At 44.5% G+C, this 72,089-nt stretch overlaps 1 protein-coding gene across 1 annotated transcript; it reads left to right on the forward strand.

The window, feature by feature from the left end:
- Positions 1-1,284: 1,284 nt before the first annotated feature.
- LOC120940044 (mitochondrial poly(A) polymerase) lies at positions 1,285-29,167 on the forward strand. The gene is made up of 9 exons (XM_040352602.1): positions 1,285-1,459; positions 4,130-4,299; positions 6,014-6,232; positions 8,046-8,267; positions 14,581-14,792; positions 18,368-18,594; positions 24,897-24,989; positions 26,125-26,198; positions 28,604-29,167. Exons 1-9 carry the CDS (start codon positions 1,324-1,326, stop codon positions 28,943-28,945), a joined length of 1,695 nt encoding a protein of 564 aa, XP_040208536.1. The 5' UTR covers positions 1,285-1,323; the 3' UTR covers positions 28,946-29,167.
- Positions 29,168-72,089: the final 42,922 nt, after the last annotated feature.

Below are 72,089 nucleotides of genomic sequence, written 5' to 3' on the forward strand. Positions count from 1 at the left end.
GTGTGTACGCGGCATAACACTAGACCACCTCTGTATCTCTAAACTCCTATGGAGATTTTTCAGAAACGTAGCTTAACGTCATTCCACGAGCATGCGCAATTTTAAAGCGTTTCATGTTAGGTATCGATTTACTCGCTGTAACATCATCTTTTATAATTTACCAAAACATTGGGTTATATATTGTGTTTTTGTGCAATAAAATTACATTTTTCCCCAAAAATACCACGTGACATAAAAAATTACAACTGTCATTTTATTCTCTAGGGTCTCTGCTAAAAAAAATCTATGTTTGGAGGTTCTAAGTAATTCTTAATTCTCTAGCATAAAATACCGATTTTTTTTTAATACTCTTTATTACAAATATGTATATAAATATATATATATATATATATATATATATATATATATATATATATATAATGCTGATTTTAACTTGTAAAACAAAAAATGTCAGAAGTAGGTTAACAGTCTTAGGCTGCATTCACACCTGAGCGTTTTGTCGCCTGAAGCGCGACGCTCAAAAACGCCAGAGGGGAAGAAATACATTATTCCCTATGGAGATGGTTCACATCTCCACGCCAATACGCCTGACGCCGAACGACTGAATCTCAAACAAGTTCCGGACCCTTTTTTGTTGCGCGTATCGGGCGGTTTGGTCGTTTTTGAGCGTTTCCATTACCCATAGAAAGTAATGGAAATGCTCGATTTAAGCGACTAGCGCGACAACGAGCGTTTGCTACGGGCGTTTCGTCGATTTAATCAATAGAACTTTTCACCCAGGCAGAAGATTAAAAAAATCTACCAACATAGCAACAAGTGATGAAAAGATGATCATTCTTCCTATTGGCTAAAATAAAAAACGTCGAAGTACAAAAACGTCGGACGACGCTGTATGCAAACGCGCAAATAAGCATGAATACGCACGAAAAAACGACCAAACGACCGACGCTCTGGTGTGAATGCAGCCTTAAAGCGGCTAACAGTTATTGGCACCGTAAGCGCGACGTATTTTTCACGCGTTCCCTGAACAGAGCCTACATGAGGTCTTTGGGTGAAAGTACACAAAAGAGTTCACTGCACACTGTAGCCTCTCAAGGTGTGCAGTAAAATGTGGGCTCTACATACACTGAAAAGAAGATATACTGCTTAGCGTTCAAATGCATGCTTTGGGAATAAATGGAAAACTATACTGAACACCTCCATCCCACCAGCAGAGTAGACTGGCGCTCTGTCCTTGTACAGCCCTTGCAGGAGGAGCGCGGAGCGCACACACTGTGGAGGTGTTTTGGTCCGCCGGCTGTGCCGTAGCCGGGGCTCTCACGCATGCGCAGTGCAATGTGCCCGGCCAGTGTCATGGTGCGCTGTATGAGTCTGGGCCCGGTGGTGAGGGCCTCTGGCCGGGCCCTGAGTACGGCGGTGGGGAGACAACAGAAGAGGGCGCTGGCGGCGGACACGGCGGGTGAGGAGAACTCCGGGGATGTGAACTCCGGACTGGTGGAGGTCACTGGGGGCCAGAGGCTGGCTGGACACTGCGGACAGACATGCTGGCCGGATTCCTTCCACCAGCCCTGTGCTGCTTACAGGACTTTATGTCCTGTTATGTGGTATCCCCATAATTTCTAGGGTGGGGGGTGATGAATGACAGTCAGGGGCCTCCAGGTGACGCTGTGTATAGATTTGGAGGTTCTGTGTCCTGTTGCAGAACTCTAGGGGCCCATCACACCCAGGTAGAGCAGTAATCTGTGTTGCCATTCATTGTGAATGACCCCCAATGCACCTTCAAAATGTTGCACCGCACAGTCCCCCGTGAAAAGATCCAGACAGCGCACATTGTGGCACATATTGCAGCCCGCCACCGTGCATATCCGTGTACAAAAACACAAGCACTGCAGCACGAATGGGCCATTCACCCCTTGAATATCAGCCTGTTCTGCCCCTTTGTTACCATTTGTCGGTTTTCAGCGATGGGATAGATTGACCGATAATAAGCATGCAAAGCTGTACTCAAATTTATTTTATATCATTTTCTTAAAGTGTAATCCCCGCTGATTTGCCTCCCCCTGGTGTCATATTTGTCACCTTTCAGGGGGGGAGGGGTACTCCTGTGCGACGGCGCCTTCCTTCGCTGCCGGTCCAGTTAGCGCAGCGCAATAGGTAAAGGCTTCGCTGCCAGTTTCCCTTACCACAAATAAGGGCTGCAGCACCCGAGAGCTGATCTGAAAATGGGCTGGGGTACCACCGTCGTGGGCTCCTCAGGACTAGGGATGAGCTCCGGCGTGTTCGCACAGTCCACGTGCAGAGCCCGCCAGGAAGTGTGCACGGCGCTGCGCTAATCACTGGCAGGGAGACATTGTCCCGATGCTCGGCTGCAGAGATCGGGAAATGTCTCCCTGCCTGTGGTTAGCGCAGAGCCGCGCTGACTTCCTGGCGGGCTCTGCACGTGGACTGTGCGAACACGCCGGAGCTCATCCCTACTCAGGACAGGTAAGTGTCCTTATTAAGGATGAGCTCAGGCGTGTTCGCAACCCACACTTGCAGAGCCCGCCAGGAATGTCGGCACTGCCCAGCGTTAATCGCAGGCAGCAAGACATTTTCCCGATCTGCAGCTGCAGAGATCGAGAAAAGTCTCACTGCCTGTGATTAGCGCTGGGCAGTGCCGACATTCCTGGTGGGCTCTGCACGTGCGGGTTGCAAACACGCCTGAGCTCATCCTTGGTCCTTATATTAAATGTCAGCAGCTACAGTATTTGTAGCTGCTGACTTTTAAAAAAAATTCCCCCATGCTGGAACACCACTTTAAGACGGATTGAACTTTCTTTTGGTGGTATTTAATATCCGCAGGTGGATCAGCAGCCTGACAGTTTTTATATATATATATATATATATATATATATATATATATATATATATATATATATATATATATATATATATATAAAAAAATAGCTCTTACATAAGCGGTACTGAGCAAATAAAGGGACGCTGATCCACCATTAATAGACCTACATTGGCATGTAAGTGGTTAAAATGTATAAGACTGTCAAGTTTCTGTCGGCATCCCTGTTGGGGGAGTAGGGATGAGCTCCGGCGTGTTCGCACAGTCCACGTGCAGAGCCCGCCAGGAAGTCTGCACAGCGCTGTGCTAATCACAGGCAGCGAGACATTGTCCCGTTGCTCGGCTGCAGAGATCGGGAAATGTCTCCTAGCCTGTGGTTAGCGCAGCGCCGTGCAGACTTCCTGGCAGGCTCTGCACGTGGACTGTTCGAACACGCCTGAGCTCATCCCTATTGGGGAGATTAACTCCTCCATTTGTATTCGAGAAAGAGAGGAAATCCAATCAACACTTTGATTTGTTACCGGAACAAGAGGAGAGGGGAAATTTTTCTACAGTCAGCCTTTAAAGCAAGGGGTCAACACCCCCCGCAGTGTATTTTCTTTTGCTGTCTGTGTGCCAGTGGGGAAGTTTTCTTGAACTTCCTGGATCCATAGACACAACAGAAAGCTGGAGGAAATCTCCCAGTTTGAGGAGATTAGAAAATCCACTGCACAGACCAGGTAAGTATAACCTGTTTGTAAAGTCACTTTTTTTTAGTTTAAAAATAACAATCACTTTACATTCACACTGGCGCCACTTGGGATCCGACTTGAGGTCGCCTCAAGTCGTCCCAAGTCGCGCTGTAGAGAAAAACAATGTAAGTGAATGGGAGCGGTGTTATTACACACTACTCAAGTCGCTCCGACTTCAGAAGAAGTTCCTGTACTACTTCAATCCGACTTGTAGGCGATTTGTACCCATTGATTTCAATGGAAGTCGCCTCCAAGTCTGATCACTGTCTTAACTGAAGCGACTTTCCAGGAAGATAACATACATTTCTCAGGCAAACCTCTCCCTCCCCTAGAGCTGATTGTTGTTTGATTGGCCACTGGAAAGTCTCCTGTCCTGGAGACGACTTCAAGTCGTGTTGTAAATCGCCCCAGATCGCCCTGTGGCTCATGCTCAAGTCGCGTCGGAGGCGCATCTGAAAGTCGTGCTGGAAGTCGTGTCGCCCTAGTGTGAACCGACTCTAAATCAAATCTTTTGTCATTTCGTGCTGATTATTTAGTAACTCTTTATTAATAATATTCACAGATCAAGATCACGTCACAAGGAAGAACTTTGCAGACGTCCAAAGGGAAAGAGAAGAACAAGCCAAACAATCAATATTAATAAGCTGTCCCTCTAAAATTAATGAGAAGAAATTTTTGAAGCATTTATCACGACATGGAGAAGTTGCCAATCACTTCTTTTTTGACAGCTATGTGAGTATTTTCACAGTAGTCTTTTATGTTTAATATGTAAACTTCTACATTAGAGGTTGGCTCTTCAGTGAAATATCGTTTTTCTGTTTTGGATAGAGATGGGAAAAAGTTAGTGTCTCTGTTGGAGACAAGGAATATGTCTAATGGAGATTAATGGACACATCTTTCCCCAATCTATAAAAAAAAAAAAAATGTAATCAAGGAAGTGGGAGAACTTCTCTTCACTGTCTGTCACTAGCAGGACAGAGTTTGAAAATTCATTTGAAACACTTAGCATCTGGCAAGCCACGCCCCTGGTCCCTCCTCCTAGCTCCTGACAGACGGCTTTAGGAGCCATTCACTCCTTTACCCTCACCTTTCCTCTTTAAGCCAGAAGTTCATGGAATGATACAGATCATCATGGGGCCAGCGGCAGTGACAAGGGACAGTAAGAAAGTATTTGGGTATGGGTGGGGGGGGGGGGGGGTGTGATTGTACCGGGGCATTTTTTACCTGTAAAGTCAGTGAGTACCATTACTCTGTTATAACAAGGTATAATACGCAGTGTCAATATTTTTTTTATTTTTTCAAATGATGCTGCTAAATGCCTTGTTTTAGAGCGTCACGTGACCTCCCGCCGTTTTCCTCCCCTTATCTAAGGACTACCGCAGGAGGGGCTGAGATTCCCCTCTGACATCAGCTGTGAAGTCACGTGACCGATGTGCTGTCCGCTTAGCCCCTCCCACTGTAGTCCTTGGATTGAGAGGTGGGGGGGGAAGCAGCAGAAGGTCACGCGACCTCACAGCAGCGCTCTGAATTGAGGTAGTTTGCAGCATAATTTAAAAAAAACATTGACACTGTGTATTATACGTTGTTATAACAAAGGGGCTGGCAATAATGCTATTCACTGGCTTTACTGCCACACAAAATAGTTCCAGGAGGGGAGGGGCAGGTTTGGAGTTCTCACACACACACACACACACACTAGGAACTGGCAGGCAGGGGGAGAGAGAGGAGAGACAATGGCACCACGGTATCGTGGATCAGCAGGCATGATTATCGTGGTCAGTTTGCATAAGGGAAATGGGAACAGGCAGGATCAACCAGGTATTTTACAGCATAGAAAGGGGCAGATTACACAGCATAAGAACTATGCTGTTTAACATGCTTTAAAGGAACAGATATTTATTTTATTTTTTTGGGTTACAACCTCTTTTGTATCTGGTTAAAAACGCTTAGCCTTTAGTACTAGTTTATTTTATATTGCCTAAAAAGCAGTAGGAGGTTGATGCACCATGCTTAGTTGGGAAGGATGAGATCCCCTGTCAGGTTTTTACTGCTATCCTTGGCTCTGTTTAAGTGATTTCCCCTCACTTCCTGTCTGCTGATAGAAAAAATACTTTATTCAGGAAGGCTAGAACTCCTGTCAGATTTTTATTTCTGTCTTTGTACCTGTTGCAGATGTTCCTTCTTGCCTAGTAAAACCATGTCAGCAGAACATTAGGAAAAGGTTTATCTTTCTCTAATGAAACGTTTGATAGCACTACAAAACCCAGGGGTTCTAATCCTTACCCACTCTCTTCAAACCTAGAAAAAACTGCTTTTAGATTGAGGTACTGCCAGGAATGTTTTTTTTCCTTTCATGTAGTCTTTACAGGAAACTGACACTCGCTCTCTTTATGCCTATTTATTTTCCATTCAAATCATATTTTGTTTTCATTATGTTCCTTTTTAGGGCACGTATGCACTTGTGGAGTTTGTGAATAGAGAAAGTATTAATTCACTTCTTGCTACTACCAAAATTCCTGACGATGAAGATACCTGTGTTGTGCCATTTAAATCTAGATTTATTAAAATCAAGTCGCATGAATTGGATCAGAATCTTGTCAGTTGCGCCCCACAGGCTTCTGTGTCTGCACCCCAGTTATTAAAGAAACTATGCACAGCTAAAAATGTAAGTTTATAATGTGTTGCATCTGATATATGGGCTCTAAAATAATTTTACTACTTCTTTTTTTTTTTTTTTTCTTTTTTTCTTTTTTTCTATCTGGCTCCCAGGAAAGCCAGTGATCAACTGTGCAGATAGTGATTTAAAAAGTCAGGCTGTGGCTGGCCATTCCCACACCACACTATTGGCAATTTCTTGTTCTGGTTTCTTTCACTAACCAGTAGTGAGGGGGGGTCAGTGTTCAGGTTAGAAATACTTTGAGGTGGTGACTGCTTTAACTTCTGCTGGCAGTTTAAAGTGGATCTTCACTGCATCTGCGCACCCAAAACACTAATAAATTCATTTTTAGTATTCAAAGCAAACGCCCACATCCATCCATGTCTCCATGCTTTGTTGTTAAAGTGGCGGTCCACCCTAAAAACAAAAAATGCACCAAAATCCTGCAAAAAAATGAAAAAAATAAATGTTTTTCTTACCAGAAATGGCAGTTGCTATGTGGATGTTTTTAATCTGGCTCTTCCCATACCACGGCAGGTCTTCTTCCTCGTCCTCCCCACGTTGTCTTCTGGGGAATAAGGCGCGCTGCCTTCTGGGAACTGTGTGTATCCCAGAAAGCAGCCACCCATTCACAAAAGCACTGCGAGACTCGCGCATGCGCAGTAGGAAACGGGCAGTGAAGCCTCAAGGCTCCACCGCCTGTTTCCCTCAGTAAGGATGGCGGCGCCGGGAGCTGACAGGATCGAGCGATAGGCCTCGGGGGGCCGACATTGCGGGCGCCCAGGACAGGTAAGTGTCCTTATTAAAAGTCAACAGCTACAGTGTTTGTAGCTGCTCACTTAAAAAAAAAAAAAAAATCGTGGTTGAAACCCCGCTTTTAAGATATCACTTTGAAAAATGCTCCACTAGCATTTCTGTCTGTGGCCATCTAGAGTAAGGTCAAATGATTGATGTAACAGTTATTTCCTGGAATACATCTGCCCTTAGCTCAAGCATACATGCAGGAGGGTGTGCTTGAGAAACCCCCCTCCTCTCATCCCCCTCCTGAAGACTCCTAGGCAAGTAACTGAAGAAATGTAAAAAAAAAAAGTTTAAAACAAGTAAATTTGGAAAGTAATATATCTATTTACTAATACTAATGGCATAAGGATTAAAAATAACCAATGCTGATTGGGAGAGTTAAAGCGGAAGTAAACCAATTGATTTGATAGCTACAAAAAACAGTTAACATTCCCAGCATGCTTTAAATGTGACTTGAGACTGCACTGTCCATTGTTAACGCCTTCCTGTAGTGATCAGAAGTTCAGGGAAGCAGCACTTGCAAGAGAAAACAGGAGCACTGAAAATTATAAACTTCCAAGTGCTGGCATAAGAATTTTAACAAATATTTTACTGGGGAATGTTTTTTTTATTGTGCTCAATGTGTTAAGCTAAAAACCACTGAGAGTTTAATGCTACAACGGGCTGGGGAGGAGGCGGAAGCGGCTGGCTCTCCAATCAAGCGCCTGTGTGGAGCCCAACATTATTGTCATGATCCCTGCAGAGCCTGGACTGGCTGAGTGAGGACAGCTGATAGCAGGTTTTAGTTTGCTAAATTTGGGACACAGGTGCAGAAATAAGTGCACTCCTGTGATCCAGAATAGAGGTATGGCCAAAAAAAAAGCTTTGCCCATACTTCTCTTTGACAATATGCTACACTACTTTTAGCGAAAGTCTATTGACAGAACTGTCTTATGTTAATATCAGTTAAATCGCTAACATATTTTTTTTTATAATTGCTGCCTGCTAACACTAATTACGTGTATGTTTTGCTGTCAAGCAGATTGTGGATCAAGCACATATAATCTTAGATGAACTTCAGTTAACGGAGGAAAGTATAAGAGTTCGTTACCTGGTCAGCTCTTTAGTCAGTGACGTTGCCACGGCCTACTTCCCCGAAGCCAGTGTTCATCTCTTTGGCTCCAGTGTCAATTCCTTTGGAAAGATGGGGTGTGACTTGGACCTGTCCTTAGATTTGAATAGTTTAAAAGATGTGACTGGAAAGGTAAGTCTGGTATTGGTTTGATATTGACATTCTTGTCATTCATATAGTTCTGTTTGATTAACCACTTAAGACCCGGACCTTTAGGCAGCTAAAGGACCCGGCCAGGTTTTGCGATTCGGCACTGCGTCGTTTTAACAGACAATTGCGCGGTCGTGCGATGTGGCTCCCAAACAAAATTGGCGTCTTTTTTGTTTTTTTTTCCCACAAATAGAGCTTTAATTTGGTGGTATTTCATCACCTCTGCGTTTTTTCGTTTTTGCGCTATAAACAAAAATCTAGCGACAATTTTGAAAAAAATGCAATATTTTTTACTTTTTGCTATAATAAATATCCCCCCCCCCCCAAAAAAAAAAAATATATATATTAAAAAAAAAAAAAAAATTCTCTTATCGTCCATGGACCCAGCGCCCTGAGGAAAAGATTTTATTTTATTTTGTCTTTTGACTTCTATCAACTGTCGGCTGCGAGACAGGCTGGATATTATAGATCCTTGTAGTCTTCTTAGTTCGGCCTCAATGTGGCATTTTGCACTGGACAGGGGAGGAGCGCGACTCTCTCCCAAAGTGATTAGGCTAGCGGACCAGCTGGTCCAGGGCCTCGTATAGGTCTGTTTCAGAATGGTTTCACGCACACGGCGGTGTAGTGATTAATTTCATTACTTGCCAGCAAGTGAGCCATTCGTTCGAATCGGACACCGACACCAATCTGCCTGGAGCTTGCATTGTCGCTCCCTGTATCTGCGTGCGTTTCCTACGGGCACTCCAGTTTCCTCCAAGGGTGTGTGCGTGCACCTACATAATATTCATATGTGCTATGTGTGTGTATTAATTAGGGGCAACCCTCCCAGCCCGTCAAGGGCCCAGCTGGGGGTCTAATCTGTCCCTGGGTGCGTATGCGACCACGCCGGCACCCAGTAGCCGGCCAATGTATGTAGCCTTCCCTCCCTGTCTCTAGGTGAGGGGGCAGCTGGCAGCTTCACAATTCGGCAAAACCTTTCTGCTCTCCGACTGGTGGGTCTGCGAGGTGGTCTCTTCGGAGTACTAGATAGGGTTTTCTCCTATCCACAGAACGAAGTTCTTTCCTCGTGTCTTCCTCTCCCGGGCCATCGGTCTGCCTTGGGTAGTGTTGTTAAACTGCGGGGTAATTTTATTTTTCCTGCAGGACGAGAGGTTGGGGGTGTTTTCTTTTGTGAACATCGGGTAGTTCCGCATGGAACCATTTGTTTGGTAGCTACGCTCCATCCGGGGGGCGTCCTGGCTTCCTCTGACATCAGGGATGCATGCATGCATGTCCCGTTTTGTGCATGTCACAGTGTTCTTTCTGTGCTTTATGGTGAGAGAGGGTCTCTGTCAGCCTGTGGCCCTCCCTGTCGATCTGGCATCAGCACCATGGGTTTCCAGCTAGGACCTTGCACTTATCCCAACTCTGTTGGGACAGCAAGGTTTTGCCTCGTTGGCTACTTGGACGACCTTCTTCTGAGAGTAACTTCTGTCTCAGACCTAGTGGATGTGTTATTCCCATTTGGACCCTCCGAAGACTCAGGTGGGTGTTAAACACCGGAAGGTGTAGCTCAGTGGCGGCAAGTCCGCCTTCCATGTGTGCAACCTAGGATTCAAATTCTGGGCATCCTAGGTTCCGACTCAGCATTGGTGTATCTAGGGTTGATCCGGACTCCTCAGCGGCGAAGGTCCTTCTTTCCCTGGAGAAATTGCAGACTCTTCAGCCTGCAGTGAAGGTATTGACATCACGCAATCGGTCTTCCTGCTGGTCCGGGGCCTGTGGGTAGCCTCTTTCGAGGCGGTACCGTATGCCCAGCTCCACACTCGGGGAAGTATTATACAGGTGTTAAAGATCGCTTGTTTCTGAAATCATCAGATTACGGCTTCCTTCCAGTGGTCGGTTATTACGACGGATGCCAGCCTCAAGGGTTGTGGGCCTGGGGGGTCCCGTCGGGTCTGAGTCGCTGGACTTGCGTGGATCTGCGGTCACACCTCTCTGTATGTACCCACTCTTGTCTGGTCTCGGTTGTTACCCAGGGTCAGCCCTGGCTAGTGCCTGGGTGGGTGTTCGCCTGGATCCACCAGGTGTTGTGGACCCTGTCTACCGGTCTTTGTCCTATTTTAGGCGATCAGGCTATGTCGCTCCTCGTGGTCGAGGAGGTTGCAAGGTCATCCGATCTGGTTTCGGCCGGACAATGCCAGGCTGTGACTTCGGTCTACCTTCAGGTACACCAGCAGGCGGGCTACTGGACTTGCCAGATGCTGGACCAGGATTTCTGGTCTTCGTGCGGGGCTTCCTTGCAGGTGAGCCTCACAGGGCTCCTGGCCGCTCACCCCCACCGCAGGGGTGTCAAGCTAGTGGCCAGGTCTAGTGGTCTGGTACAGACGCGCCAGTCACGCTGGTGGCTTTTTTTTTCCACCCCGCCATTGTAGTGCTTCCTCGGGTGCTCCACTGAGTGGAGGTTTAGGAGATCCCGATGCCTCTAATCGCTCCAGTTTGGCCTCGGCATCCTTGGCTCGTCTACCCTAGCGGTTGCCAGGGTGGGAGGCACCTCTGTTCCAAGGTCCCATGGTTCATCCTGTTGTACAGTCACTGACTTGCTCAATATGACTATTGGAAGCCGGACTTTAAGACCGGGGTCTGTCAGCTTCGGTCATCTCCACAATGCTGAGGGCACGGTAGTCTTCTTCCGGGGGATGTACCGTCACGCCTGGCAGGCTTACATCTCTTGGCGCGAAGAGATAAAGTGGCGTCCTCGGTGTCCAGGGTCCTGCTGTTTTTACAGCTTGGAGTGGATCGAAGAGTTGCTTAAAGCACCGTTTGGGGGCAGATTTCAGCCTTGGCTGTGTTCTGTCAGTGGCCTTTTGTTCCGCCGGCCCGTTCCCTGGTGGGCCCCTTGTTTATGCAGGGGGGGTTGTCATATACTTTCCCCTCTTGGCTCATCTCTCCTCCCATGAGTTTTGATTCTGGTGCTCTCGGTTCTTCTGGAACCTTCCTTTTGGTAACATCAGAGAGATTCTCTCTTGACACTATCTCAGAAGGTGGTCCCTTTAGTGGCCTTTAACTCTGTTAGATGGGTTTCTGAGGCGGTGGTCTTGTCTTGCAGGCCGCCATGCTTGATCCTCCATTAGGATTAGGTGGTGGTTCACCCGCGACCTTCCCTTCTTCCGAAGGTGGTTTCGGCCTTTCGCAGGAATACGGACATTGTTCTTCCATTCTTCTGTCCTCCGGCTGGCGCATCCTATAGAGGTTGTCTTTCATACTTTAGGTGTGGTACATGCTTTGCGTGTGTACCAGCCTGCTACGACTCCGTTTCGGAGTTCTGACTCTCTTTTGTGTCGGTGTCTGGTCCACAAAAGGGCCTGACGGTCTCGTCGACCACCATTTCTCAGTGGATCAGGTAGGCTGTTATACAGGCCTATGCTCTTAAGGGGCGGGCTCTCTTTCCAGTCACGGCACTTTCGACCAGGGAAATTGGTGTTTCCTGGGGGTGTTTTTTTTCCGACATCATGCGTCGGTTTCACAGATACGCGAGCAGGCGACTTGGTTGCCCGTTCACAGATTTTTCCTTCCAGCTTCCTCCGGTACGCCGTGTGGCCCTGTCAGGGGCTGGTCAGGATCTGCTGGTCGGGGAAGTGATTATACCGGTTCCTTCAAGGGAACGGTTTCAGGGGTTTTTACTCCAATCTGTTTGTAGTCCCCAAAAAAGCAGGGGGTCCCGTCCAATCCTGGACCTCAAGGCCCTTAACTCTTTTGTCGAAGTGCAAAGATTCAGGATGGAATTGTTCGCTCTGTAGTGGCCGCTCTCCATCAGGGGGACTTTATGGCGTCCTTGGGTACTCGGGACGCGTACCTGCATATTCCCATACGTGCGAAACACCAGAGGTTTCTGCGTTTTGCGGTCGAAGAGGACCATTTTCAGTTTGTGGCCCTCCCCTTCGGCCTGGCTTCGGCACCAGGAGTTTTCACAATGGTGCTCGCTCCGATTCTGGCCCTGCTATGGCAGCGCGGAATCGCTATTGTGGGATACCTGGACGACTTTCTCCTGAGAGCTTCTTTAAGCTCAGACTTAGAAGGGGATGGGTTCATCACCTGCCAGCCCCTCCAAAAGATTTGGGTGGCTACTGAATGTCCAGGAGTCAATGTTGGTACCGTCCAAGCGACTGGAATACCTGGGGTTGGTCCTGGATTCCTCCAGAAGCGAGTTTTTTTTCTCCCGACGGAAGAACTCTAGACACTGCAATCTGCGGTGCAGCGGTTTGCGACCCAGCAGTGGTCGTCGCTTCGCCTTTACCAGAGAATTCTGGGTCCCATGGTAGCCTCTTTCGAAGCGGTTTCGTATGCCCAATTCCACACCTGAGTGTTACAGAAAGAGATTCTGTCACGTTGGGACAAGCTCCCTTCGTCTCTGGATTACCAGATTTTGGTGAAGTCGCCTGGTCAGGTCCTCCCTAGTGTGGTGGCTGACATCTCCAGTACTTCGGACCGGGAAATTATTTTTGCCGTGCTATCGGACAGTGGTCGGATGCCGGCCTCTCCGGCTGGGGGGCGTTCTGGAGTGTCTAGTCAGCCCAGGGCGCTGGACTCTGCCAGTCAATATCCTGGAGCTCCGGGCTATCGGGCTGCGTCTCCCCAAGTGGTTTCTGGGTCTGCAGGACCATTCGATCAGGATCCAGTCCGACAACACCACGGCCGTGGCGTATGTCTAACATCAAGGGGGGACGCGGAGCTCGGTCGCGGTGGTGGAGGTTGCACACATCCTCCGGTGAGCCACAAGGTACGCTCTGGCTCTGTCGGCCGTGTACATTCCGGGGGTGCAGAGTTGGCAAGCCGACTACCTAAGTCGCCAAACACTGGACTAGGGAGAATGGTCGTTGCACCCGGAAGTGTTTCAGAGTTGTGCCAAAAATGGGGTGACTTTTTGTGCGATTTTCGATAGACGTCTGTGCAGGAATCCGTACACACAGATGTCTATGAACTCGCATGATTTCAATCCTGCAGCAGTGTGAACCTAGGCTTAAGGTGGAAAAGGTTCTGAATGATTTATCTTTGTCATTTTATTTATTTTTTTACATCCCAGAAAGCTGACATTTTAACAGGTGGTGTGTAGACTTTTCTTTATCCATTTATTTGAAAATGGATTTATCCTGATGTACTGACGGCCAATCTCTTTTCTTGAGTCCCTTAAAATGGCCATGGCAAATTTATTTTTCATTTTTTTTATTTTTTTGTTTCCATATGATCTTCAGGGGACAGGTCCCGGGATACACAATCCGGTAGACACAGCCCTTGCGGAGGGAGAGAAACGCGCACTCTTAAACCTGAGCAGGCACATGTACAGGCTGACATACATGATAGTGCCTGCTTGTGCCGCCCTGACCCAGTATATGTACTGTGGTGGGTTGGCAAGTGGTTAAGCAAATATTTTGGCCTCATGCACACAGGCCTAAAATATGTGTTCACCTGTGTAAAAAAATAAAATAAAAAAAGTTTACTGGCAATACAGCTTTATGTATAAATGTATGCTGCTGGCCCTGATTACCAAGGACACACTCTAAGACACTAATCAGCAGGAGCCTTTTGCTTACTAACAACCTAGTTTTCTAGACTGCTGCATAAGCCAGCTGCATCCTAGCAACTTAGGACTCTAGGTGGCAGGAGGTGTCTATGTTGTCAATTGCATTTGTACACATTAGGACAGACTTTGCATGTGCATGGAAAAAATATGCAAAAAATTGCTGCCAGCACTGTGGTGTTATGCATGTGCCCTAATGGTATGGAAACTTGTGCTGCCTGAAATACTTGGCCATTACTGACTTTCTTTTTTGAAAATGCCAGTCATCTTGCAGATTGGAAATCTTTAATGTCTTCATCAGTGGTTCACAAAAAATTATGCAAATAAAAGTATAAATAACTTGGACCCCTTTCACACTGAGGCGCTATAGCGCTAAAAATAGCGCCTGCAAAGTGCCCTGAAAGGCGCTGCATTCACTCCAGTGTGAAATCTATGGGCAGCGCCGCTGTAGCACTTTGCAGGCGCTTTTAACCCTTTTTCAGCCACTAGCGGGGGTTTAAAGCAGCCGAAAAGCGGCGCAAAAACGACGGTAAAGCGCCACTAAATAGCGGCATTTTACCGCCGACGCTCGGTGCGGCTCAGTGTGAAAGCACTCTTACTGTTGAGGCCACTGATCTCTAGACAACACCTTCAGCAATGGCAACCATTTAATTTCTCTCGTAACAGGTTTTCTTTTCAGCATGTGTGAGCTTCAGAACTTGTTTTTTCTCCTCATGGATTATCTTCTTGTTTCGTCAGGCTGCTGGTTCGTTAGTCACAGAGTATTGGATGAGACGGGTCTCCTCTGGAAGAGTAGCCCAGCAGAAAGTTCTTTCTGTCATTGGTGAAAGTATTGAAAGTTTTGGCCCTGGGTGCACAGAAGTGCAGAAAATCCTAGGTGCGCGCTGTCCTCTGGTACGCTTTTACCACCAGTCCACGGGTCTTCACTGTGACCTCACGGTAGACAACGGGTAAGCATGTCCTATTTTTTTATTTCTTTGTTTGATTGTTCTTTTGAATTAGTCTTGCATATGATAAGACAGCCCTAGAGCTGAGTAGACACTTGACCAAGGGAAGCCCCTTTTCAGACACCATGACGAAGTGCTGTGATTAGACACATTGAAATGACCTGCCCATGACTGACACAGCTTCTTCTATAATTCACTGAGTATGTGCGGATGTGTAGAATATGTGGTCGGATTGCAGTGTCTCTTATTATATGGAGACAGCTGGTGGAAGTTGGGCAATGTGAGTGGAAAACCTGCATCTCCATCTGAAATGACTATTATTCTGTCATGCTGATGCTTATTCTGAGTTTGTGGTCTTAGAAACTATTAAAGGCAGGGATAGCTGGGTAGCAAAAGCATTTTTTTTAAAGCGGGGTTCACCCTAAAAAAAAATTCTAACATTACATTGAGCCGAGTTGTGAGAATGACATTATGCTGACCTTTTTTATTCTCTTGCCGTACATACCGTTTATCTATATTTTCACCGCTGCTTCCAGTTATGTAATCCTGCGGGACTGGGCGTTCCTATTCACATGCTAATTGATTGACATGCTTTCCACCGGCGCATACAGCGCGTCACGAGTTGCCGAAAGAAGCCGGACTGCGAGTCGGCTCTATACGGCGCCTGCGCACCGACGTTCGGCTTCTTTCGCCAACTCGTGACGCGCTGTATGCGCCGGTGGGAAGCATGTCAATCAATTAGCATGTGAATAGGAACGCCCAGTCCCGCAGGATTACATACCCAGAAGCCGCGGTGAAAATATAGATAAAACGGTATGTACGGCAAGAAAATATAAAAGGTCAGCATAATGTCATTCTGACAACTCGCCTCAATGTAATGTTAGAATTTTTTTTTAGGGTGAACCCCTGCTTAAGGTGGTCAGCAATTGCAGCTTCCCAGCCAAGCACATGAAAAGTGGGGAAGCAATAGGTTGCAGCTCATACAAATAAGTGCAGAACTGCCTGCCAGAGGGGGCCAGCTGATCTGAGGTTTGTAGAATTGGTGGTATAGAAACGATTGCCATGGAATGAGGAAAAGGGTTAAACGTTTTTTTGACTGTACGGATCACCGGAGTGCACTTCGTTCTGCACTCCTGTGACCCGTTTTGAGCCTGCTAAAACCCGCTCTTGGGTGACCTCACTTAGCCTGTCCAGGCCCTGGAAAGATACTCCCAGATACCCAGAACCACAGATGGCTTAGCCTCTCGGTGAGCTGCTGGGAGACTGAGCCAGTCGCTCCCACTCACTCCACAGCCAGGTGCTCCAGTGACTGCTGGAGGGGCAAAGCAGAGAGCCAGTGACTGACGGTCACTGACTATCTACTCACTGGAAACTGAGAGCTGCACGATCAGCTGTCTTTGATCACTAAGTTCTCTGTCTTTAGAAGCAGCGGAGGACAGACGCAGCATCCATCTAGGTGAGTATATACAGGTGCATCACCTAAAATTAGAATATCGTGAAAATGTGAATTTATTTTAGTAATTCAATAAGTAACATTTTTGATTATTATGGCTTACAGCTAGTGAAAATTTAACATTCAGTATCTCTGAAAATTAGATTACATAAGACCAAAAAAAAAAGGATTTTTAATACAGAAATGTTGGCTTACTGAGAAGCAATGGTGATTTGGGGAGTCATGTCATCTGCTGGTGTTGGTGCAATGTGTTTTATCAAGTACAAATTTGGCACAGCCATCTACCAGAAAATTCCAGAGCACTTCATGCTTCCCTCTGCTAACCAGCTTTATGGAGATGCTGATTTCATTTTCCAGCAGGACATGGCACCTGCCCACACGGCCAAAAGTACCAATACCTGGTTTAATGATCACTGTGCTTGATTGGTCAGCAAGCTCGCCTGACCTAAACCTCATAGAGACTCTATGGGGTATTGTCAAGAGGAAGATGAGACACCAGACCCAACAATGCAGACAAGCTGAAGACCGCTATCAAAGAAACCCAGGCTTCCATAACACCTCAGCAGTGCTACAGGCTGTTCACCTCCATGCCACGCCGCATTGATGCAGTAATTCGTGCAAAAGAAGCCCCAAACAAGTATTGAGTGCATACTATACTGTACAAGGACATACTTTTTCAGTAAGCCATTTCTGTATTAAAAATCCTTTTTTTTTTTGTAATCGAATATTGAATTTTGGGTTTTCACTAGCTGTAAGCCATAATCATCAAAATTAAAAAAGAAATGCTTAAAATATATCACAATGTGTGTAACGGATCTATATAATATATGAATTTCACTTTTTGAATTGAATTACTGAAATTAATTTTTTGATATTCTAATTTCATAAGATGCATCTGTGCGTGTGTGTATATATATATATATATATATATATATATATATATATATATATATATATATATATATATATATATATATATATATATATATATATATATATATATATATATTTTTTTTTTTCTTTAGAACCCCATACTTCGCTTTTAACAAGTTGGATTGTGTAGTGTGTGTGATAGAGATAATATATATAGTATGTATGTAGAATTTTTAGACTGACACTCCCCTCTCAATTAGGGCTGCAACTAACGATTATTTTCATAATCGATTAGTTGGTTGATTATTGTTTTGATTAATCGGATAATGGCCTTAAAAAAAGAAAATAGCTTTTTTTTTGGGCCAATTTCTTGTTGGGCAGATTACAAAACACCAATTGCCACAAAAACACATTACATGCTTTTCTGCAGCTTCTCCATTGAAGTATATTGAACAAAAAAAAAAAAAATTGCACCGTTTTGCGTTAAGTCCTTGCCCTTTTCAAATAGGCAGCAGCTGAAAAAAAAAAATCATGGATGTGAACGTGTCCCATAGGAAAACATGTAAATGAACTGTAGTGTGTTTCTGCAAAAAGCACCAAAAAACAGGTGTGAACCCGGGCCTGAGATGTTTAGTAACATGATGGGGTTAAAAAAACAAAAAGTACAAATAGAGGAAATAATCGCTACTGTAAAGGGTTAATTTTCTTACTGTGGGACAGTGAAAGTAATATTTACAGTAGCGATTTGCTTTTTTTGTACTATAAAGGGCTAATTTTAGTTTTTTTTTAACCCCATTATGTTACTGGCCGATTAATCAATTATGAAATTAATCTATTACAATTTTCATAATCAATTAGTTGTTTCGGCACTACTCTCAATGCTATGGTATTGTTTTAAGACTAATATATATATATATATATATATATATATATATATATATATATATATATATATATATATATATATATATATATATATATATACGTCATCAGATTAATCATTGGACTGTATTTTTGGAAATGTTCTGCATCCTGCAGTTTTGACAGTTTCCTATTCAAATCAAGTGATCAGAAACTTTCCAAAATCTGAACAATGTCATGCATTTTCATTTGCTTGTGGTGTGAACAAATCCTAAAACTATCAGCTGACTGCTAGGACTGGACTGAGGTACTCCAGAAAATGTATGTAGGTGATAATATCTTGTATACAGTAACTGTCATCTTTAATCCTGATTTTTCTTTTATGATGTAGAATTGCGCTGAGAAGCTCAGAGCTTTTGTACATATTTGGGAACATTGATAGTCGAGTGCGACCTCTTGTCTTCACTTTGCGATGTTGGGCTCGTGTGCATGGGATCACAAGCTCTGTGTCTGGACACTGGATCACAAACTTCTCCCTCACCACGATGATCTTATTCTTCTTACAGAACAGAAATCCACCTGTTATCCCAACTCTAGATCAGCTGACGAATCTTGCAGGTAAAAAAAAAAATGACTTTCCCACCACGTTCTAGAACCTCAGTACTAGTCTCAGAAATTTGACCAGCATGATTGATCTTTAAAGGCAATTCACATTTCTGAACATGTTTCATTTTACCAAAAAAACAAAAACACATTTTTAACATTAGATTGAGGCTAATTATGGGAAGCACAATCAATGCAGTACATACCTTTTTAGAGATAGATGTTCTCCGCGGCTTCCGGGTATGGACTGCGGGACTGGGCGTTCCTATTTGATTGACAGGCTTCCAACCGTCGCATACAGCGCGTCACGAGTTGCCGAAAGTAGCCGAACGTCGGTGCGCAGGCGCCGTATATTGCCGCACCGACGTTCGGCTTCTTTCGGTGACGCGCTGTATGCGACGGTCGGAAGCCTGTCAATCAAATGGGAACGCCCAGTCCCGAAGATCATACCCGAAAGCTGCGGAGAACATTTCGGGTGAACCCCCGCTTTAAGTATCTGCCTGCCCATATCAGAGAGACGATCAGACAGCTGTCCTGATATGCAGGAGCCTGATATTGCACCTGCGATGTGCTAATTACAGGAGCAATGCTCTGCAGGCTCTTTTAAAAATATAAAATAAATGCACATTTTTTTACCTGCAAAAGAAGTGCATTTATTTTTTTCAAAAGGTAAACTTTTAGGGATAGGGGATAGTATTTGCCATAGTCTTGAACAGGAGTAAGATTCTGTCTTAAAAATGACTAGTGCTCTTTAGCATTTGAAGTGATATATAAATTTAATCTGGACACTGCTGCTATTTATAGATTTCTTTCACCCTATTTCTCTAAGAAAATGGGCACTGATTATCAGACAGACATATCTCATGCCAGTTCTGTTTAGAATGTGTGCATTCAGTGAGTCATTTGTCAGTGTATGTTTCCAAAGAAAGTGACAGTTTGCCAAGCATTGTATGCAAGGGCCGTTCATGTGGAACCCCCCAGAGATTTGAGTCACTTGCCCTTCTCACATGGTGTAATAATACAGCCAGTGCACAGGCACAGCATGCTCTACCATTTGGGTCTAAGGGGGTTTCATGTCGCTAATATGTTTTAAATTTGCGTCTGTGAATATTTTGAAGGTGAACTCTGTACATATACAAGAACAGTAGTTTGTGATGTATTTAAAGAATAATATATTTTTCAACATATAACTAGTATAGTCTTGATCGTAACCTAAAAATATGCAGCAATCGGGGAAGGGAAAGGGCAGCATCCTAACCAGTTATTGCTCTACTGCACTTCACAACTCGCCAATTGTACACTATAGTTTGTCTTTAACCACTTAAGGACCACCCCATGTACATATACGTCCACAATATGGCACGTACAGGCACATGGGCGTATAGGTACGTCCTCGCCTATTAGCGGGTGGGGGGTCCGATCGGGACCCCCCCCGCTACATGCGGAGGTCGGGTCCGCTCGGGGAGCGATCCGGGACCACGGCGCGGCTATTTGTTTATAGCCGCTCCGTCGCGATCGCTCCCCGGAGCTGAAGAACGAGGAGAGCCGTGTGTAAACACGGCTTCCCCGTCCTTCACTATGGCGGCGCATCGATCGCGTCATTCCCTTTATAGGGAAGACACGATCGATGACGTCATTCCTACAGCCACACCCCCAAACAGTTGTAAACACATACTAGGTGCACCCTAACTCCTACAGCGCCACCTGTGGTTAACTCCCAAACTGCAACTGTCATTTTCACAATAAAGAATGCAATTTAAATGCATTTTTTGCTGTGAAAATGACAATGGTCCCAAAAATGTGTCAAAATTGTCCGAAGTGTCCGCCATAATGTCGCAGTCACGAAAAAAATTGCTGATCGCCGCCATTAGTAGTAAAAAAAAAATAAAAAATAAAAATGCAATAAAACTATCCCCTATTTTGTAAACACTATAAATTTTGCGCAAACCAATCGATAAACGCTTATTGCGATTTTTTTTTACTAAAAATAGGTAGAAGAATACGTATCGGCCTAAACTGAGGAAAAAAAATGTTTTTATATATGTTTTTGGGGGATATTTATTACAGCAAAAAGTAAAAAATATTGCTTTTTTTTCAAAATTGTCGCTCTATTTTTGTTTATAGCGCAAAAACTAAAAACCGCAGATGTGATCAAATACCACCAAAAGAAAGCTCTATTTGTGGGGAAAAAAGGACGCCAATTTTGTTTGGGAGCCACGTCGCACGACCACGCAATTGTCTGTTAAAGCGACGCAGTCCCGAACTGTAAAAACACCTTGGGTCTTTAGGCTGCATATTGGTCCGGGGCTTAAGTGGTTAAAGTGTTACTAAACCGAGGACCCTGCATTCACTATATCTGGTCTCCTACAGTACACAGAACATGGAAATGCAATCGTTTTAGTAATCTAGTAGTTTATAGCAGTCTTGTGACTTCTGTTTGTGTCAGGTTAAAGCTTGTAGAAGGAATTTTCATTCTCCCCTGATTTTCCTCTGAGGCTGCAGGACCCCTGACTCTGTCTAGACAGTGTTGATCTCCTTCGAAAAAACTCTAGCAACATACACCAAACTGAGCATGTGCAGCTTGTCTCCAAGTCTCTGTTCTATCAGGAGATGGTTTGGGGACAGTGGAAGAAGCGGAGGATCAGACAAGACAGGATCAAACAGCCTTTTTACACAATGCAAAGGATTAACCCCTTAGGTTCCCCATTGATTTAACCAGTTAGCAACCGCCCTATAGAAGAAATACGTCTACAAGGCAGTTGCTTAACTCTGGGAGGGCGTCAATGTACGTCCTCCCAGAATCGCGCGCCCTGTGGGGCTCACACACGGGAATCTCCGTGACCGCCGGGTCCTCCGTACCCGGCTGATCAAGGATCACGGTAAATCGGCGCTGATAGCGGCGGTTTACCACGTGATCGCTCCGTCCAATGACGGAGCGATCACTAGTAAACAAACCGGCGTCATGTGATGACGCCGGTTCCTCCCTCTCCTCTCTGTACCGAACGGTACAGTGTGAGAGAGGAGAGGGGAGAGAGCGGAAGCAGCAGCAGCTGCTGCGGGCTGGATCTGTGACACATGCAGTCACAGATCCAGCCAACCATCCATCCCTCCCTGTGCAATACTCTGCAATGCCCCGGCAATACTCTGCAATGCCCCGGCAATACTCTGCAATGCCCCGGCAATACTCTGCAATGCCCCGGCAATACTCTGCAATGCCCCGGCAATACTCTGCAATGCCCCGGCAATACTCTGCAATGCCCCGGCAATACTCTGCAATGCCCCGGCAATACTCTGCTGCAATACCCCACAATACCCTGCAACACCCTGCAACGTTGCCTATGGGGATTCTTAGGTAGCGAAGTTTGGCGCCATTCCACGAGCGTGTGCAATTTTGAAGGGTGACATGTTGGGTATCTATTTACTCGGCGTAACTTCATCTTCCACATTTATGCAAAAGAATGAAGAAAAAATACTAAATTTGCCAAATTTTATAACAGAAACAAAGAAAAATTCTTTTTTTTTTACAGAATTTTCAGTCTTTTTTCTCTTATAGCGCAAAAAATAAAAAACCCAACGGTGATTAAATACCACCAAAAGAAAGCTCTATTTGTGTGAAAAAAAAGGACGAAAATTTAATTTGGGTACAATGTTGTATGACTGAGTAATTGTCATTCAAATTGTGAGAGCACCGAAAGCTGAAAATTGGTCTGGTTATTAAGTGGGTTTACGTGCCCAGTGGTCAAGTGGTTAAACAAGCATGCTTTACTGCATATACAGACTGATTTTACGGTTGTGGGTTTAGTAACAGTTTAAAAGGATTTTTCTCTTATCGTCCATGGACGGACACAGCTCCTTAAATCTTGACAAGTGGGTTATGTTCCCTGTTTACAGGAGAGGACTAGGCAGACACATGTTAGATAATTAATTACATGTTACATTAACAGAGTTGAACAGCCCTGCCCAGGGGGCGGTCCCTCCAGACATAACCCTCCTCACTGTAGCATGTAGCCCCAGTTTCGTTCTGCCTAGTAAGGACGACGTATGGCTCCCTTTGGGCCCAGCGCCCTGAGAAGAAATTTTTATTTTATTTGACTTTTTCTTGAAGAATCTTCTTTCAACTGTCGGCTGAGAGAGGCTGGATAATATAAATCCTTGTAGTCTACTCAGTCCAACCAGCAAGCATGGGCACACCTTTGCAAAGAGGCTGGGTCTGCCCCGCCATACCCCATGACTCCTGGGGGGGCCGGTGAGCGTTGCTCCGAGGTCCACATATGACTGGGCTGTGGTGTTGTCTCACTCACAGTGGACCGGCCGACGGCTACCTCCATTGCGGTTGTAGTTCTGTCAGGAATGTGTCAGCGAGTCCTCGCTCGGACGGGCAAGTACAGTCCCTCCCGCTTCGGTGGGTTGGTATGGCTGGGCATTCCTGGGGTTTGGGGGTCCTCTTCTCCTCCCTTCCCTGCTCCTTTTCCCTTGCTGCATTGCTTACATTGCCGCTGTCAGGGGGGGGGGGGGGGATTCCTGAGGGGACTGTGTTATCTGGCCTGTGTTTTTTTTTTTCTTTTTTGTATGGTGCTTTCCTGTGAGGGGTTTTTCACTGTTAAAAAGCCCTAGGAGGCTTTTCCTGTTTAAACGCAGCATTTTGACGGCGCTGGTGCCATTTTCAAGTGGTTGTGAACTCTCACATATACCCAATGAAGTGAATGGCCTCAGGTAATGCACAGAGATGGAACAAATCCTCTGACATACGTTGTACCTGTTTATTTGCAGTCTTCACTTCAGCCGTTCAAAGTCCATAATTTATACAGCTCTGTTTGAGCTTTCAGAATAAAGGGAGTGGAGAGCTGATGTCACAGCAGCACTTAGTGAGTAGAGGTCTGAGAGCTGATTGGAGGAAAGGGAGACGCCCGCTTCACACAGGAACGGAGCTGAAGATCCCTCCCCTGTCATCATTTTTATCTTGGTGTCAGAAAAACGTTTTCAGAAGATTCATGCTGATAGCAGAGGAACCCTCCCCTCGTTCAGCAGTTAATGCTCTTAAAGCAGGGGTCCACCCCAAAAAAATAATTAAAAGCCAGCAGCTACACATACTGCAGCTGCTGGCTTTTAATAGGACACTTACCTGTCCTGGTGTCCAGCGATGTCCGCACCGCAGCTGATTTTTCCAGCTTCCACCGCCATTGCGGGTAAGGGAACCCTGCAGTGGCTTTATGCCAGGAACCCTACTGCGCTTGCCCGAGGCCCGCTCCTCTCTCTCCTACTGCCCCAGCGACAGGGGGAGAAGGAGGGAGCCCCGCAGTGACGTCATGGGCCGTGGCACCAACTTCCGGAAGTGGGAACAGGATACCTGTCAAAGACAAGTATCCTGTCCCCCCGAAAGGTGCCAATTGTGGCACTTTTGGGTGGAACTCGGCTGAATTGGACAATATGACAATTAAAGCAATTTGCTTCACATAAAGTCCCAAATTCTCTCTATATGCTAATCTGCTTTAATTGAGACAAGGTTTACAATCACTTAAAAGTGACTCTAAACCATATCCTAATTATCCAAATATATCCTCTCCCTTTCTTACTTGCTTACATTTGTTTGGGATGAGTGGCGCACTTTACTGGAAGTAATGTGCACTACACTATGAACACTACAATGCCATTGCATCTCGGGAATGACCATGAGATGTTAGTAGCATTCCTACATACCATGGAGAGCGAACATGGTTGCCCTTTAATTTACAGTCTTATCACAGCAGCAAAAATAAAAAGGCTTGGAGCAATAGGATGTGCCATTGAGTTCGGGAATACATACTTAAATATTTTTTATAAAAACCCCAGCAGACTTAGAGCTGTTACTCAAGTGTCTTTTCTATAGTACTCTTCTCTCCTCCCACGACAGCTAATAAAAGGTTATGTAGATAGGTGAGTGGAGGGGCAGAGGAGCTGGGCCAGTGCAGACGTTATTAGACGATCCCAGAAGAGAAGGGGGAACTGTAGTTGTGTCCATTCCTGGAGTAGTAGCACATTGCAAGTGAATAAAATATAATTTATGGAAAGGGAACACACTGCAAATGAGCATTTAAAATACTGTGATTCTTGCAATTTATTTAAGTTGGTGACATGGTCTCTGAATCACTACCGATTTTTCTAGGTATTATTTCAACCATCAAAAAGGCTTCATTTGTTTTGTATTAACACTGTGTATGTGTTTGTGTGTGGCGGGATTGCTTTTAAACAATACATATTTTTAATTTTCACGAATTATACCATCAGTTTAATTAAATACTGTATGTTCACCTTTTTCTTTCTTTTCTCCTTTTTTTTAGGTAAAAAGGACAAATGCATCATTGAAGACAATGACTGCACATTTGTCAGTGACCTGAGCAAAATTCAGCCATCGGCAAACACCGAACCACTAGGTGAGTCATTATCAATGGGCAAGCAGATCTGAACTAAAAATTAGGTCAGTAAGAAGAGTTTAAAAACATTAACATTCCTATTTACTAAGATAAAGAGCAGAACTGCATAGACACTACTAGTGTAAGTAAAAAAAATCCTGTTGCCTGACTTCAGACTGCTTACTTTTGGTAATTTGTACTTTGCCGGTTAATGTATGCGAGTCTGCCAGGTCTGTTGTTTTGGCACATATGCTATAAAGCTGGTCATAGAGACAAAGATTCAATGCCAGTTCCAACTGATTATACCTGCATTAGACAGGATTCCCAAGATGGTGAACACCAATGAAGCCCCTAGTTGAATGATGGAGAAAACAAGTTGGAAAAGTTAGGTTAGTGAACGGTAGTATGCAGTATGAGACTCCTGCCAGTAGACAGACCTGTGGGTTGTTAGACTGCCTACAATTCCCTTTTGGATCTATGGCAAAATGTATGTATGTGCATTTAGTGGCTACTTGCTGTGTTTTCAGTTGGATGAAATAATGGACATAGAGGGGATGTGTAGAAGCTTAAAGCGGAGTTCCACCCAAAAATGGAACTTCCGCCCTTTGGAACCCTCCCGCCCCTCCAGTGTCACATTTGACACATTTCGGGGGGAGGGGGAGCAGATACCTGTGTAATACAGGTATCTTGCTCCCACTTCCGGGCATAGATACCCGAGCCACCCGCGGGTATCTATGCCTCTTCCCGTCCCCCCGCTGTCTTCTGGGAAACACACAGGTCCCAGAAGACATCAGGGACCAGCAGCAGCGCGAGTCGCGCATGCGCAGTAGGGAACCAGGAAGTGAAGCCGCAAGTCTGATTCCCATACAGAAGATGGCGGCTGCAGCATCCGACAGCCGAGGGATCGATCCAACATCGCGTGCGCCCTGGACAGGTAAGTGTCCTTTTAAAAGTCAGCAGCTGCAGTATTTGTAGCTGCTGACTTTTAAATAAAATTTTTTGGCAGACTTCCGCTTTAAGACAGGCATAGGTCAAGTGGCACTGACATAACCAATACTTGTTACTCAAGTCAATGAATGTTAATCTAGGGAGATAACTTTATTTTAATAAGCCATAATGTTACATTTACACTCATATGTCTTTTTTTTATATATAGATAAGCTGCTTGTTGAGTTTCTGGAGTTTTATGGAAATTTTGACTTCAGCAAGAATTGTGTAGATATTCGCAAGGTAAATGTATTTTTTGTGTTTATGTGTAACGTGCTAAATTTACATACTTTGCTCAATGAACAGTGCAGGGCAGCACCCTCAAGTTTGCAGTATTCAGCATTTATCTGCAGTATGAAAATATTTACATTTTGGGTTATGAAAAGTGGCAGAATGTGAATTTGAATGTACCCATTATCAGAGCTTTTTTTCTCAGAAAATAGGTGCAGGAACTCAACCACGACCCCCTTCAGATTTCACAAACAGTAGAAGGGTCTTAAAGGGGCATTAAATACCAGGATTGCATTACATACAGAATGCAGAGTTCCGGGGGGGGTTACACACATAGTGCAGAGCTGTCCCTTGTAGACACAGAAACCAGACTTCTGTGTTTACAAGTGATTGTGGTGAGCAGGCACCAAAGGGTCTGAGCCAGAGGTGGTGGAACGGAGTTCCCCCTGAAAAAAAGCCCTGCCCATTATAGCAATCGGATCTAAACAGGCAACATACAACCTCCCTTCTAACCTTTCAGCAGGTTTTTTTTTTTTTTTTTTACCTTTTTGGAGTCTTTTTATACTTGATAAAGTCTGCTGTCCGGTTTCCTTGTTGGAGCCATTTTTGGGTGTGGGGAATCTGTTATCAAGATGTGCCCTGTTGTCTGCACACTCTTTTCTGGATCCTCAGAGAATCCCAGCCATAGATGGCAAACAGGAAGTGTCACACAGACAGTGACATCACCATCTGAAGTACTACTCTATCTCCTGTAAACCAAAGATGAGAAACTCAGGATTGGATGATCCCAGGTATTAGTTGCAGAGGGTAATTGGTGGTGGAGGTGAAGCCTGGTATTTAGCTTTTAAGGGGTTAAAAAAATTAAGCAAATTCTTTTCTTCAGCTTTGGTAAATCGGGACCACTTATAGTAGGCATTGGGTCAAAACGCAACTAAGCTTAAACCAGCTCCCATCCCCATTCTAAGCCCTATACCAACTACTATGTAAAGGAAAGATATCCCTCCGTGCTCACACACAGAAGTGAGCGCATACGTAAGTCGCGCACATATGAGTAAAAGGTGTTTGCATAGATGTGAAGTATCACTGTAAACTTTATAGCAAGAGCAACAATTCTAGCGCTAGTTCTCCTCTGTACTTCTAAACAGGTAACCTCTAAAACATTTTTAATGCATCGACTATGGAGATTTTTAAGTATCGTAGTTTGTCTCCATTCCACGAGCGTGCTCAGTTTTAAAGTGTGACATGTTGGGTGACTATTTATTTGGCGTAACATCATCTTTTTTATATTTTACCAAAAAATTGGGTTATATAATGTGTTTTTAATTCTTCAAAAGTGTATTTTTTCCCCTAGACCCTGGTGAAGACATGCAAAAGTGTATATATCCCAAGGTGTATTCTTTTAATTTCTGGTGCATGTTAACTATTCGTACACCGTGGACAAGCTGTCCTTTAATAAGGTCTATATAACACAAAAGATTACTTTAAATCTTTGGGTAGACACATATGCATTATCTTTACTAGCAACTCCCAAACGTTACTTTACAGTAGAATCTTTTTAAATATCAGTTGCTGCAAACAGGAGAAGACATGCTAAATACACTCAAACTCACCATGCCCGCCTTGTGTTCCCATCGTTGTGATTAAGTGCTTATTGTACATCGACACTTTGGCCCATATAGTGTAATATCTCAATAGATTTTGGTGCAAGGGAAGCACAAGTGCATCAAACCACTGCCAGAAGCCTGTTAAATTCAATGACCGTCTGAAATATGTGCACCTGTATGCTGTCCTCCGCAGTACTTGTCTTTGGGTTTGTATGTGTTCCACAAACTCAGGATTTCTGCATTCCGTACATGTGACCCCAAAAGCGAGTACCCCTTAGAATAGTGTCCAGCTGCTGCTGTATTGATTTTGACCGGCTGCTAGCAGTGGGCCTGGGCCGTTGCTTGCAAAAACAGATTTTGCTCTTTATGAACCGAACCATTCATTACCGATAGCCCTAAATATTCATTGTTTGTAGAACTGTTTTTCCTTTGTTCTGAGATGCATATGAATACTATTCTGTCACATCGTTCTGCTTACAAAACACGAGTGCATGTAATAGTAAACATGCGCAAGATATACCACAGTATGACCGTAAAATGCAGTACTAGTATTTGCACTGCTTCTGAAATTTGCACTGTTATATGGACAAAACATTAATAAAACTTTAGTGAAAAAACAATATGTGCATTAGTGTATATCAGTTTGGGCACTTTTGTATTGTGTGAAGAATGTCGTATGATCTGTAAGCTTCCTTTTAATTGAACCCATTTCTGAAAAATGAAAACCGTTTTTACCACAAAGTTTTACTATGTTTATTATTATATCTGCTATATAGTATTATCTAAAGATTTTCTTTTTGCTTTCTTTTCTAGGGTGTAGTGAAAAACAAGACAGATTCCTCTCCACTGTGCATCCAGAATCCTTTTGAACAGTCACTGAACATAAGTAAGAATGTCAACAAGTCTCAGCTGGAGCGATTTGTCCATTTGGTTCAGGAAAGCTCCTGGACCCTGCAAGAGCAAGCTGGTCAGTCACCGGAAAGTGGGAAAGAGACCTGGGGACTTGCCTCAATACTGCTCACTGCTGGCTCTGAGGGAGCATCCAGCTCAAAGAAAAGACTGGCCAGTAATAGGATTAGCAGCCTACTAGAGTCCCTGAGATCCAATAATAACAACAGGAGTACGACAACCGGGAAGCCTAAGGCAGTACAGTGACCCCTGGTATTGCCGTGTTTGTGCATATTGCACTCAGATCTTGGGATTTACCCATCTACTGAATCCTGAAGAATGTCAGTGTTTCACGTACAAGTGATTGATAAAGTACGGTTTGACATCAACCCACTACACACTGTTTTGAATTTGTAAACTTTAAATATCTTTTTTTATATTTGAATCAGATTGGATTATATGAGCCCAATAAAATGTGTTGGGAACAGATTAGTATGTTTAATTATATGGCATCTTCCGTGCTGTTTTGGAGATGACATATTGTGTGTCTATAATGGCTGCTTAATCTGTTCTCTGCACAGTAGCTGACAAAGCTTATGTATCTACAACATATAATTTGCATACTGATTCCAAAGGACTGAAAATTACAGGGTTAACCTGGAGTGTGACCTTCGGGACCTGGGCTCTGTATTGTAGTGCTTTCCAGACCGCTGTGCACTGCCATAGCTACAGAGCGCTCTCCAGATCCCGAGCTGTGCTATGACCCAGTCTCTGAAGACTTGCGTAGTGAGTAAGGCCAGTTGAGCTGAAGGACTGGGAGTTACCTCTGAGCTGGACCCCTTGGGTGTCATTTTAAATTTCCTGCCATCACAATCTTACAGCAGTAATGATTAAGGCTGGGGGAGCTGAGCCCTGATGTTATCTACTAAGTGTAGTGTGATCGCACATTCTCTGCGTTTTTCCCACCTTTCCAGCCTAAAGCAAGAGACTTCCCACTGCTGCTTCTGCCTTTAAGTGCTTAATAGATTCAATTCTTCATTCACGCTCCACTACCTGCCTTCCCTGACTTGGTCACCTTTGTCCATTAACAACTGCCCAGGTTTGTGAGTACCTGAGGCCTTGCTTCTCCTTTTTGAAAAATTGTATTTATTGATTTTGTCATAACAAATACAAACAAGGCCCAATGGGCCGTACACACAAACTATGTACAATTCTTCAGCATTGGCTCAAGCCCCCCCCACCAGTCCTCACACAGTGATCTGAACAATACGATTAGGAAGGCCACCAACTCGCAGTACTAATCAATTTTTCAAACAGACACGTCAAACAGTTATAGACAAATTACACACATAATAACTATTGTTACAGGTGCACTCCATTAGGCGCCACTCAATCCGCCACCGTTGGTTCACTGTTCATCCAACTGCCCCAAACCAAATTTCTGGGGTATACCCCTGCTAATGTGTGTAGCTTTATCCAGGCTGATAAAGAGGAGGGAGGATTAGGTTTTTTTTTCCATGACGGCACTATCATTTTTCTGGCGTAATAGATTAGAATCGTCAGCCGGGTACTGGTCACTCTACTTGGGGCTAGATTATCTACCAACCCCAAAAGGCACACCTCTATCGTGGACTGTATGTGACTTGCGGCTACTTCAGCTATGCAGTCAGTAACTCCCTTCCAGACAGGGGCGGACTGACCATTGAGTCACTCGGGCACTGCCCGAGGGCCCCATGCCACTAGGGGGCCCCATCAGGGTTGCCAGGCTCAGTAAAACCAGGGACAGTATGTAAAAATCTGTGTTTTTTTTTAGATCTGTCCCTGATATGTCCGAAACTGACATGCTTTTAATGTGAATATCCCAAGATTTTAGCTGCCCTGCCTCTGCACTGCCTCCTGGCATGGTGGCCATCTGTAAGCCAGAGGGGCCCCATAATCTTCTATTGCCCGGGGGCCCCATGAGTTGTCAGTCCGCCCCTGCTTCCAGAATACTTGAATGGCCGAGCAATTCCAAAAGATATGCATGAAATCGGCCATGGGGGAGCTGCACTACCAGCAACCAGACGACTGGGTAGGGAACATCTTAGCCAGCCTAGCTGGAGTAAGATATACTGCCTTGATTCTCCTTTAAAGTGTTCCTAAACCCACAACAGCAAAATCAGTCTGTATATACAGTAAAGCATGCTTGTTATACTCACTGTGGAACCTAAGGGGTTAATCCTTATTGTGTAAAAAAGGCTGTTTGATCCTGCCTCTTCTGATCCTCCCCTCTTTCCCCTGATAATTTCCTGATAAGTCTCTATGGAGTCAGGCTGCACATGCTCAGTTTGGCGTGTATTACTAGAGAGGTTTGTTTTTTTCTTTTTTTTCTTGGGAGAGCGCATGTGATCAGCACAAGGCCAATCAGCACTATCCAGACAGAGTACAGGTGTCTTGCAGCCTGATCAGAAAACTCCTCCTACAAGCTTTAACCTGTTCTTGACTGGTCACTGATAGAAGTCACAAGACTGCTCTAACTGCTGATGAGAAAAGGTTATTGGTTTATATTTACAAAATTATTTTCAACTCCATGTTATGTGTAGGATCCTGAGTTTATTAGCACTTAGTCATCTGTTGCAGGATAGTCCTGCAACAGATGACCTCAGTCCATACTGCATTGTGGAAAGGCAATTTCTAGGTGTCCCAAGATACCTATTATGGGGGTATTTATTTTCTCTCATACTCTACCATTTTGTGTTGTCTCAGAACTTTTCACTTCTCCCCCGAGAATTTGGACAATGTACAAAACTTATACTTTGGATCACTTAGTCTAATTTTAGCTGGAAGGTGGGTTTTATCTCGTATTCCTTATTCTCTTCCTGGGAGTATTCTCCTTATGGATGTATCAACTTCTTCCCCACCTGGTCTGGTCCCGATGTCCCTTTTAAACCAGGGTTCCTCCAGCAGTTGCTAGGGGTTCCTTGAATTGTGGTTTATTAACTTTCCATTCAACAGTGTCTGCGCAGTTCCAGAGCCAGCCATCGGTCATCTTTTCAGCTGTACAGTGCCTTGAAAAAGTATTTATACCCCTTGACATTTTCCACATTTAGTCGTGTTACAACCAAAAACGTAATTGTATTTTATTGGGATTTTTTGTGATAGACCAACACAAAGTGGCACATCATTGCGAAGTGAAAAGAAAATTATAAATATTTTTTTTTTTTACTAATAAACTATTGCCCGTTCTTCTTTGCAAAATAGCTTAAGCCCTGTCAGATTGGATGGAGAGCAATTTTCAAGTTTTGCCACAGATTCTTAATTGGATTTAGGTCTGGACTTTGGCCCATTCTAACACATGAATGTGCGTTGATCTAAACCTTTCCATTGTAGCTCTGGCTGTATGTTTAGGGTCGTTGTCCTGCTGGAAGGTGAATCTCTGCCCCAGTCTCAAGTCTTTTGCAGGCAAGGACACCTTGGGTCCTATTCCCACTCCCCTTTTATTTTAACTACTTCTCCTGTTTTAAAAAGGAACTCCACTCTATTAAGCGAGTTGGTAACCTGCCACCTGAATTGACCAATGATATTGGTCATCAGGACCCCGCCAATTGCGTTTTTTATTGCGATTTGTAAACTCTGAAGGACTTGCAAAGATCCACAGCCCAGGTGGGAGAATCTATCCACAGGACAACTATTCGTTGTGCTCTCCACAAATCTGGTCTTTATGGAAGAGTGGCAAGAAGAAAGCCATTGTTGAAAGAAAGCCATAAGAAGTTCCGTTTGCACTGGTCAGATGAGACCAAAATAGAACTTTTAAAATAAATATTAATAAAAATGCCATAAAACTCCCTTATTTTGTAAACGCTATAAATTTTGCGCAAACCATTTGATAAACGCCTATTACGATTTTGTTTTACCAAAATAGGTAGAAGAATACGTATCGGCCTAAACTGAGGGGGAAAAAACTTTTTTTATATATCTTTTTTGTGGATATTTATTATAGCAAAAAGTAAAAAATATAGAATTTTTTTCAAAATTGTCGCTCTATTTTTGTTTATAGCGCAAAAACTAAAAACCGCAGAGGTGATCAAATACCACCAAAAGAAAGCTCTATTTGTGGGAAAAAAAGGACACCAATTTTGTTTGGGAGCCACGTCGCACGACCGCGCAATTGTCAGTTAAAGCGACGCAGTGCCAAATCGCAAAAAGGGGCAAGGTCCTTAACCTGCATATTGATCCAGGTCTTCACCGGTTACGTATGTATTTGTACGATCGGAAAATCCAACAATAGACCGTTGTCCACGGAAAATTTTAAAGCCTGCAATCCAACATTTGTCTATGGAAAATCTGACAACAATTGTCTGATGGAGCGTACAAACGGTCGGATGTTCTGCCAACAGGCTGTCATCACACAATTCCCGTCGAAAAATCTGATTGTGTGTACGAGGCTTTACACGCCCCCAGACTGACATGTGCTGCTGTTCAAAGGTGCCCCCTTTGTTCTTTCATCCAGAGTTGTGCCTCACTAATACATAGTGGCCCAGATTCTCAAACAATTACGTTGCTCCTGGGCAGCGTAACGTATGTGCTTTACGTTACACCGCCGCAGGTTTACAGCGTTAGTGCCTGATTCTCAGAACACTTACCTGTAAACTTGCGGCGGTGTGTATCGTAAAAGCGCTCGGCGCAAGCCCGCCCAATTCAAATGGGGAGGGCACCATTTAAATTAGGCGCGCTCCCGCGCCGAGCGTACTGCGCATGCTCCGTCGGGTAAATTACCCGACGTGCTTTGCGCTAAATGACGTTGCCCCGACGTCAATTGCTTAGACGTTTACGTAAATGGCGTCCAGCGCCATTCACGGACGTCTTACGCAAACGACGTAATTTTTTTTAAATACGACGCAAGAACGACGGCCATACTTAACATTGGTTGCCCCTCCTAATAGCAGGGGCAACCTTACGCGTCGCGTACGCTACGGAAACGACGTAAAGTCTCAGCGTCGACCGCGCGTATGTTCGGGAATCTCGCGTAATTACCTCATTTGCATAGACGATGGGGAAAACGACGATGCGACACCTAGCGTCGGGAAAAAAAATTGCTTTTAAGATCTGACAGCGTAAGAGCCTTACGCCTGTCAGATCTAATGGGTATCTATCCGTAACTGATTTGATGTTGCGCCGTCGTAACGCCATTGAGAATCTGGGCCAAAGTGTGTTACTGGCCAGATCACCAGGTGCAAACGGGGAAAAAAAGCCTAAAAGCAAACGAATGCAGCCACCACATTTAATGATTGGTAAGCTGCAATATATTACAATTTTGGTTCTGGGTTTAATACCGCTTTAAGAAGTGCTTTGGAAATTGTAACCATTGCTTAAACAGTACGGTTTACTCAATCAAATAGAAAATACCTTTTTGAGTAAGAAGTTCTTTAGTATAGTGCCTGCTGGCAGGTTTGACAGATGTAAAGATTATGGAACGGAGAACAACGATGGCACATTTGAAAGTGATTTTAACAGGAAAGTTACAGATAACAGATGGCCTATTTGAATTTTTACACACTTCTATACTGAACGATAAAAGGAACAGATTTATACGGAGTGCACTTGTATTTAGTTCTTTTGAAAAGTGATGTACTTCTCCTGCAGGTTAATGGTTGGAAATGAAGTAAAGACAAGAGTGGAGGTCCTATTTGCATCATGAAATGTTGCTCTTTTCAGCACTGCTTAGTTATGACAAGGCAAGTTAGAAAGGCCATACTTGTTTGTTTTCCAATGGTATGGGGCACCCCAAAAAATAATTTCCTACATGGAAAGGATTGATATTTTCTAACATTAACCGCTTGCCGACCGCCCACCTTAGTTTTACGGCGGCAGGTCAGCTCGGCTGCGCAAAATCACGTAATATACCCTGATTTTGCATTTCAGCCACTGGGCGGCGTGTGCGCCCCCTGGTGCCGACGTGCATGTCCGGCGGGCGCAATCACCGCCGGGCACTCGCGATCGCTCATTACGGAGCGAGAACTGGGAGCTGTGTGTGTAAACACACAGCTCCCGGTCCTGTCAGGGGGAGAAATGACCGTTCGGCTGTTCATACAATGTATGAACAGCGATCAGTCATTTCCCCTAGTCAGTCCCACCCCCCCTTCAGTTAGAACACACACAGGGAACATAATTAACCCCTTCCTCGCCCCCTAGTGTTAACCCCTTTCCTGCCAGTGACATTTTTACAGTAATCGATGCATTTTTATAGCACTGATCGCTATAAAAATGCCAATGGTCCCAAAAATGTGTCCCAAGTGTCCGCCATAAAGTTGCAGTACCGATAAAAATCGCAGATCGCCGCCATTACTAGTAAAAAAAAAAAATATTAATAAAAATGCCATAAAACTATCCCCTATTTTGTAGACGCTATAACTTTTGCACAAACCAATCAAACGCTTATTGCGATTTTTTTAAAAGAAAAATATGTTGAATACTTATCGGCCTAAACTGAGGAAAACATTTTTTTTTTATATGTTTTTGGGGGATATTTATTACAGCAAAAAATATTATTTATTTTTTAAATTGTTGCTCTATTTTTGTTTATAGCGCAAAAAATAAAAACCGCAGAGGTGATCAAATACCACCAAAATAAAGCTCTATTTGTGGGAAAGAAAGGACGCAAATTTTGTTTGGGAGCCACGTAGCACGACCGCGGAATTGTCAGTTAAAGCGACGCAGTGCCGAATGGCAAAAAGTGGCCCGGTCATTGACCAGCAAAATGGTCCGGGGCTAAAGTGTATGTAAACCCACTCTTATCCTTTCTAAACTATTGCTATAAAAACTGCAGATTCTGTGGGTGGGTCTGTTATCTGGAGCTAAGTGGGTGGCGTCATGATGTCAGTAGACTCACCACCCACCTCTAAACTCCCCTTGTCAACATGCATTTTCTCCTGTGTATTTCTTACACTGAACTTCTGCTATGATCACTAACATCCAGTCAAAACACAAAAAAGTCACCTCATGACTTCAGCATGCCCAATCATGCTGAGGTGTAGAGCAGCCAATCCTGGGAGAGCTGGAGAAGAAAATAGGAGGGGATCTGAAGTACACAGAATGTCTCTCTCACACTCGTGCATGAGATATGTAAATCGCCTATCACTCACAGCAAGGGGGAAGAACTGACTTCTATTTCTCTGTGTGCCAGTTTTTATCTCCCTGAAAAAAGTCAAGAGGATTGCTCAGAGCTGGATTAACTCTTCGTGGCAAGATTGGGCACAGATGAAATGAAATCCTATACTGTACAAGGTGCAAGCCTTATTTAAAAAGTTTTTTTGGGGGGTTTACATCCATTTTAAGGCCTCATGCACACTGGATGTTTTTACAGCTGCTTTTTTTGGCTTCAGGCGCTTTTTTTGCTGCAGTCAGTAAGCTCCCCAGCATGTTATCCTATGTGTCCATGTACACAGGTTTTTATCAGCGTTTTCTGGCTGTAAAAAAAAACAAAAAACAGAACTAGTGGGTTTGAAGAGGAATTTTTGAGCTGTAAAAATGCTGTAGCTCAGAAAAACACAGCTCTTTTGCGTTTTTGAGCCATAAGCTTTTGTGCGAGCATAGTTTTTAACGCAGCATTCCACAGCTAAAGCTACTAGTGTTTTTATAATGTCCAGTGTGCATGAAACCTAAAGTCAAACTCCAGACAAATGGATTCACAGTTCAAATACATACAGTATAATAATATTCAGGATTTATATAAAGCCAGCAGTTTGCACAGTGCTTTACAATATAGAAGGGAGACAGTATAGTTACAATACAATAAAATACAAGAGGGATAGGAAGGCCCTGCCCATAAGAGTTTACAATCTAATAGAGTGGGGCAAGTGGTACCAAAGGTTATAACTGTGGGGGATGAGCTGATGGAAGTGATAAAAGTTCCATTAGTTGGAGGTGCGATAGGCTTCCCTGAAGGGATGAGTTTTCAGGGATCGCCACCAGGAGAAGGAGCTAGCCGGACAGATTGAGGTAGAGAGTTCCAGAGAATGGGAGAGGTTCTGGAGAAGTCTTGGAGACAAGCCTGGGAGGAGGGGACAAGGGAGCTGGAGAGCAGGAGGTCTTGGGAGGAGCGGAGAGGATGGTTTGGGTGATATTTGGAGACAATATTGGTAATGTAGCTCTGGGCAGAGTTGTCAATGGCTTTGTATGTTTTAGTTAGTATTTTGAATTTAATTTGCTGGGCATTTAGAAGCCAGTGTAGGAGTTTGGCAGAGAGGGGTGGCAGACACTGAGTGGTTGGGTAGACGAGTCTGGCAGCAGCATTCAGGATAGACTGAAGAGGGGATAGCCTATGCAGAGGTAGGCCTATGAGGAGGGAGTTCCACTAGTTAAGGTGAGAGATAACAGTTGAGTGAATGAGTAACTTGGTGGTTTCATTAGGTAAAAAGGGGTGAATTTTAGAGTTGGTACGGAGGTGGTCTAAAAGATTTTGATTGGATTTGGGTCAGAAAAGGATGGGTTAGAGCAGGGGTGGCAAACACAAGGCCCGCGGGCCGAATCCGGCCCGCGAGACCTTGCCATGTGGCCCGGGAAACGGGCCGTCTGTTGCCACCAGTGATGCAACGGATCGTGACCGATCCATGATCCGCGGAGCGCACCGCTGCCTCGGCCTTAGGAAAGGCCGCGGCTTCGGCCTAGCTCCGGAGCGGTCGGCCATCTTGGTACACCCGGCTCCTATGATGGACGTCCTGGAGATCCAATCACAGGACCGCGGGACGTGTGACGTCCATCATAGGCGCTGCAGACTCCAGAAAGCGGCAATTACAAGCCTCCTCGACACCATGCACTAGGGAGCAGAATATGACACTAGTGCATGGGCGGGTGGCTCTCCTCTCCTCCTTTCTGGCTGGCTGGATGCTGTGACACATGATGTCAGGTAGGTCCATGTTACATGTATGTCAGGTAGGTGAAGTCATTGTGTATGTCAGGTAGGTCCATGTATGTCAGGTAGGTGAGGTCAGTGTATGTCAGGTAGGTCCATATATGTCAGGTAGGTGAGGTCAGTGTATGTCAGGTAGGTGAAGTCATTGTGTATGTCAGGTAGCCCATCCCACCCCACCATACCCCATCCCATCTCATCCTACCCCACTCCACCCCCACCCCATGCCATCCTATACCACCCCATCCCGTCCCCATCCCATCCTACGGCACCCCCCCACCCCATCCCATCCACCCCCATCCCATCTCATCCCATCTCATCCTACCCCACCCCATCCTATCCCAGGGTGGATGGAAGAAGAGTGGAGGGTGCAGAGGTCAGATATTGCACACGGTCCATAGCATACTCCTGTATCCTGCATTTCGTACGCAGCAAACTCCTGAATCCTGCGCTCCATAAAACCAGTAATAAACAAATGCAGTGACAATTATTTATGATAATAGTGGACACGTAGTCTTACAGATACAACCGGCCCTTTGAGGGCAACCATACTGCTAATGCGGCCCCCGATGAATTTGAGTTTGCCACCCCTGGGTTAGAGTCTAGGACCCTGGCGCGATGGGAGGGACTGATATTGGCATTTTTGATCTTGATGGAAAAATCGAAGGGGGATATTAGCTCGGTTTTAGAGAGATTAAGTTTAAGGAAGTGGTGCAATATCCATGTTGAAATGTCAGTTACTAAGTTAGTAATGCGACAGGAGACTGAAGGGGGTCAGGTGAGGAGTAGAGAGATAGATTTGGGTGTCATCGGCATAGAGATGGTATTGGAAGCCAAGGGGGGTTATCAAGTGACCAAGGGAGGAGGTGTTGATATAGAAGAGAAGTGGTCCAAGAACAGAGTCTTGGGGGATCCCTACAGAAAGAGGAAGTGGAGAGGAGGAGACAGAGTTTTAGGAGGAGGGTTGTGATAGGTAGGAGAAGAACTAAGATTGTTTACTGTTTTATCTACCAAATAATTTGTATCCCTGTCTAGCCAGTTTTGCAAATACAAACATGTTATATCATACAGTTGTATGCAAAAGTTTAGGAACCCCTGACAATTTCCATGATTGCCATTTATAAATATTTGTGTGTTTGGATCAGCAATTTAATTTTGATCTATCAAATAACTGAAGGACACAGTAATATTTCAGTAGTGAAATTAGGTTTATTGTATTAACAGAAAATGTGCAATATGCATCAAAAGGAAATTAGACAGGTGCATAAATTTGGGCACCCTTGTCATTTTGTTGATTTGAATACCTGTAACTACTTATCACTGATTAATTGGAACACACAATTGGTTTGGTGAGCTCATTAAGCCTTGAACTTCATAGACAGATGCATCGGTGGCCAATTGCAAGTTGTTGTTCTCTTTGACTCTCCTCTGAAGAGTGGCAACATGGGGGCCTCAAAACAACTCTCAAATGACCTGAAAACAAAGATTGTTCTACATTATGGTTTAGGGGAAGGCTACAAAAAGTTATGGTAGAGATATAAGGGGTCAGTGTCCACTGCGAGGAACATAGTGAGGAAATGGTAGACCACGGGTACAGTTCTGGTTAAGGCCAGAAGTGGCAGGCACATAAAATATTGGAGAGGCGAAGGATGGTGAAAACGGTCAAAAATAGCCCACGGACCCCCTCCAAAGACCTACAACATCAACTTGCTGCAGATGGTGTCACTGTGCTTCCTTCAACAATTCTGCGCACTTTGCACAGGGAGAAGCTGTATGGGGAGTGATGCGAAAGAAGCCTTTTCTGCACACACGCCACAAACGGAGTCGCTTGAGGAATGCAAACGCACATTTGGACAAGCCAGCTTCATTTTGGAATAAGGTGCTGCGGACTGATGAAACAAAGATTGAGTTATTTGGTCATAACAAGGTGTGTTATGCATGGCGGCAAAAGAACACAGCATTCCAAGAAAAACACTTACTACCCAGAGTAAAATTTGGTGGAGGTTCCATCGTGCTGTGTGGCCAGTCCGGTACTGGGAATCTGGTTAAAGTTGAGGGTCTCATGGATTTCACTCAATATCAGATTCTTGAGAAAAATGTTGAGGAATCAGTCACAAAGTTGAAGTTACGCCGGGGCTGGATATTTCAACAAGACAACGACCCAAAACACGGCTCAAAATCTACTCGGCATTTATGCAGAGGAACAAGTACAATGTTCTGGAATGGCCATCCCAGTCCCCAGACCTGAATATCATTGAACATCTGTGGGGTGATTTGAAGTGGGCTGTCCATGCTCGGCAACCATCAAACCTAACTGAACTGGAGATGTTTTGTAAGAAGTAATGGTCCAAAATGCATTCATCCAGAATCCAGACACTCATTACAGGCTATAGGAAGCATCTAGAGGCTGTTATTTCTGATAAAGGAGGCTCTACTAAATATTGTGATGTGATTTTTCTGTTGGGGTGCCCAAATTTATGCACCTGTATAATTTCGTTTTGATGCATATTGCACATTTTCTGTTAATCCAATAAACGTCATTTCACTACTGAAATATTACTGTGTCCTTCAGTTATTTGATAGATCAAAATGAAATTGCTGATCCAAACACCCAAATATTTATAAATGGAAATTGTCAGGGGTTCCTAAACTTTTGCATACAACTGTTCAGGGAGGAAGATGATCCTTTTTCCTAGTTTTAGTTTTGCAGCTTCTTACATTTTACGTCCTCATCCATGGGAATGATCTAGGCGACAGGAAAACTGAGGTGGAACTTAGCATAGTGAATGAATTGGCATTGCTGTGTGGCAGAAGCATGTGAAACAAAAGTGGCAGTATAGAATTCAACTTTCTTTGACAGGTAGGTGTATATATACAGCGGGTATATGTGTGCTCCCACTCCAATATAGATACAGCCAGGGGTTTCCTGGAAATGTGAATCACCACTTTATCCACTAGATGGCGCAGTGCTTTTAGGATGTAGTGTGTAAGAATGTAATGTGTAGCACCGATAGAAAAAAAAAAACCTTATGAAAAAGCTGGGATGCTGCATCTCACAGAATATCTTCAGTAAGAAACCATGATTCAAATGTTGCGTAAAAACAAGAAAAAGGGCAAAATTATCACCTTGAGTCTGATATCCTTTATTGGTAATTACAATTGACAAACAGCTTAAAGGGGTTGTAAAGACAAAAATAATTTCCTCTTAAATTAAAGTCTGACAGTAGCTGATAAAGTAAAAAGTAATGTTTTGCATTATAACTAGTTTGATACCTGTTGAAATCGAGCTGTTTTATTCACCTCCATCACTCCTGAATCGTTATTCTCACTGACTTCCTGGTTTGCGGTGCGCATTCATTCTTGCTACATCACGGCCTAATGGGAACTACAGTTCCCATTAGACTTAGCCTCCATGCCTGTGAGGGATAAGAGAGCATCCTCACACAGGGCTGTAGTCATAGGGAGGGGGTGAGCACATTCTGCTTTCCACCATGCAAAACGGTTCAGATGCTGGTGGAAAGCAAGAAGAGGAGAGACAGGAAATGGCATTTTCAAACCTGGATTACTGTATTTTGGAGGTCAAAAGGAAAAACGAGGTAAGTGATATTTAAATGCTCTAGCTTACAGCAATAAATCGATCTAATAAAAAACAAACCTTTAGTGTTCCTTTAATCTCTGTATCTGCGGACGATACTAAGCAGGGCAATAACTTCTCCGCAAGATGTGGAAACCTTGCAAAAAGATCTGAACAAATGAATGGGGCGGGCAACTACATTGCAAATGAGGTTCAATGTAGAAAAATTTTAAATAATGCATTTGGGTGGCAAAAATATGAATGCAATCTATACACTGGGGGGAGAAACTCTGGGGGAATCTAGGATGGAAAAGGACCTGGGGTTCCTAGTAGATGACAGGCTCAGCAATGGCATGCAATGCCAAGCTGCTGCTAACAAAGCAAACAGAATATTGGCATGCATTAAAAAGGGGATTAACTCCAGAGATAAAATGATAATTCTCCCGCTCTACAAGACTCTGGTCTGGCCGCACCTAGAGTATGCTGTCCAGTTCTGGGCACCAGTCCTCAGAAAGTATGTACTGGGAATGGAGCGAGTACAAAGAAGGGCAACAAAGCTAATAAAGGGTCTGGAGGATGTTAGTTATGAAGAAAGGTTGCCATCACTGAACTTATTCTCTCTGGAGAAGAGAGTGGATTTGATTTCAATTTACAAATACTATACTGGTGACCCCACAATAGGAATAAAACTTTTTTGCGGAAGGGAGTTTCACAAGACACATGGCCACTCAATAAAATTAGCAGAAAAGAGGTTTAACCTTAAACTACGTAGAGGGTTCTTTACTGTAAGAGCGGCAAGGATGTGGAATTCCCTTCCACAGGTGGTGGTCTCAACAGGGGGGGGGGGGGGGGCGGTCGATGGTTTTAAGAAACTATTAGATAAGCACCTGAACGACCACAACATACAGGGATATACAAGGTAATACTGTCATATCACACACATTGGTTGGACTTGTGTCTTTTTTCAACCCTGCCTACTATGTATTTTAGGGGCCAAAAATGTATCAATTGTACCGAAAGCAAAACCTTCTGGATATAATTGTCCGATGAGGGAAAAAATTGATGTTCATTTGCGCCTGCCTCTATGCCCAAGTGATCAGTCGCTCAAAGTGGCAGGTGCAAATGCACATCAGTTCTTTCTCCTGTCAGATATTTATATCCTGGAGCTTTTGCTTTGAGTCCAATAGCAATTTTATTTTTGCCTTCCTGGTATCACATATGATTACCAATAAAAGATTTTGGACTCTTGAAATGATTGTTTGGCCACATCCACATTTGTGTAACATCAAGTGATTTTGTTCATGTAAAGTATAAAAACGTGTGTTGTGCTTGCGGTGCCATTCATTGTTATGGCGTGGTTTGGGGCGTGAAAATCAATATGACAAACCCATCCCTAAAAGACAAATAAGCTTAAAAATATACTTGAACTTCTTTGCCACGTTTGGGGCATGTAGGGCAGCCCATGAAATTAAATGCCCTATGCGTGAAGCTCAACAATCCATGAAAAACATGCATGTGCCCTACACACACAGGGGCAGATCCACAAAGCAAGTACGCCGGCGTATCTACTGATACGCCGGCGTACTTTTAAATTTCCTGCGTCGTATCTTTGTTTTGAATCCTCAAAACAAGATACGACGGCATCTGGGTTAGATCCGACAGGCGTACGTCTTCGTACGCCTTCGGATCTAAGATGCAATTCTTCGGCGTCCGCTGGGTCGAGTATGCAAATGAGCTATTTCCGACGATCCACGAACGTACGACCGGCCGTCGTCTCTAGTCGGCTTTTTCCGGCGTATAGTTAAAGCTGCCGTTTCGTGGCGTATAGTTAAACCTGCTATGTTAAGTATGGCCGTCGTTCCCGCATTTAATTTGAATTATTTTTTTTCGTTTGCGTAAGTCGTCCGTGAATCGGGATGGATGTAATTTACGTCCACGTCAAAACAATGACGTCCTTGCGACGTCATTTAGCGCAATGCACGGCGGGAAATTTAGGGACGGTGCATGCGCAGTTTGTTCGGCGCGGGGACGCGCTTCAGTTAAATGAAACACGCCCCCTACCCGCCCAATTTGAATTCCGTGCCCTTACGCTGCGAGAGATACACTACGCCGCCATAACTTACGGCGCAAATTCTTTCTGGATTCGAACCAAAGAGAAGTAAGTTACGGCGGCGTAGCGTATCTCAGATACGCTGCGCCGGGGCAGATCTTTGTGGATCTCCCCCACAGTGTGAATGGGGGCCTACATTTTTAGAATATGTCCATTCCATTTGCACTGCAATCAGTAATGATTTTTGCAGTTGGTATTATTGGCTTTGTCTGCTACAAAACCAATAGTGATTTTAGGTGCATCTGGCAGACACCTTGAAAACTGTAATGTGTTGCTCACGGTATCCCGTCAGATGTAAACTTTTATTTTCTTAATTTGAAAGAGAAAATTACCAGTAAAATCCAGCTGCAAGGTTGAATTGTATTTTTGCATTTTTCCACCAGAGGGCGCTCCTTTTACATTATTTACTACCTTTACTGTACTGCAAGACATACTGTAGTAGGGAGAGTCTTTTTGAAATATAAGACCGTGGAATGGTTCTGTTATGAACCTTACATAGGTGAAATATAAGCTTTTTATAACGGTCACTAATATTTATGTAAAAATTTCCATATTTGAACAAAACTTCATCTGTTTTGTTCTCTGGGCCTAATGTATTCTAGTGTGAAGTAAGTCTGCTTTCGCATCAAACATCCCATCGAAACGTTTTATACAGTAAGTCGAAGGATTTAAACTTAATGAGGTCCCAATTTATTTTTTATAGCTCATCAGTGCTGCTGATCTCTGGCAGCCGCTTTGCAGCCATTTTCTGTCCATATACACTCCAGCGATATATGAATGGCATCTCTCAGGTATGGTTTCATGATGGTGACAGAAGTGGGCCATGCCTGCCTTATGTGTGTCAGCATAGCCACCTGTAGTCTCTTAGGGCCAGATTCAGGTACATCTGCGGCAGCGCAACGTATCGCATTTACGTTACGCCGCCGCAAGTTTTACGGGCAAGTGCTTGATTCACAAACTTGTGCAAAAAAAAAATTCAAAATTCGACGCGGGAACGACAGCCATACTTTAACATGGCAGGTCTATCTATACGCCACGAAATAGCAGCTTTAACTATACGCCGGGAAAAGCCGACTAGCGACGACGTAAGAGAATGCGACGGCCGCACGTACCTTCGTGAATCGCCGGAAAAAGCTAATTAGCATACCCGACGCGGAAAACGACGCAAACTCCACCCAGCGGGCGCCAAAGTATTGTACCTACGATCCAAAGGCGTACAAAGCCGTACGCCTGTCGGATCGAAGCCAGAAGCCGTCGTATCTTGGTTTGAGGATTCAAACTAAAGATACGACTCGGCAAATTTGAAAGTACGCCGGTGTATCAGTAGATACGCCGGCGTACTTCTTCTGTGAATCTGGCCCATAGTCTCTATTGGGAGAACATGTAGGAGGGAGATCAGAGACTACTGCTAAACTGAGATGTACTCTGAGTGCTGAAGATATTTAGGGTCTGTATGTAGTATGCAGTTTGTGTGGTGTAAGGCTGGATTCACATCTATACATTTTTAGTGCTTTTTGCATTTTGCAGATTTGCACTACTGTCCATTTACCATGGTTTCCTATGGAACACGTTCTGTAGTGCAAATCTGCAAAATGCAAAAAGCACTAAAAATGCCATAGGTGTGAATCCAGCCTTAGTGTGGGTATATAGCGAAGATACTTTAGAAGCAGAACTGGAGGTTGTGTGTGTTTGAGAAAGGTACAGGGGAAAGACTAATGTGTGTAGAAGACGGATTCTAACTGTGAAAAAGGATAGTGTGTGTGTGCTAGAGGTGGAATTTCACTGTGGAAATGATATTGTGTGCGCTTGAGGTGGGATTTCACTACGAAAAGCATAACGCATGCGCTGTAGGTGGGATTTCACTGCGAAAAGCATAACGCATGCGCTGTAGGTGGGATTTCACTGCGGAAAGAATATTGCGTGTGCTGTAGGTGGAATTGTACTCTGGAAAGGATATTGTGTGTGCTGGAGGTGGGATTTCACATGCTCTGTTTAGTTAATGCTGAAGTTTGGGATAGTTTAAGTCAGGGGTGTCAAACTCAATTTCATCGTGGGCCACATCAGCATTATGATTGCCCTCAAAAGGGCCGGTCGTATGTGTAAGATTAGATGTCCAGCGCATCCCCTCCCCCTTACATTAGATGCCAAGAGCTAACCCACCACCAGAAGTTGCGTTCCCCACTCTCCCTTACATCACAGTGCACCCCCCTTTCCTTATGCTGCTGCTGGGAAGAAGCTGGATGCATTACTTAAAAGCAGAAAGTAAGGATCTTGAGGAAGACCAGAGGAGGGCTGCAGCTGCAGGAGAGGTGCAAGGGCCACATTAAATGGTCTGGAGGGCCGCATTCGGCCCGCGGGCCTTATGTTTGCCACCTATGGTTTAAGTGATACTAAAGTCTTGTTTATTTAAAAATAACAAACATGTTATACTCACCTGCCCTGTGCAGTGGATTTGCACAGAGCAGCCTGGATCCTCTTCTTCTCCGGTGCCTCTTCGATGCTCCGGGCCCCTTCCTCTTGTTGAGTGCCCCCACAGCAAGCAGCTTGCTATGCGGCAACCCGAGCCAAGCCACAACTCCCTGTGTCCATTCAGACACAGAGCCGCGTCCCGGCCCCGCTCTCTTTCTCTCCTCATTGGCTGACTGACTTTGACTGACAGCAGCGGGAGCCAATGGAACCGTGCTGCCATCTCAGCCAATAAGGAGGCAGCCGCGACACTCCTGCAACATCTCTGGATGTAGATGTACCTCAGGTAAGTATTGTGGGGAGCTGAGAGGGCGGCTGCAGCACATTACGATAAAAAACCTTCTGATTTTACAACCACTTTTAGGATAAAAACCTGCAGCTTAAAAAAATATATAAAAAATTACTTCAAAGCCCAACTCCATGCATACTGGCACTTTAAAGCGGGGGTTCACCCAAAAATTTTTTTTTAACATTAGATTCAGGCGAGTTGTTAGAAGCACAATCGGGTGTTTTTTTTATATTTTTTTTTTAAATCATTGCCGTACATACTGTTTTAGAGATAGATGTTCTCCGCGGCTTCGGGGTATAATCTGCGGGACTGGGCGTTCCTAATTGATTGACAGGCTTCTGACCGTCGCATACAGCGCGTCACGAGTTGCCGAAAGAAGCCGCACGGCGAGTCGGCTCTATAAGGCGCCTGCGCACCGACGTTCGGCTTCTTTCGGCAACTTGTGACGTGCTGTATGCGACGGTCGGAAGCCTGTCAATCAATTTAGGAATGCCCAGTCCCGCAGATTTTACCCGGAAGCCGCGGAGAACATATATCTCTAAAACGGTATGTACGGCAATGATTTTAAAAAAAAACACCCGATTGTGCTTCTAACAACTCGCCTGAATCTAATGTTAAAAATTTGTTTTTAGGGTGAACCTCCGCTTTTTAGGGGTTGTAAAGGTAAACGTTTTTTCACCTTAATGCATTCTATGCATTATAGTGAAAAAAATCTGTGGATTACCCGACCCCTCGAAAGTCCCACGCCGTGAATGCGCAGGCTTCTCGGCCGGCTTCTCGGCTCATTCATTGGTTGATTGAAAGCAGCGCAGCCATTGGCTCACCCTGCTGTCAATCACATCCAATGATGCGCGCCCGCAAGAACTCACCACCATGAGAGCTCGCTCGCATGAAGGTGGTTAGTTCTTGCGGGGAGGAGCCGAGACAGCCGCCGAGGGACCCCAGAAGACCAGGTTCGGGGCCACTCTGTGCAAAGCGAGCTGCACAGTGGAGGCAAGTATAACATGTTTGTTATTTAAAAAAATAAAAATAAATTATCTTTAGTGTTCCTTTAAAATAGTTTGTTTAGGCCAAACTGGCTCAAACTAAATATTTCCTTTACTAATCGATGCAGCCACTGTCAGCATTCTATAAATTGTATATAGCATGAACTACATAAAGTATACAGCTCTGCGTTTGGCAGTGGTGTCGGGACTTTTTGGGTTCTTCTATATAGATTTGGTGAATACTTCATACTGGTTCATGTGAAGTGTGGATTTAATGAGATGTCCTCCACTTTAACCACTTGCCGCCCGCCAATGACAAATTGACGTCGGCAAAGTGGTTGTAGAATCCTGACTGGACGTCATATGACGTCCTCAGGATTCTTAGCCGCTGCGCGCCCCCGGGGGCGCGCATCGCGGCGATCGTTGTTGCGGGGTGTCAGTCTGACACCCCGCAACACCGATCTCGGTAAAGAGTCTCTCACGGAGACTCTTTACCATGTGATCAGCCGTGTCCAACCACGGCTGATCACGATGTAAACAGGAAGAGCCGTTGATCGGCTCTTCCTCACTCGCGTCTGACAGACGCGAGTAGAGGAGAGCCGATCGGCGGCTCTCCTGACAGGGGGGGTTCACGCTGATTGTTTATCAGCGCAGCCCCCCCTCGGATCGCCACATGGACCACCAGGGATGCCCACTAGGGAAGGGCAAAACTAAAAAAAAGGGGCAAAAAAAAGTCCAAAAAAAAAGTCTGAAAAAAAAAAGTCTGGAAAAAAAAATAAAAAAGATGCAAAAAAAAAAAGATGCCAATCAGTGCCCACAAATGGGCACTGACTGGCAACAAGTAAACAAGTAAATAATGCCGCCCCACAGTGTCCATCAGTGCCGCCCCACAATGTCCATCAGTGCCACCCCACAGTGTCCATCAGTGCCACCCCACAGTGCCCATCAGTGCCACCCCACAGTGCCCATCTGTGCCACCCATAAGTGCCACCCCACAGTGCCCATCTGTGCCGCCCATGAGTGCCCATCTGTGCCGCCCATGAGTGCCCAGTGCCGCCCATGAGTGCCTATCAGTGCCGCCCATGAGTGCCCATCAGTGCTGCCCATGAGTGCCCATCAGTGCTGCCCATGAGTGCCGCCTATGTGTGCCCATGAGTGCCGCCTATGTGTGCCCATCAGTGCCGCATACCAGCGCCGCCAATCAGTGCCACCTCATTTGTGCCCGTCAGTACTACCTCGTCGATGTCCATCAGTGCCATCTCATCTGTGCCCATCAGTGCCACCATATCAGTGCCCGTAATTGAAAGAGAAAACGTACTTATTTACAAAAAAATGACAGAAAAAAATAAAAACGTAATTTTTTTCAAAATTGTCGGTCTTTTTTTAGTTGTTGCGCAAAAAAAAAAAATCGCAGAGGTGATCAAATACCACCAAAAGAAAGCTCTATTTGTGGGTAAAAAAGGACGCCAATTTTGTTTGGGTACAGTGTAGCATGACCGCGCAATTGCCATTCAAAGTGCGACAGTGCTGAAAGCTGAAAATTGGCTTGGGCGGGAAGGTGTATACGTGCCCTGTATGGAAGTGGTTAAAATTCGAAATTCTTCTAATTGAACGTCAGAAAAACGGGATTGTAGCTTAGGGTAACAATCAGCGTTTGAGCTGAATATAATTTTATCATTGGGTAGATCAAAGCAGCCACACCAAGGAAACATTGGGGGAGTTTTGTTTTTTAAACAAGCACATTCTTCGTATGATTTCATGTTATTGTAAGAGGTAGTGGCTAAACCCCGCACATGACTGAATGTTTGGAAACAATGGAGTAGCGAGACTTTATTTTATGGAGAGAAATTATGATCTGCACACACATTTATAAAAAATACATTGGGCCAGATCCACAAAGAACTTACGGCGGTGTATCTATTGATACGCCACGTAAGTTCTACGATGCGCCGTCGTATCTTTGTTTTGTATCCACAAAACAAGATACGCCTCAATGTGGGCTAGATCCGACTGACGTACGTCTTAGTACGCCGTCGGATCTTAGGTGCATATTTACGATGGCTGCTAGGTGGTGCTTCCGTTGATTTCCACGTAGAGTATGCAAATTAGCTAGATACGCCGATTCTCAAACATACGTCCACCCGGCGCATTTTTTTACGTCGTAAGGCTTTTTTCGGCGTAACGTTACCCCTGCCTCTATGAGGTGTATCCAATGTTAGGTATGGACGTCGGGACAGCGTCGAATTTTCCGTTGTTTACGTCATTTGCGTAAATCGTTCGCGAATAGGGCTTTGCGTAAGTTACATTCACATCGAAAGAATTGACTATTTGCGACGTGATTTTGCGCATGCGCACTGGGATACGTCCATGGGCCGTTCGTAAAAAGCATCAATTACGTGGGGTCATACCAGATTACCATACAACACGCCCACTCCAAGCCTACTTTGAATTACGCGGGCTTACGCCGGCAGATTTACGTTACATCCTCTCTTCTGTATGTTTGAGGTGGATCCTGTGGGTTTGACAGTCCTGGCACACTTTTTGTGCCGATTTGCCCAGGAGAATTTTTTTTAAACCATGAATGCACTGCATGGATTATGAGCCATGAAGGGGGGTGCAGAGCAAACATTATAGGTTCGAGTTTCTAAAACTGGAGAGTGCACAGTCTGGTCAGTCAGCTCTAAAAAAAACAAGTAAAAAATGCGCAGTAAAGCCAATGCATCAGGCATCAAATCAGCACCATAGGTACACACAAGATGGGCAGTGTCAGCAAGCAATTAGGGAGGGAAGTGTGTCATCCGGCCGTCGCTCACTTCCTGGTCCTGCTGGAGCGCTGTGTGGTGAGGTTATCTTTCCATCGCTGGTGAAGAAAGCCGGTTGCGATAGGAGATCCTCAAACCGAGGCTTGGAATGCTGGTGGACAGCAGGCGGAGGATGACGACGTCACCGGGTGTGCGACGCGTTTCCGAGTGGTCAGGCAGTGTGTGACGCGGCTGCCGCACTCCTTTCTCAAGCTGTTGGATGGGGAGCATGGAGCTAGATTTACATGGCAGGGGTGGGGAGGAGACAAGGCGAAACAAACGGGGAGTGGAAGGAGTGATGCTGTACGAGAAGGAGGGAGCTAACGGGAGTGGTGGTGAAGGGTGGGGGTGTGGCTCGCACAGTGCAAAATCTGACATCAGAAATGCAAAAGGGGGATTGAAGCAACCGGGAGGAGGAAAAAGGAAGAAAGGAAGAGAACGAACAAAATAAATTAAATAAAATAGTATTATAGGGACCGGCTAATAGAGTATATAACAGGGGGCTGATAAATGACAGGTATATGACAGGCAGGTATTGCCACCCACCACCCATCAGTGCCCATCACTACCACCTACCAGTGTCCACCAGTGCCGCCTTATCGATGCCCATCAATGCAGCCTATCAGTGAAGCCTCATCAGCGTACATCAATGAAGAAGAAAAATTACATTAAAACGGTTTTGTATTCGGTCTTTTTTAATATTTTTTAACAAAAAATAAAAACTGCAGAGGTGATCAAAGACCACCAAAAGAAAGCTCTATTTGTGGGGAAAAAAATCATTTGAGTACAGTATTGTATGACCGCACAATTGTCATTCATAGCGTGAGAGCGCTGAAAGCTGAAAATTGGTCTGGGCAGGAGGGGGGTTTAAGTGCCTAGAAAGCAAGTGGTTAAGTAAATCATCCCCACGGTGTCAGTGAATTGGAAGCTGCTGCAGGGAAAGGACAGAGAATCCCGATAAACTGCATAAGGAAAGATTTGGGTCATTTTGAAAACTGTACTTTAAAAGAGAATTATGACCAAAGCTTTTTTGTTACGTCTCTTCTGGGTCACTGGGGGGGGTACTTGTTTCTGCACTCCTGTGGCCCAGATTCAGGCAACAGAACTGGTCCAGACTCTGAGAAGATCTCAACAATGATCCACACCTTCGGAATCCAGGAAGACTGTCACCATCACTTTGCCCGCTGATGGAACACTCTGAGCCACCTTCTTCCACTTTCAACTTGACTACTGGGGGTGTCAACTGGTTGCAAGGAGCACACAAAAACCATATAGCGTAAATGCGCCATTTTAAACATGTGGATAAGTGGCTTGGTGCGGTGATAATGTTTCATGTCTGCGTGGTCACTCTTTGTGTCAAGCCATTAACTTTTTGAATGCCCCTTCTTACTTCTTCCATCTGTAATACCTAGTTGATCATGCCAGTCACCTTTCTTCCTTTTTCTAAACTGACCACGCAAAGCACAGAAGCTGATCCATGCTTGTGTGGTCAGTTTTCATTCTTTTATGTGGCCATTCAGAGGTACAGGACACTGTGCACATACACGGCTTGCTGATATTGGGTAATTTGTTCAGCCACCACCACGCCCCTCTCAATCACAGCCTGCCTCTTGAACATACCCCTACTCAAGCTAATATTTGGTGCATACTAGCATGTTATGGCATAACCCACCTGGGGGCCCCTAGAAAAAAAATATAGTAGACTTTACTACCACTTTAAGGTGGGGTTCCAGGCATAATTTTTTATTTTTTTTGCAAGCAAAAATGAATCACATTAAATAGTCCCTAAAACATATTACCGTATTTATCGGCGTATACCGCGGACTTTTTTGCCCTGAAAATCAGGGCAAAATCGTGGGTGCGCGGTATACGCCGATACCCGCTTTCCCGTGCCGAGTTTGAATACTGCGCCGGCATATACCGAGCGCAGTACACTCGTGTATAGTCGGGCAGGCTCGGCTACTCTCGCGCTCACGTCCTGTACGTCCAGGACGTGAGCGCGAGAGTAGCCGAGCCTGCCCGACTATACACGAGTGTACTGCGCTCGGTATATGCCGGCGCAGTATTCAAACTCGGCACGGGAAATGAGCGGGGAGGACGCCGCAGAAGGACGCCGGACCCGACGAAGAGGACACCCGAAGCCGCAGACGGACGCCGGACCCGACGAGGCCGCCGATGGACGCCGCGCAAGACACCAAAACTGTAAAACTTACAAAAATATTTTTTCCACAGGAATGCGGGTCCACTTTAGGGGTGCGCACTATACGCCGGAGCGCGCAATACCCCGATAAATACGGAAATAGCTCCCCAATCGTTCCAGAAATCATTGCAAACACTTGCCTTTTATCCTCCAGCTCATGTTGTGGCCGTATCCATCATATGTGTGGGCATGTGAAGCCCAGTCCTTTATCTTTCTGGTTTTCAGGGAGAGGTGCATGCTGGGCGATTTTTAGGCACAGTAATGCCCAGAGATTCCTAGGAAATTAGTGTCATCATTTCCCAGGAGGCAATGGGGTTTTAGGACAGGAAGTTGAACCACCTAGGACCAGGAACTAGGCAGATTACAAAATCTGCCTAGCAACAGCCAGATAGAAGTGAGTAAAACATTTTTTTTTTTTTTTTTTTTACATTAAAGGCAAGCTGTTAATAGAAAATTAATTTTTAGAGTGGAACTCTACTTTAATGTCAACGTTAGCCAGCATTAGATTGTTTAGCAATATGCAGGAAAATCTAAATAAGTGAGACTCAACCTTTTCAAAAACTAAATATACCTGTAGGCCTGTCATTTCCCTTCATAAGTTCCTTGAATTGTCTTGATACTATTTTGCAATCCAGACAATTCTACTTCCTTTTTTTATTTTTTTAATCGTTTTTTTTGCTACAACTGCGGAAATGTTTTATTTCTTTCCGTGTCTGGTGAAATTATTTATAACGTTTGGTGCAACTAATGATTTTTCTGTACCTGCTTTGATGATGAAATGTCATATGCAGATTGGTTGGTGCTCCTTCTATTGTCTACATACAAGAAGATGCAACTTCTCCACTGAATGAACTGCCAGATGTTGATCCCTATTACTTTATATCTGTAATCCTGATAATAAAGGAACAAGAACGGGAATTACATGATACAATACACTTTTATTATCTGCTCACGCATGCAGATGTATCCACACATAGCTAATGCAATACTTTAACCCGGCATTTTTCAAGCCTTAAAAATAGATGACTCTTGTAATGTCTTTGGCCTCGTACACACCATCGAACATGTCCGATGAAAACGGTCCGCGGACATGTCCGCTCGGAGATTTCGGTCTGATGGCTGTACACACCATCAAACCGAAATCCCCGCGGACAGACAGCGCGGTGACGTGGCGGTGACGTTGATGCCGCCACGTCACCAAACCAGGAAGTAAAATACTTCCACGCATGCGTCGAATCCATTCGACGCATGCGGGAGATATCTGTCCGCTGGTTAGGTGTACTAACCAGCGGACATGTCGGACGGACGGATTTCCAGCCGACAAGTTTTAAAGCATGCTTTAAAACTTGTCTGCTGGAAAAACCTGTCTGCTAGGCTGTACACACGGTCGGATCAGTCTCCTGAAACTGGTCCGCGGACCAGTTTCATCAGACATGTTCGATCGTGTGTACAGGGCCTGTCAGGTCTAAGGGAACTTCTGCTAATAATGACAGTGGGGGAGATTCAGATAGAGATACGACGGCGTATCTCCTGATACGCCGTCGTATCTCTGAGATCCGACGGTCGGATCTATGCGACTGATTCATAAGAATCAGTTACGCACAGATCTCCCTTAGATCCGACAGGTGTAAGTGACTTACACCGTCGGATCTTAGGCTGCAATCTCCCGCCGGCCGCTAGGTGGCGCTTCCATTTGTATACGCAACGAATATGCAAATGAGGAGATCCGCCGATTCAGAAACGAACGCCCGCCTGTCGCTTTTTTTTTACGTCGTTTGGGTTCGGCTTTTTACCGGCAGAAAGTTACCCCTGCTATATGCGGCGTATCCAATGTTAAGTATGGCCGTCGTTCCCGCGCCAAGTTTTGAATTTGTACATCGTTTGCGTAAGTCAGTCGCGAATATGGATTGGACGTAATTTACGTTCACGCCGAAACCAATGACGTCCTAGCGATGTCATTTGGAGCAATGCACGCTGGGAAATTTAGCCGGCGGCGCATGCTCATTTAAATCGGCGCGGGGACGCGCCTGATTTAAATACTACACTCCCCCTAGCCGCGGAATTTGAATTCCGCCAGGGGATTTACGATTCGCCGGCGCAAGTTTCGAGGTAAGTGCTTTCTGAATACAGCACTAGCCTCTCAAAATTGCGCCGGCGGATCGTAAATCAGATAGATTACGCGGATCCAAAGATCCGCTAATCTATCTGAATCTACCCTATTATCTGTAGCTCAAGGTGCATTAGCATTAAAGGAGAAGTCCAGCCTGAGGTCATTTGGCTGGGCTTCTCCTAGGGGGCACAGGAGTGCAATTCGTTTTGCACTCCTGTGACCCGTTTTCAGCAGAGAGCAGTCTGAAGTCCACTCTCTGCTGATGTCACCAAGATCAGTACATGCACCCGAGTCATCCTGACTCTTGAAGTCTGGATCCACCAGGTGCCTGGCCTGATGGAAGTCTCAGCCTCTCAGCAAGCCGCTGAGATGGCCGCTCCCCGCCCCTCCACAGCTCAGCGCTCCAATCAGCGTGGAGGAGCAGAGCAGGATTGACAGTCAGCAGCTCTTCGCTTGGGGAGCAGTAAGAATCGAGCCTATCAGAATACCCATCCAATTGTAAACCAGGCCACACCGCGCAGACTAATCCCATTTATTCCTAAAGAAGACATAGCAGTCGTGGTGGGAACAATTGTTAACTCCAGGCTGGACTATGCAAATGCCCTCTATCTCAGACTCCCAAAGTACCAAATCACGCGCCTGCAGGTCGTTCAGAACACGGCCGTGCGTCTGGTGACTGGAAAAAAAACATGGGAATCGATCTCCCCATCACTGAGAAGCCTTCACTGGCTACCAGTGAAAGACAGAATCACTTTCAAAGCACTCTGTCTAACGCATAAATGTATTTGGGGTAATGCCCCCCAATACCTATGCGACAAAATAAAAGCCTACAACCCCAATCGCGCTCTGCGATCCTCCAACCAAAATTTACTCCAAATCCCCAAAACCAGATACAAGTCCAAAGGAGAAAGAAGATTTGCTGTCCAAGGCCCTCGACTTTGGAACACTTTGCCAACCTCCATTCGGTTGGAGGGGAACCACTTGGCCTTTAGGAGAAAGATCAAAACCCACCTCTTCTGAGCTCAAGGGAGAAGTGCTCAAACAAGCGCCCAGAGGCGATTCAGTTCACATGTGTAGCGCTATATAAATTTTTCACTCACTCACTCACTCACTCACTCAACAGATGCTGAAGACACTCTCAATAGGTAGTTGGCAAACAAGAGACACAAGCAGGGAAGTGAACATTGCACAAACCATGGACATGGAATATATAAAACTGCCCCCAAAGTGTGGAAACAGACGACCAAAATTGTATCCTGCATATGCAAAGTACCTCCACTAACATGTTTTTGGGCCCATCTGATAAAAGGGGCTAGGGCCTGGATACATGTTAGCAGAGGTACGTCACATATGCAGGATGAACTTTCAGTCCTCTGTTTCCACTCTGGCGATGTTTTTCTTTTTATATTCCTCGTTCATTATTTCTGCAATGTCCACTTCAGAGGTAATCATTCCTGCTAATGTTTCTCCTCCTTTTGGTGGCTTCCTAGTGAGAGTGTCTTCAGCATATTTTGGTGTGGCTTGTTTTGTCATTGCAGGGGTATTCCTGATAATATGCCCTGTACGAGCCATTTTATTGCAAGTGCAACTTTACTATTTTGTAGGAAAGAATAGCCCGGCCCCAACATGCTTTGCACCGCCCTGGGGGCTTAACCATGAAGGCCTGCTAACAATTTAGCAGCTTAACCGGGCGAGGTTTGCGGCTGCTGGGCTATCTCTTCCCTATTTCTACAGCGTGCTTTGGGTCTGGACGAACCTTTCCCCAGCCTGCACTTTCACGAGTCAGCGGCATCCAACTCATTGGACCTTGTTAGCCTGAGCAAGGGCCCCTGGAGATTCATCGTGGTTTACCATTTTTTTTATTTATGCTACCTATGTGCTGAGTTTTGTGTTTCTATTTTAGCATGCTTACATGGCCTTTGGATATATGCGGAGCTTGCAAGGAAAGATAGATTTCCTGCGGTACTAGTAAAGTATGGTACATTTGAAGATTTTTATTGGAAGAAGAATCTTTTTACAATAGTGGTCAGTGTATGTATTGGCCCCTTATATTGATGGAGAGACAAGGAACCTCTTATATTGGTCTTCATTGGAAGGAAGACACACTTAAATTACTATTTCAATTTTACCTTACACATTGGGGGAGATTTACTACAACTGGTGCACACAGAATGTGGTGTGGTTCTGCATATTAACCAATGAGCTTCCAGGTTTTATTGTCAAAGCTAAATTGAACCAAGCTAAAGCTAGAAGCTGATTGGTTACTATGCACAGCTGCACCAGATTCTGAGTGCTCCAGTTTGAGTAAATCAACCCCATTGTCTGTCAATGGGAGAATGACTCCCTATATTGGTAGTGACACATGAGGAAAGTGGGAGATGTCCCCCAATACCCTGATGGTCAGGGGGAGGAATGCTCCTGAGACTGGTGGGCATTAGGAAGAAGGTCACACTGAACACCTGGCTGGTGGTTGATTGCATTTGTGGATGGTAAGATGCTTTGGCCCGGATTCACGTAGAGCCGCGTAAAATTGTGCGGGCGTAGTATATATGATTTACGTTACGCCAACCGCAACTTACACGGGCGAGTGCTGTATTCTCAAAGCACTTGCTCCGTAAGTTGCGGCGGCGTAGCGTAAATCGGCCGGCGTAAGCCTGCCTAATTCAAATTTGGATCAGGGGGGCGTGTTTTATGTAAAACTACTGTGACCCGACGTGATTGACGTTTTTGCGGAATGGCGCATGCGCCGTCCGTGGAATTTCCCAGTGTGCATTGCTCCAAAGTACGCCGCAAGGACGTCATTGGTTTCGACGTGAACGTAAATGACGTCCAGCCCCATTCACGGACGACTTACGCAAACGACGTAACTTTTTCAAATTTCGACACGGGAACGACGGCCATACTTAACATTGGCTGCGCCTCATATAGCAGGGCAACTTTACGCCGGGAAAAGCCTAATGTAAACGTTGTAACTTTACTGTGTCGGCCGCGCGTACGTTCGGGAATTCACGTATCTAGCTAATTTGCCTACTCGACACGGAATTCGATGGAAGTGCCACCTAGTGGTCAAAAAAAAATGCAGTAAAGATCCGACGGCGTAAGAGACTTACGCCTGTCGGATCTAATCGATATCTATGCGTAACTGATTCTAAGAATCAGAGGCATAGATACGACGGGTCGGATTAGGACTTACGACGGCGTACATGGCGCTGCGCCGTCGTAAGTCCTTTCAGAATCTGGGCCTTAGTTTTTTGTGATTAGTTGTGATTCTATGTGTCATTCCTGGTGAATGGAAAGTGGTTGAAACTGACTGAAAATGCTATATATATATATATATATATATATATATATATATATATATATATATATCTCTAAAGCCTTGCCTAAGTATATATTTCCATGAATGCAAACCAAATTCTTGATTGACTGTGATTCGGCCCTCTCCCAACTGTTCCATCAAGATCATTAACACAACTATCAGTCCCTCTCCTCATGCTAGGGTGTTAGATGTAATCTTCTGACCTTTCCTTTCGCTGTCCAAATCTTGTTACCTAAACTTCCGTAACATTTTTAAATACTTCTCTTCCTAACCACTTATATCACTAAAGGCCCATACACACGATCAGACTTTTTGACAACAAATGTCCGACGGACTTGTTTGATCGGACAATCTGACCGTGTGTATGCTCCATCGGACAATTGTTTTCACTTTTTCATCAGACAAATGTTTGCTGTGAATGCTCTTAAACTTTTCGGCAACAAATGTCCGATGGAGCATAATCCGATCGTGTGGACTTAAGTCCAAAGTACAAACACGCATGCTCAGAACCAATGCTAAACATCAGACAACAATAGCAGAAGTTGCCCAAAGGGTGGTGGTAAAGAGCTGAAAAACCACGTGATTTGGTGAAAGTTGGCTGAAAAAGTCCTGCCGTGTGTATGCAGAACAAGTTCACGGCCAACGCCCATTCAGAGCAAAATCCACAGAAAAGTCAGATGGAAGTCCGATCGTGTGTATGAGGCTTAAGCTACTAATCCATTCTTTTTTTCTGATCTTAGCAACTTCCTCCTTATTGGCCTACCTCCATACAGGCTATACCCCCTTCAGTATTCATGAATGCTGCTGCCAGACCCACCCTGCCAACCGCTCAATGTCTGCCACTTCTTTCTGTTAATCCCCCCAGTGGCTTCCAATCTCAATCTCACAAAAAAAATATGAATATTAACACTTTACAAAGCCCTTTACAATTCCCCAAGCTACATCACCAAACTTATCAAAAAATATCAACCAAACTTTCCTCTTCACTCTTCCCAAGACCTCTTGCTCTCAAGCACCCTCTTCACCTGCTCCTCCCTCCTCCTCCGCTCTTCTCAAGGACTTCTTCAGAGCCTCTCCCATTCTCTAGTACTCTAGTACTGGGATTGATCCGCGGATCAGTTCCAGCGGACAAATCCGGTCGTCTGTACGGCCTAGCAGATATTTTTCCGCGGAGATTCGTCCGGCCGATCGATTTCAAGCGGATAGAAATTTCTTAGCATGCTAAGAAATCTATCCGCTTGAATCGTTTCCAGCGGATTGATCCGGTCGTCTGTATAGACTCACGGGATCAATCCGTCCGCTCCCATCCCTCGCATGCGTCGTAATGATTCGACGCATGCGTGGAAGTAGTTACCCTCCAGCGTCGCGCACGTCGCCGCGTCATCGTCGCGGCGACGGCGCGACACGTCACCGCGGATGTTTTCCGCGCGGATTTTGATCCGATGGTGTGTACAAGCCATCGGATCAAAATCCGGAGGAGGAATGTCCGCTAGAAACGGTCCGGCGGACCGTTTCCAGCGGATATCCCCTCGTGTGTACGGGGCCTTATACTCTTGTCTTGAATTGCATTTTAACTGTACTGTGTCCCTTTATTTTAAGAAGTGCTGAGTAAACAGTTGGTGCTATATACAGTAAATCCTGTATAATAATAAGGGAAAGGAGGGGCTGAGTTTTACATCAGGCATTTTCCACGGGGATCATTGTAACTGCCACTGTAGGCTGCATTTTGTCTTTTCTGGCTGTATTATTTTTGGTGGGTGGACCTATTTTTTAACCAGAGTTACTCTGTAAGGAATAATAAAGAGTTTTCTTTGTGCAATTCTTCTGCAATATTTTCTGCTCCAACTACAGAGATTATATGCAGTTCAGCTATGTTATCCAGAAACCATTAATAAACAGACAATGCATTTTAATTGTAGCAAATATGGAACAATCACTTTGTCCCAGTTTCTCTTGTGGGCGGACTACAGTATATTCTGGTGTGCCAGAGAAGCAGAACATTGAGCAGTGTTTGTACTGTACTCAGTGAAAATGCATGATAAGCTACTTGCTGGAAACATTCTGAAATATCTACAGCAAAGGAAAAGGCCCTCAGAGATATACTTTACAAAAGCAGCAGAAAAGAATGAAAGATATCAAAAACAAATGAAAAAGTATATACTGGGGGACATTCTGAACGAAACACGGGCTTAAGCTGAAAAATGCTTCTACAGGGCCAGATTCAGGTAGACTTACGACGGGCGTATCAGTAGATACGCCGTCGTAAGTCCGAATCCCCGCCGTCGTATATTTAAGCGTATTCTCAAACTGAGATACGCTTAAATATTGCTAAGATACCACCGGCGTAAGTCTCATACGCCGTCGTACCTTAACTGCATATTTACGCTGGCCGCTAGGGGCGTGTACGCTGATTTACGCCTAGAATATGTAAATCAGCTAGATACGCCTATTCACGAACGTACGCCCGGCTGTCGCAGTAAAGGTACGCCATTTACGTAAGGGGTTTTCAGGCATAAAGATAATCCACCAAAAACATGGCGCAGCCAATGTTAAGTATGGACGTCGGAACCGCGTCAAATCTTTCAAGTTTTACGTCGTTCGCGTAACTCGTCCGTGAATGGGGCTGGCCGTAATTTACGTTCACGTCGAAAGCATTGACGATTTGCCAACGTCATTTGGAGCATGCGCACTGGGATACATCCACGGACGGCGCATGCGCCGTTCGATCGAAACGTCATTTACGTGGGGTCACACTTAATATACATAAAACACGCCCACAGCTTCAACATTTGAATTAGGCGGGCTTACGCCGGCCCTAATACGCTACTCCGCCGTAACTTTGGGCGCAAAATCTTTGAGAATACCATACTCGCCTCTCAAAGTTACGGTGGCGTAGCGTATAGGAGATACGCCCGCCTAAATGTATGTGTATCTAGCCCACAGTGTTTATTGTTGAAAGTATCTAATATTGCAATGTTCACTAACCAATTTAAAGAGGAACTGACCAATCAAATCCATAACTAAACAAACAAGGCAGGAAGAAGGGAAAGAACTAGTCACCACTATTGCCTGTGGCCTTCCATGGTCTCATCATGCCTTGTTCTGCACTGTGTCTGTGTAGAGGTGGCCATCTTGGTAGAGGGCAGGGCTTTGATTCCTCATGTCAGAGTTGGCTCCTTGACAAAGAGGTCAAGTCTCCCAAGAAACTCGAGAGACACCCAATGTTTCAGAGTGGTTTCTATATTTTCCAGAACCTTGACTCCCAACTTTCAGGAGCGTTGAAATGCTGTTATGTTCCAGCATCTGGCGCATCAGGTATACTGGTGATGTGACGATTGGAGTGATCTCCAGCATGACACTCAAGAAAAATTCTGACCTGACAAAGAAGAGGCAGAGACGTGTAAGTGAATAAGATTTAAAACCCCAGCCCAGCATTGCGGTCGTTTTTTTGCTCCCACTCACTGGCACCAATAATCGGGGCTTAATATCCCACTGATAGCAATAATTAGGGCTCATTTAGTCCAACTGACACCAATAATTCTGTTTTGTTATCCTACTGATAGCAAGAATTAGGGCTCATTAAGTCCAACTGATACCAATGATTGGATTTTCTTATTCCACTAATATCAATAATTGGGGCCAATTTCTTCCCACTGACACCAATGAGTGGGTCTTACTATTGTACCGATATCAATACATGGGGTTCATTTAGTCCAACTGACACAAATTATTAGGTATTATTATTCCACCAATATCAATAATTGAGTCCTATTGTTTCCCACTGACGCCAATGCTTGCCTCTTATTATCCTACTGATATTAATAATTGGAGTTCATTTAGTCCAACTGGCACCAATGATTTGGGATTATTATTTCACTGATATCAGTAATTGGGCTTACTTTATTATACCAACACCAGTAAATAGAGTTTAATTTACTACCACTGACAGCAACAGCGCTACTACTGACTCCAATGATCACTGACCCTGATCATTGGCACTTTTTTTACAACCCCAGTTCCAGAGTTGGGACAACTGTATGTGTAAAATCTACATAAAAACAGAATGCAATTATTTGCAAATCTCATAAATCCTAATTTTATTCACAATAAAAAAATATCAAATGGTTAAACTGAGAACATATACTATTTTTAGAGAAAAATAAGGCAATTTTGAAATTGATGGAAGCAACATGTCTCAAAAACATTGGGCAACAAAAAGCTGGCAAAGTGGTACTAACAAGAAAGAAGGGAGAGAACATTTTGCAGCTAATTAGGTTAATATGCAAAAGGTCAGTAACGTGATTGAGTATAAAAAGGGACTCTTATGCCGTGTACTCATGAAAAACCACGAGAACGAGCTCTCAAATTTTTGCTCTTGGAATTTCCGACCAAAAGCTCACATTGAACTTTTCTTGTCGGAAATTCCGATACTGTGTACACGGCATTAGAGAGTGATGCCGGCCGCGTACACACGATCAGTCCATCCGATGAGAACGGAACGATGGACCGTTTTCATCGGTTAACCGATGAAGCTGACTGATGGTCCGTCGCGCCCACACACAATCGTTTAAAAAAGCGATCGTGTCAGAACGTGGTGATGTAAAACACAACAACGTGCTGAAAAAAACGAAGTTCAATGCTTCCAAGCATGCGTCGACTTGATTCTGAGCATGCGTGGATTTTTAACCGATGGTTGTGCCTACTAACGATCGTTTTTTTTCCCCATCGGTTAGGAATCCATCGGTTAAATTTAAAACAAGTTGGCTTTTTTTTAACTGATGGTTAAATAACCTATGGGGCCCACACACGATCGGTTTTGACTGATGAAAACCGTCCATCAGACCATTCTCATCGGTTTAACCAATCGTGTGTACGCGGCATCAGAGTGTCTCAAACATAGAGATGAGCTGAGGTTCACCAATCTGTGAAAAGCTGCATCTAAAAATTGTTGTAAAATATCAGAATAATGCTCCTTAACCACTTAATGACCGCCTAACGACGATATATGTCGGCAGAATGGCACCGCTGGGCACAATCACGTACCTGTACGTGATTGTATAAAGCCCAGCTGTGGGTCGCGGGCGCGCTCCCGTGACCCGGTCCGAAGCTCCGTGGCCGCGGGACCCGATCGCCGCTACAGTCCCGCGATCGGTCCCCGGAGCTGAAGAACGGGGAGAGCTGTGTGTAAACACGGCTTCCCCGTTCTTCACTGTGGCGCTGTCATCGAATGTGTGTTCCCTAATATAGGGACGCACAATCAATGATGTCAGACCTACAGCCCCCCCCCCCTACAGTTGTAAACACACTTCAGGGAACACATAACCCCTTGTGGTTAACTCCCAAACTGCAACTGTCATTTTCACAATAAACAATGCATTTTAAATGCATTTTTTGCTGTGAAAATGACAATGGTCCCAAAAATTTGTCAAAATTGTCCGAAGTGTCCGCCGTAATGTCGCAGTCACTAAAAAAACGCTGATCGCTGCCATTAGTAGTAAAACATTTTTTTTTATTAAAATGCAATAAAACTATCCCCTATTTTGTAAACGCTATAAATTTTGCGCAAACCAATCGATAAACGCTTATTGCAATTTTTTTTACCAAAAATAGGTAGAAGAATACGTATCGGCCTAAACTGAGGAAAAAAAAATGTTATATATGTTTTTGGGGGATATTTATTATAGCAAAAAGTAAAAAATATTGCATTTCTTTCAAAAATGTCGCTCTATTTTTGTTTATAGCGCAAAAAATAAAAACCGCAGAGGTGATCAAATACCACCAAAAGAAAGCTCCATTTGTGGGGAAAAAAGGACGCCAATTTTGTTTGGGAGTCACGTCGCACGACCGCGCAATTGTCAGTTAAAGCGACGCAGTGCCGAATCGCAAAAAGGGACCTGGTCTTTTACCTGCATTTTGGTCCGGGTCTTAAGTGGTTAAGGTAAAATTGCAAAGACTCGTGAGACTAGCAGTCAGAGGCAAATGTACTGTACAGCTATGAGGCTCTGAAGTACAAGAAGTACATTGCTATTTTTCAGGTGGTATTCAAGATAAAACATACATCTTTATAAGGTACCACTTGGGCATAATTAAAATTTATGGATGTTTCCTATAACATAGCAAACCTTCACTTTTTTTTCGTTCTGCTCCATTTTAAAGCTCCATGGCACTCTTAAACTGGAGCATCAGGCTCTTTCAGAAAAAAATAAAGTCAGCAGCTACAAATACTGTTGGTGCTGACTTTTAATATTTGGACACTTACCTGTCCAGGAATCCAGCAGTGTTTTCAATCGTCTCTCAGGGGCTGCCACCGCCATCTCGGGTAACGGAAAGCGGCAGTATCTATAATAGAGGCAGCCTCAGGCCAAACTTCATCCATCCATGGCCGGGATAGAGGCCAGCCTGAGACTGCCTCTACTATACAGGGAGTGCAGAATTATTAGGCAAGTTGTATTTTTGAGGATTAATTTTATTATTGAACAACAACCATGTTCTCAATGAACCCAAGAAACTCATTAATATCAAAGCTGAATATTTTTGGAAGTAGTTTTTAGTTTGTTTTTAGTTTTAGCTATTTTAGGGGGATATCTGTGTGTGCAGGTGACTATTACTGTGCATAATTATTAGGCAACTTAACAAAAAAAAAAATATATACCCATTTCAATTATTTATTTTTACCAGTGAAACCAATATAACATCTCAACATTCACAAATATACATTTCTGACATTCAAAAACAAAACAAAAACAAATCAGAGACCAATATAGCCACCTTTCTTTGCAAGGACACTCAAAAGCCTGCCATCCATGGATTCTGTCAGTGTTTTGATCTGTTCACCATCAACATTTCGTGCAGCAGCAACCACAGCCTCCCAGACACTGTTCAGAGAGGTGTACTGTTTTCCCTCCTTGTAAATCTCACATTTGATGATGGGCCACAGGTTCTCAATGGGGTTCAGATCAGGTGAACAAGGAGGCCATGTCATTAGTTTTTCTTCTTTTATACCCTTTCTTGCCAGCCACGCTGTGGAGTACTTGGACGCGTGTGATGGAGCATTGTCCTGCATGAAAATCATGTTTTTCTTGAAGGATGGTGACTTCTTCCTGTACCAGTGCTTGAAGAAGGTGTCTTCCAGAAACTGGCAGTAGGACTGGGAGTTGAGCTTGACTCCATCCTCAACCCGAAAAGGCCCCACAAGCTCATCTTTGATGATACCAGCCCAAACCAGTACTCCACCACCACCTTGCTGGCGTCTGAGTCGGACTGGAGCTCTCTGCCCTTTACCAATCCAGCCACGGGCCCATCCATCTGGCCCATCAAGACTCACTCTCATTTCATCAGTCCATAAAACCTTAGAAAAATCAGTCTTGAGATATTTCTTGGCCCAGTCTTGACGTTTCAGCTTGTGTCTTGTTCAGTGGTCGTCGTCTTTCAGCCTTTCTTACCTTGGCCATGTCTCTGAGTATTGCACACCTTGTGCTTTTGGGCACTCCAGTGATGTTGCAGCTCTGAAATATGGCCAAACTGGTGGCAAGTGGCATCTTGGCAGCTGCACGCTTGACTTTTCTCAGTTCATGGGCAGTTATTTTGCGCCTTGGTTTTTCCACACGCTTCTTGCGACCCTGTTGACTATTTTGAATGAAACGCTTGATTGTTCGATGATCACGCTTCAGAAGCTTTGCAATTTTAAGAGTGCTGCATCCCTCTGCAAGATATCTCACTATTTTTGACTTTTCTGAGCCTGTCAAGTCCTTCTTTTGACCCATTTTTCCAAAGGAAAGGAAGTTGACTAATAATTATGCACACCTGATATAGGGTGTTGATGTCATTAGACCACACCCCTTCTCATTACAGAGATGTACATTACCTAATATGCTTAATTGGTAGTAGGCTTTCGAGCCTATACAGCTTGGAGTAAGACAACATGCATAAAGAGGATGATGTGGTCAAAATACTCATTTGCCTAATAATTCTGCACTCCCTGTAGATACTGCCGGGTTTTGTGGGATGTTCAACATTTATGGAGCCCTTGCTTTTCTTTATATTTCTGTTTGAATTGCAGGGAAGCAAGGTTCTATTGTCACCCAGGCTTTAGAGGGAGATTCCACAGCCAACTGGTCTTAGGTCCCGTATACACGGTCGGACCAAACCGATGAGAATGTACTGAGGTTCAGTTTCATCGGTCCAAACCAACCGTGGGTATAGCCCATCGGTCTGTTTTCCTTCGGTCCAAAATTTTAAAACATGCTTCAAAACCGAACCGATGGACCGCTGCCCGATCGGTCCAAACTGATGGTTAGTACAGAAAAAGCATCGGTTCAAAACCCGCACATGCTCAGAATCAAGTCGACGCATGCTTGGAAGCATTGAACTTCATTTTATTCAGCACGTCGTGTGTTTGACGTCACCGCGTTCTGACCCGATCGAATTTTGGAACGATGGTGTGTACGCATATCAGGCCGTCAGGCCACTTCAGCGGTGAACCGATGAAAATGGTCCGTCGGACCATTCTCATCAGTTTGGAACGACCGTGTGTACAAGGCCTAAGATGTCTCTCAATATTCTGATAATTTGATGATAATTGATGTGCATATGGATTTTAGTGGCATGGCAAACACAATCACAAGGTACATGAGCAACGTCTCTTTCATCAAAGAGTTTTGAGGATTTACACACTGATATAGCATGACCAGGTTATGCAAGTTTGTATATGAACATTTGGGCGTCCTGAGGTTAAGCCTGAGTTTGGTCATGTGACCGATCTTAGTGTGTTTTCTGTTAATTTCTATGGAAGATCCGTCCATTGGTGATATAGCATGTGGCACGGGGAGCCATAATGAATTCTCCAGAGAAATTATTAGCGAATTTACCTGACCTGGTGTCAGTAGAAAACTTGCTGTAACAATTAATGCCAGTCAAAACCCATTGGTGGGATCCACCTTTACCCCACACCATCCAAAACAGGACACCGGTTAGAGTTGGGTTGATCACTCTTGACCTGGCAATGTACAGTAGCAAATATGGTGGACAGAAATGTTTTCTCTCTTGTTACCACGGACAAGACCAGAGAATGTCTAGCAGTTGGCTGGACATAGATTTTAGAAAGTCCTATTTTAAATGACAGGCAGTGAGACAATGTAGCCTGTGGCATGGTGGAGGTACAGAATCTGCAAAGGCAGTGTTGCTATGTACAAAAATAAGCACTGACAACACACAAGATCACCCAATATTGCTTACTAGGGGAAGCCTGTCATGGACCTTGGAGTACTGGAGTGTTTCTACTTGAAATCCTAATCCATGTATTACAGGATATACTGAGACATTTGATTGTCCATTATGTGATAACCCTGTTTTAAAGCCTTTTGATTCGCAGAGGTAAATATCTTCTGTCAGAGACAGTCCATCTGGCTAAAAACTGTGGATTGAAGGTTAATTGAATCTATTATGTGTGTTTGAAGATGTATGTGTTTACGCTAAAAGACTTTGTATTGTTCTAAAGGTCGGAAGTCTCCTGTCAGGAGTATTGAATTAGCATGTTATTATCTAAAGGAATGTAACCTCTCAGAGGTAGTAATTAAGTTCTGTTAAATAGACCGGGCTATTGTGTACATTGATTACCCCCTGGGGCTTCTGTCTCAATACACATAACAATCTTTCTATCCAAGCTATTAGACCAATCCCTGTTGACTATTTCAAGTCCTCATTTGCATGGTTAAGGAGGACCTGAGTGAGGACTGCATATACTTTACAATTGACCAATAGGAAAGTGGTTGTTGGGGGTGGGATGTTCCAAATTCTGTATAAAAGTGTGCTGTGTACTTGAAAATAAAGAGTCCTGCTTGAACATACATACAGCCTGCCTGGTGTGTGTTCTTAATGGGTCTGAACGGCACATAGCTGTAGTTCGAAACCGGAACCTTGGATGACTGGACCATCAGACGTTGCAATCGGCAATCTGATCCAATAGAAGCAGAGGAGTGTCGGGAGAGCAGAACCGAGCGAGCAAAGGGTCTCGTCACAAAGCCCTTAACAGCCTTTGCCTTGACCAGTCATTTTAGTGAGCTATCAGATCGACATGAAATCTTCCCATTTGTGGTCACCTTTAGTCCACTGAGGCAAGAAAACTATCCTTGTTTCATTGTTGCTTACACAAGTTGAAAAGAAAGTCTATCCTGGGACCCTGAAGTCTTCTTGTACAACCAATAAATGGTTTCAAACGTAGAAAGGTGCAGGCAACAACGTTTCATGCTTGCTTTTGAGAAATATAATCAGGATTTAAAGAAAAATAAAATCCTTTATTTACTGATTGGAGCCGCTCTGAGTTGTGAAATGAAGGGTTCCCGATCTACAACAGCCACAAATTTCTGTTTTGAGAAACCCTGGTTATTAAACAAAACCGGGACTTCCCTCTGTGACTACATGGACAGCTGTTTCCAAGTATACTTGAGAATCCCCTTTGAGTTCGGACTGATGGAGGAAGAAAAATATTTAACCAGTTTCCAAATGTTTTTGCAATATAGCTTTATCTCCAGAAACTAAATGAGCAAGTGAGATTTACAAATGTTTCCTGGTAATTTATTACATCATCTGCTCTTGTTCTATCTTGTATCATGTCCTGTGGTTTTATTCTGTAACATCATACTCCACCTACAGCTGACCACTCGGCACTGAGAAACACCTACAGCTAACTAGAAGTAATGTGATACTGCATGGTGGGCTTTGTAAATTCTTTCACACTTAATAATAGTCATTTATAGAAGAAGGATTATAAAGCATGGAATAGTGTTCTACATACATGACTGAATTATAGTTTGTGCTTTTAATAGGTAGCGGTACCCCCGGAGGGGCTGCTGGTGATTATGGTCCGTCTCTCACCCTGCACAGCCAGGCACACAAATTTCCAGACATACAGCAGTCAAGAAATAGTCATTGTACATGTTTTTTTTTTATTGAGGGGATTTAACTTGGATGGGGTACATATGGAATGCCCATGTGATCAATAGGAATTCGTTAGGGACATTACTATATAAATCCGGTATATACACACTTCTCCTCTTCTACCTCCAGCACAAACTTGCTTGTAGAACTACAACTTCCAGGACCAGCTAGCACTGAATTGCAGGCCTGACACTGGCTCAGCCAGGCCCAAAGCAAATGCCGTTTACAGGCAGGGACCACAGCCCCTATGGTGTAGCAAAATATGGTAGTCCTAGTGCTAACTGTCCCATGTGGTTACTGATCCCAGTACCACATCTTTCAGGCCCTGCCAGCCCTCCTGGATGTAGCTGCCTCTTTGCACTGCCTGTGCCACCACAGTCCTCCTTACTGGCTCTGCACCCATCCCAATATGCTTGTACCCAGTCCTCTCAGGCATGCCTCCCAGTCCTCCTGACTGTGTGTCACTCACCAGCCCTCCTGGCTGACCCTTGTTCCTCCTGGAGCTTTGCTTGGCAGTGTTCTGCCACTGTCCTCTCCTTGCTACCATGCCTCCTGTCCAGGATACCTCTGTGTTTTGAGAGGGTGAAGGTCGCCCCTCCCCCAGACTGGGGAGCTCCCTCAAAGGCCACCACAGCCTAACACTACATCTCCAGCTTCCACCCAAACTCCTCCCCCACCTGGGCTGACCCCGAATATTTGAGGGGGCCTGCCCCCTGCCAATCCAAGGTGGGGATTGGTCGGGGCTCCTCAGAATACTCCAGACATCTCCACCTTACTTCCCCTCTTCCTTTCCAGAAGGTTCTAGTGCATTGTAGAAAGAGGGGGGCGGTCTCAGTGATGCTACCTGTGAGTCCTCCAGCTCTCCCTGGATTTCTGCCCAACCCAGGAAACAAAAAAAAACAGGTTACCAGCCAAGCCTGCATAAAGTTACCTGTACTAAAAACAAAAACCTATTTCTACTTCTAGCTCTAGAGGGTGCTACCCTTCCATAAAACTATTTTAGTTCTCTAGAGACGTGCATTCAGACCAAATGACTGTCCATTGTACTAATTAAAGGGTTAGCCCACCAAATACTTGTATGGCTATTGTGGGTAGACAAGACTGAGCTAAATTATCCACTGGCTACTTATATCTCCCAGGGATCAGATTTGCTGATGCAGTTGTGTTATAGACCTCAAATTCTGACAAGAATATCTTCTCATTGCTGGGCCTGTCCACAATGAAGTAGTGCTACCAGCTCATAGTGTTCTGTTCTTCACCGGGTCTGTATTCCATTAAGTAGGCTTCAGGCCTGTCCACAGAGAAAAATGGCGAGCGGGTGTGTTGCATGCACCAATCCTGGTACAGTTTAGCCATTATTCTCACGCACCTGCTAGCTGAATGGATTATGGACTGAAAGAGGGACAGGATGCCAAATGTTGTTCAGTGAGAAGATGATTTTGTCTGTCTGAGACTCGTAGTATTGTTTTCCAAATTTGATTAGGAGGATAGGAGAGGTGTTATAAAAAAAAAAAGAGAAAAGTTAAACGTCTGTAAAAAAAAAAAGGAGCTTTAACTGCTATATTAACCTTCAATCCAGAGCTGTCCACAGCAGAAGATGCGCCCTTGGGCTATGTCTTCATGGCAACCTGGGCTTACAATACTACTGTACTGAACAGTACTTGCATGTCTGGAACGCTGCTTAGTGCAGCAAGGACCATCTACTACTACTGTTAAAAGAAAGCAGGAAGGACCTGAGATATGAGCAGACCAGCCAGAAGACCTTCATAACAAAAGTATTGTATACATTAACCACTTCAGCCCCGGAAGATTTGGCTGCTCAATGACCGGGCCATTTTTTGAGATACGGCACTGCGTCGCTTTAACTGACAATTGCACAGTTGTGCAACGCTGTACCCAAACAAAATTGACGTCCTTTTTTTCCCAGAAATAGAGCTTTTCTTTGGTGGTATTTGATCATCTCTGCAGTTTTTATTTTTTGCACTATAAACAAAAAAAAGAGTGTAAATTTTGAAAAAAAAAACACAATATTTTGTACTTTTTGCTACAATAAACATCTCCAATTTTTTTTTTTTTAAAAAGCGACTTATTTTTTCTCAGTATAGGCCTATATGTATTCTTCTACATATGTTTGATAATAAAAATCGCAATAAGCGTATATTGATTGGTTTGCGCAAAAGTTATAGCGTCTACAAAATAGGGGAAAGATTTATGGCATTTTTTATAATTATAATTTTTTTTACTAGTAATGGAGGTGATCTGCGATTTTTATCGGGACTGCGACATTATGGGGGACAGATCGGATACTTTTGACACATTTTTGGGACCATTGACAATTATACAGTGACCAGTGCCAAAAAATTGCACTGATTACTGTGTAAATGTCACTAGCGGGAAGGGGTTAACACTAGGGGGCATGTGTGTTCTAACTGTAGGGGGGTGGCATTGACTAGAGGAGATGACAGATCGTTGTTAATAGCTAGTAGGAACACATGACCTGTCTCTCCTCTCCTCACAGAACAGGGATTTGTGTGTTTACACACACACACACACGTTCCTGTTCTGGCTCTCATGCCTGCGATCGCAGCATTCATTGCGGGCACGTGCATCGTTATGACAATAAACAGTCGTTGGCTATAAACCAGGGTATTAATCTTTAAGGGTACATACTGTCATAAACATACTGCATTGTCATTTACATTATGAACATTAATAGCTGGATTCATGTACAGTTACGACGGCGGATCAGTAGATACGCCGTCGTAACTCCGAATCCGCGCCGTCGTACATTTAAGCGTATGCTCAAACTGAGATACGCTTAAATGTTGCTAAGATACGACCGGCATAAGTCTCCTATGCCGTCGTATCTTAGCTGCATATTTACGCTGGCCGCTAGGGGCGTGTACGCTGATTTACGCCTAGAATATGTAAATCAGCAAGATATGCCTATTAACGAACGTACACATGCCCGTCGCAGTAAAGATACGCCATTTACGTAAGGCGTTTTCAGGCGTAAAGATAAACCACCAAAAAGATGGCGCAGCCAATGTTAAGTATGGACGTCGGCACAGCGTCGTATTTTTCGTCGTTTTACGTCGTTTGCCTAAGTCGATACAGAATAGTTAAGCCGCCGTACGTGAATCTACCTAATAATGCGTGATTCAGAAAGAACAGTGTAAAGAGGAAAATCGGCAATAAACGATATGTATACATCGTGACTCTTGTCACCCCCCACCCTTCTGAGGGAAATCAGGGTGTGGGAGTAGACCATCCAAAAATGCTATGTTAGATCTAAGAGGCTTGCCTCTTACTCAGAAATCAGTATGTGTGGAATAGCATGTAAAGAGGAAAGTATTACGCAAAATTATGAGGAATTCACGACACCGGTCTGAAGTACCGGCCAGTCTGAACTGCCTAAATATGGGACGGCTTCAGATTACCACTTGAAGGAGAATGAATTTTGCAAGGCTCGGACTGTATGGCCCGGATTCACATACATTGGCGCATATTTAATGCCGGCGTAGCGTATCTTTTTTACGCTACGCCGAACCAGCGCATAGAGGCAAGCACAGTATTCCCAAAGCACTCGCACCCAAATCTACGCTGGGTTCCCTCGGCGTAAGCCAGCGTAGGTGGTAGTGGGCGTGAGACATGCTAATGAGGCGTGACCCCATGCTAATGATGTGCCGAGTGCCAGACAAGTACTTAAATTAAAGTGCGCATACTCAGAATCA

Source organism: Rana temporaria, chromosome 5 (genome assembly GCF_905171775.1).
Source record: "Rana temporaria chromosome 5, aRanTem1.1, whole genome shotgun sequence".
Classification (NCBI taxonomy): domain Eukaryota; kingdom Metazoa; phylum Chordata; class Amphibia; order Anura; family Ranidae; genus Rana; species Rana temporaria.

What these genes read in the sequence shown, in the direction of transcription:
- LOC120940044 (XM_040352602.1), top strand. Translation starts at nt 1,324, where the DNA reads ATGCGCAGTGCAATGTGCCCGGCCAGTGTCATGGTGCGCTGTATGAGT. An exon ending in TAAAAGATGTGACTGGAAAG is followed by an intron (nt 8,268 to 14,580) that starts GTAAGTCTGGTA and finishes TTGTTTCGTCAG; the next exon opens with GCTGCTGGTTCGTTAGTCAC. An exon ending in GACCTCACGGTAGACAACGG is followed by an intron (nt 14,793 to 18,367) that starts GTAAGCATGTCC and finishes TTTATGATGTAG; the next exon opens with AATTGCGCTGAGAAGCTCAG.